Genomic DNA, 71172 nt, shown 5'->3' on the forward strand with positions numbered 1-71172 from the left:
ATATGCAAAAAGAATCAACTCAAACGGAGCTACGAAACTCAAGTTATGATCAAACGAAGTTTGAATTCAAATCTGATCTAATTCAAATTTTAAACTTTTCAAAAACATGTTTGAGTTGGATTAATGTATAGAGGGGATCATAACGAAGATGTGAGCATTGATTTCGTTGGATTTGGATAAACAAGCAAAGAGTTGCGGTGTTTTGAAGATCAGGGGCTATTCTGCAAATAAGTTATTCACAAACGGGTCCCTGGCCGAAATTAAAAAGAAAAGAAGAAAATACTAAACAACAAACGTTCGCTGCCGAACTCTAACTAACGAATCTGTCCGCTCCCGATCCTAAACGAGCGAACGTCCATTAATAATAAAAAAACGTTTGGGAAAAAACCAAAGAAAACCAAAATAAACCGAGGCGGCTCGGCGGTTTTACCGGCGGTTTTTCGTCGGTTTTTCTTTGTCGACGGCGGCGAGGTCAACGGCGAGGAGAGGCGGCGGCTCCGGCGAGCGAGGCAGCTCTGGCGACGGCAGGCAACGGCGACGCGGGCGGCGGGGTGGTGCGGCAGCAGCGAGCGGCGCGGCGGCGAGGCACTGCGGCGGCGGCGGATCTGCGGAGGCGGGAGTCGTCCCGCGTCGGGGACCAGGCGGACGGGGCGACGGCGAGCTGGGCTGGGCCGCGGCCTGGCTCGGGCGCTGGGCCGGCCCAGTCAGTGAGGAATTTTTTTTTATATAAAGATTTTCTTTTTTTCCAAACAAACAAAACAAATAAAAACAAACAGAAATGAAAATATTATATAGGCATATAATATATCAAAATTTTCAGAAAAAGATTTCCAACAAGATGGACATTTTTCTAGCACTAAATAAAATACACATAAATTCTAATAATTCAAACAGTGCTCCTGCTCTAATGAAATCCAATAAAAATCATTTTAAAAATACCAAAATGATTTCAAATTAATTTTTCTCCAATTTTCTATTGTAGGGAATCATGTTACCCCATTTTCCATGTATTTTGTTTTTGGAGAAAAATAATTTGAATAAAACTCAAATAACTCCAAATTAAAAATAAATCCAAAAGAACTTTGAATTTATTTCTTTTGAAACTCCCAACTCATATTTCCTATAATTTGAAGAAGTCATTTTATCTTCTCTCGTGAAAATCATTGAGTTGCATAAAGTTTCAGAATTGGAAATATTTTCCCAAATGAAATTCAAAAATTTTCAAACACCCCATTTCATTTAAATAAATGGAAGAAGTCATGTCATCTTCTCTCCGGGGTTTTGTGATGAAAAGTATTTGAATTCACGGAGATCAGAAAGCAAATAAGAAAGTTTGGGAAAGTCCTTTTATTCCCTCTCATTTAACTTTCAAGAAGTTTCTAATTCACTCACTTTCAGACAATCAATCAAACAATCAATCAAATCTATCTATTTATTATAACATTCCAAAATTTAGAATTTTGGGATGTTACAGCATAGTAGTTTTCAAAGCAGCCCAAGTAGTTGGGGTATTATCATGATATAATCTATAATGTTTAGACCACCAAACACAAGCAAAACTAGCAAGTGCACAAACAGTAGCAGCAACAGGTATATCCTCGGGATATTGTAAACATGTAAAACAGTGTTCATTTCTAAATCCCGAGTAAGATATACATCAGGAACGTATCTACCCTCAAATGGCGGAATATTCAATTTTAGTTTTGGAACATGATCACGATCTCGTACCTGAGGTGGTGGTGCAGCCCTACCATTACGATTATATGTATGTGGACGACCTAGTGGTGGTGCTGGTGGTTGCACATAGTTCTGATTTTGCATAACCTCATCCTCGTAATCGCCCTCGTAATTTCCCTCCTCCTCGACAGTAGCAGCAGGAGCCATAGAACCATCAACAGCAGTAGCAGCAGCACCAGAATGTTGGCATTCCTCAAGAGGAACATGCTTCGCTCGTCCTACTGGATCGCGATGTGGAGGTGGTTGTTGTTGTTGCAACGGTGCGGCACGTGGTGGTAGACGCGCGAGCACTTCAGTGAACTTGGCGTCCAACTTGGTGTCAATTGTCTTCTCAATGTCATCTATCCTCTCCGGTGCCTTTCCAAAGCTACTCATCACGTCTTGCACCTGTTCACCCAACATTTGCTGAAATTTATCATGTAATGCCTTGTTCGTCATGTTCTCCTAGTCAGTCTCGTCGGCTTGTGATCCTGTAATGGTTAGCAGCAAGAGAAACACACAAGAATATGATCCTACAAATTATTAGGAAGTGGTGGTGGTGGTGGTGGTGGTGTGGAGGAGAGTCACAAATCCTTCAAGCGAATCCCAAATTCTTACCAGTTCTTACCAAGCAGCAGGCAGTGATCAGCAACCATTGTAGTCAAAACTCTCAAACCTTGGATAGAGCGATTTTCAGGTGGTGCCATATGCATGACATAGATATATGTGGAGCTGGGGAGGCTTATAACAGGTAGCAAAAAGGGTCAGCAATAATCAACTCAGAGATGCAAAGTTGAATAAACGCTCAATGACAGTACTGTGCTGGTCCTAGGCTAGACCATGCTAGAGACGCGGGCCTAGAACACTAACAAAATTATGGCGCTACACGTAAACAAGGCAGAAGCACACTCTGAATCTTTTTCTTTCTTTTTTTTCACTTTTTTGCCTCTCTTTTTTTCTCCGCAATAATTCTTTTATCAAAAAGTCCACAAATGATCTAAAAAGTACCTAGCCAGAATTTTCCAGACTTAGTTTTTTTTAAACTGGAACTATTTTTCTTCTACGGGTGGCACGGAAGTTGGGGAGTCTGAATTGGTCACTACTCGTACTAGTACGTGATCTGGTAATCAATTAGAGAGAGGTAAATACTGGACTCGAAATAGGATTAATGGCGGAGATGAATTCGGTGGAACTCGGACTGGTGATGGATATATGTAGGGGCGGTGGAACACGGACTGGTGACGAATCTGTGACGGAGGTGGACTCGGGTTGGCGTGATGGCGGCGAATATGTGGTGGTGTATATGGATTCGGATTGGCGGCGGATATGCGATGGTGGTATATGGCATCGGTGATGACGATGGTGGTATATGCAGTGGTGATGACGATGGTGCGGCGATGGCGTGACAGCATGTGAACAAAATTCGAAACTCTAAGAGACTAGACACTAAGACCAGCAACTCGACACGACGATGCAGCTGCAAATTCAACAAAACAAAAACACTGAAAAGGTTATGCAAAGGCTCAGATTGGTTTGGATATGATGAACTAACCCGAATTTTTTTTCCTTTTTCGTGAAGTGAAGGTATGAAGAACAGATGCAATCTAGACTACGAAAACTAGTAGAATCTCACCGAGCAATCTAGAAATTTGATACCACTTGATAGAGGCTAAGGTGTCCCATCTTTCGATGAGATGTTGGCTATCGTTTTCGGTGAAGTAGACTTTGACGATCCGACTACGAACGTGCGAGGACGCAGCGCCTTAGCAATCTCTAAACTAACACCGAGAGGTTATTGACCACGCCAGAACACGATCAACCTGACCACGGAGGTCTATTTCCTGCACGCAAATGAAGAACAAGTAAGAAATTGAAATTGCAATCTGAATATTGCGAATATAAGAGGAAATCTTTATTAATGGAAGTGGGATTATGTGATGTCTTGCTCTGGTCGTAGAACACAAACGAAGGACGCGAAGTTGCAGCTATGGTGAACTTTTAATCTAAACAAAACTCAAGTCTAAATGTTGTCTTAAGGGTTGTATTTATAGAGGAAAAGAGAGGGGATTTCATCCACCTTTGGCAAGGTCATACTAAAACACCTCCTCAGTCATTCCCCCTACAGTATGGACTCTAAAAATAACCTACGAAGTTGCATTTCGAAAATACATGAGTCTAACGCAAAAATAAGATAGCGCAACACCTATATTAAGCTACGGACAAAATTTATAAAAGACCATTTTGTATATTTTGTCCATGTCCTTGGATGTCATCATGGTGGCTCCAAAATGCTGAAAACTTTACCAGAAACTATGTTCTTGTTCCCTTTGCGCGCGCCATCATCTCCATGCTTGATCATGCTCCAGTGTTCATCCTTCTTGTCCATATTGGGTTCTTCATTTGTAAGCAAAACAAAAGTATCTAACTTAGGCAGCATTATATTCTTATAAACACTAGAATCGTTACCAAGAAATGAAAGTACCTGATAATATAATTTAGTTGGCGTGCGCGAGCTTTAATAATTGGTCTAATATATGTATCAGCAGGGATTGTGGGTGTAATTGTAGTAGTGATGTCCCCATCACATACACTCACCTCTATGAACGCACACACACGCATCCTATCCCTATGAGCACATTCGAGAGCTTGAGGCGGCATATCATCTTTGCGAGCACCAAGACTTGAACGCTAGCGGGCTAGGAATACCACTGTCCATCTAACTATCCAACCACAGGTTGGTTCGCGCGATGAATTCTTTTTGTAATATATGTAATGGACAGTTTTGTAAATATTAGGCAAACATTATTCTAGTACCCGACGAACAATTTTCGAAGACGTGGTGAACACTTTTCCAATCTGCGATTAACATCTTTTCCTAATACCCGACAATTTTTTTTCAAATACGCCGTGATATTTTTCAAATACATCATGACCATTTTTCAAATAAGCGATGTACATTTTTTTTACTACGTGATGAACATTTTTCAAGACTGCAACTACAACTTCTTCTGAGTGGGCATATTTCGCAAATAAAAAAAACTTCTTCCAGATACTCCGCTGGCAAGAGATGCCGGCACCGGCATTGCCTGGCAGCCGCGCACAGACACAGATCGAGCAGGCCGTGCGTCGCAAGCTCCTCTCCTAGGACAAGCCGGCACCGGAAAAGAAGCGAAGATCTCAAGAGCGTGATGCGCCCAGGCGCGTGACGCTCGTTCGGTAGCTCACACAAAACCTGCAACTGCTCGAACGGCTGCTCCACCGCTCGCTCCGTGCACGGTGCGTCATCGCCTTCTACGTTCTACTAGCTCTAGGTGAGCCATGCAAAGCTCGCCGCCCCTCCTTCTCCTCAAACTCCTTATAAATACCACAGCGCGTCGTCGTGCACTGCAACAGCCAGCCAGCACAAGCTCAACGAGCCACGCTAGCGTTTGAGAGAACAAAAACAGTCCACCGACGTACGATGGCGCCGAGCACCTTCCCGCGCGCGCTCCTGGCCGTGTCCCTCGTTCTCCTGGTGGTCGGCGGCCTCGGGCCGGCGGCGGAGGCACAGCCGCCGGGGAGGTGCGTGCCGCAGCTGAACCGGCTGCTGGCGTGCCGCGCGTACCTGGTGCCCGGCGCGGCCGACCCCAGCGCCGACTGCTGCAGCGCGCTGAGCTCCATCTCGCGCGACTGCGCGTGCAGCACCATGGGCATCATCAACAGCCTCCCCTCCCGCTGCAACATCGGACAAGTCAACTGCTGTAAGCCAACACAACCCTCCATGCATCATTCCTTCTTCAAAATAAAATAACTACCACTGCTTTGTTTATGCGTCCAAAGTTTTCTAAGCTTGATTCTGTCTCCTTTTTCCTTGTGCATGAACGGCAGCGGCTTGAGGCGGAACGAAGAAACGATGCGAGTCACAGAGTAACTAATAATGAAGGTGGTCATTTCTGCCGTTGTTGCGGCATGTCTGCCTCTTCGCCGCCGTCTTAGTTTTCGTTTGTCCAGTCTGTCGTGTCCTGCTGCTGCTGTCGATCTCGACACGTTAATAAAATGGACGATTTGAGGCACGGCCTCTCACTTTAACCTCTGCACTTTGTTTTTCATTCAAACTCGATGGAGCTGGAAGGTAAATTTCATCATAGTAAATCCACATGGCCACGTAGAAATAAACACTCAATGCCGCGTAGAAATATCAATACTACTGAATTCGGTAAAAGAAAAATACTACTCCTAAATTGCTGATGCAAGGTGGCGACTGCATAAGGTTGGGAGGGCCAGGTCACCGAGGTGACCATGAGTCCATAATATGAACGCCAATTGGGATATCTCACAAAGAACCTTAGTATGATGTCTGCAAACTCAAAAAACTTAGCATGCAATCCATTAGTTTAGATAACAAAAGAGCACTGTATATACATCCTGACTGCATGCCTAAAGTGGGATTGCGGCACCGAGTACACAATGGAACTTACTAACATCGGATCATAAAACAAAAGAGGATAATGAGACCTTTCGCGACGCGGAGGTTCACGAGAAACCTTGCTAACTTTTCATCAACATATGACAGATAGAAGTAAAAAATATGAATCCCCAGTTGGATGCCATCCATTACTAAATCCTTCACACTATCCTGAAATTTGTTCTAGAAACAAGGCCTCCTGTTTGCTGGTGAGACCCACATCACTCAACGACATCTGACACTCCTCGTCGGTGAATGCACGCCTGGGGTAAGATCTCACCTGCAAATCACAGATTTGCATTAGTATTGATATAATAATCAGAATACTATATCAGTATAAAACAAGAAGATATTCTGGCGTGCTCCTTCCATAGAGTTTTGAAACATCATCCCAAATTCCACATACCAAACAACAGAAGTGAATGATTAGCTAAAATGTATTTCTGGTAATCACTATAAGCATGCCCGAAAATCATTGTGATCTAAAAATGAAAATAAGCATGCCACATATAGCAGAAATGGTTCTGAGTCGCACATTCTATGCGGTCAATCATCATACAGGTTACTGTACTGAATGCTGCCGTCAACTATCTGAACTTAACTACTAAAGCTACATAGTCCATTTGGAATGGATCAATATGGGAATTCAAGCATTATTCAGTGGCATATATTGATATAGCAGCACTAATACATAGATGTTGATGACGAAAAACTGAACTGTGGAAACATGATATAGTTTCCACTGTTACAGCATGGGCAACCAAGCACTGTTGGTATATGACCATGATCCACTATACCACGTTAGTGGAAGCTGAATTGATCTTTCTCAATAGAACTTCTTTTGTGAACATAACTTCTTCAAATAGAAGAAAAATGGTATAATTACCAGTCTATAGGTTCCAGGCTTGAATGTCTTGCTGATGTCAATGAAATCAAAAAGGGCCTGCAATAAAATCCCAGAAAGTTGGAAGCAGGTATAAATTTATAATGAATGATTCCATAATAGAACTGGCAACTAAAAGCAGCCTACCTGGAGCTGGTCAGATTTCAAAAAGCGCCTTCCCTGGCGACTACCATCAGGCATGCGAACTACAACTGTGACGGCTCCTTCAGCATTTGGCAGTGGCTCCTTTGGTAATGATGTTCGCTTGGCTGCAAGCATGGACTCCAACTCCTATTTTCATGATGTGAAACAAATGCATAATAAATGTGTCGCAGTGCCAAATATAACACGTTCATCGAGAATAATAGACTAATCAAGCTTTAACAGAGTCTGAAGAAGAAATATTACATGCTTCTTATCATTTATTTGACGATGGGGATAGTCACAGCAAGAAATAGCAATGACCCTACACAACTTTGATTCTAATGCTTCCAAGAGACATCTCTTGTATTAAGCTGCTTCTAGTTAAGCATAACTAAGTTCAAAAGTATACCCTGGTAAGAATTAAATAAAGGAACATACTACGAAGTTCAACAATCTCAGGCATATCTTACAAACTGGCATTCATTCCACTCTTGTTCAAAATTAATACTCATTAATTGACAGTTTGCCACATCCGCAGTGATTTAATAAATCATCCTGATAAGCAAACCCTAACCAGTACAGCATCCAAGCGTAATCCATACACAAGACATCCCAGAATATTACGTGGCCTCTTATACTGTTAGCATCGGGATGTGTGTGTTAAGCTAGGCCCATGACACTACTGTATAGTGTATATAGAGGTATATATGTAGCAAACATGAGAAATACTAATAGAGGAGTGAATTCCAGAACTTTTCCCAAAGAACTTCATAGATAATACCAACTGAAGTACCTCTTCCTCAAGTTGTTTTCTCAGCTTTTCCTCGTTCTTTTGCTTTTCCATTTCAATAGCAGCTTCTCTTGCAGCAACTTCTTCTAATCTACGGAGCTCAGCATCCTCCACAGCCTTCAACTCTTTTTCTCTATCAGCTTGGAGGGCTGCAAGATACTCATCATCCTGTAATTTAAATATCATGTGTTAGGTGCAATAGTCAATCCATTCCCTAGCAGATAAATACAGCTCCATACCTGCTGCTCCCTTAACAACCTCTGTGCAGTTAATGTTGGTGATGGAGGATGTGCTACTCGGGGATAGCCAGTTGAGATTCCATGAGATGGGAGGGGAAATGGATATTCTGTGTGTTCAGGAATCCCACCAAACATAGCAGCCTCAAGCATAACAGCTTCATCGTGCTCTTCAGAAGAAATGCCTCCCCACTTGACAGAAAAAAAAAACAGAACCGTGAGTTGTGGAGAAACTGTAGTGCACCAAAACAGAAGCCTCCTAGAGGCATGAGGTGATTAGAATACCTCTGAGGGGAAAGCTCCATTATGCTGGTGAGCATTTTCAGTACCATGAGAATGAGGGCCCGAGGGAGGACTGTCAGCCCTTTGCACTGCTTCTGTTGGCCCGGCAGTTCCAGATAGAACACGCCTAGAACGTTGTCTAACTAAAGGTTCTTCGTCAACATCTTCAATATCGTCTTGGAAGTTCTCTTCATCAACCAATTGCCTAGAAGTTCCAGCTTGCCCTGTGGTTAGTACTTGCCTACAACAAGAAAGGACAATACAAGGAATTAGTTATCACTAGATACAGAAAGGTTAGTTCGAGGCTATTACGATAGGACACACAATGTGCATGCTCAGCTAGTCAAACTTGTGTTAAAATAGCACAAACACAATGCTTTTGAAACTGCAGACTGATGGAACAATGGAAATTGAGCAAGTGATGAAACATTTCTGAGAAACCGAGCAAATTATTGATCTACAATTAATGGAATAAAGTTAGACAATGGACAATATTTGATAGTCACCTTTCAACTGCCTCACTTGCTCCTTCAATGTCCTCCTTATCAGATAAATCAGAAGAATTATCAACCGCATGCATTCCCTCTTGAAGTAGAACTCTCTCTCGCTCTGCTACCTGATTGATAAAAAAAATAGTAAATATACATGCACAAAACAAGAGCTCAAAATCTTGGAGAACTGCCTCCAAGGAAAGAGAAACTGCTCGTGCTAGATCATTATCTCTGACCAGTGATACATTCTCACATGCACCACTATTTAAAGCCTAAACACAGCAGACTTGTTCAAACTAAAGTGTAAAACCTACATTATTAAAAGAGGAAGATATCCAATAAGTCGAAGCTTACATTTGTAAGTCCTTCCGCATCCCTTTTTGATGCTTCAATTGCTGCACGGATCATCTCCTCTTCTATGTCATTGTTATAGTCACTAACATCCACCAATGGAGGAGCACTTGGTGCAGAATTGTATGTGCTTGGAGTATTTCTTGGGATAACAGGAGCATGGGTAGATGGCAAGTCATCATCATCCTCATCAATGACAACAGTCCCATGAACCTCCAGACCATATGAAGACTCACGTCCAGTAACATCTTCAATAACAGGACCCTGACCAGAACTTCCAATTTGAGGATCATCAGTGTCTTTAACTTCAATAGGTATCTGCCGCACATCCCTGGGATGTGTAACCTGAGGTCCCTGACCAAAGAAACCAGCAGCGGCTCTCTCAACAAAACTTGGGTCCAAAATACCAAAAGGGTTGCCCATAGATCGGCTAAACATAGGATCAAATGGTTCGTCCAGATCCATAATATCATCATGACTGTCAGGTATAGGATTCTGATTGATTCTGGTGCTGAAAATCATACAGCTTGGTTACATTTTGTAAAGGAAATTCCGTGGGTGTTAGGACACTAAACGCATACCAGAAAGAGAACAGATGAGAGAGCAAAATACTTACGTGGATCTATCTCCTTCATTGAAGTATGCATTCACCGCTTCATTTAGGTCACCGCTATGCTCCTATGTACATTTCATTGGCCAGCCATTATCATATATATGAGCCCAGAAAGCTAGTAATACACATATTGCAAGAATCACTATGTCTAAATCTAATAGATAAGCAAGGTGTAAAACATGACGAAAACAATAGCTGTAGTCCAGATTGATCAAGGATAGCATGAATACATTATCACCTCAACCTTACTGTTTAACAAGTTAAAATTTGTAGTGTATCCTAGCCTATAAGGTGCAGCACAGCACATCGAGTGATACTGAGTAAGGTTTAAACTGAAATTCAATGTACTAATATTTTACTTGTTTAAAATCCAAATTGCTATGTTTTTACAGCAGTATTAGATGAACAAATATAAGGAAGTGAAATGCACAATAATTCAAACACTAATAGTGTATCTGTTCATCAAATACTCGGTCGAAATAAATCTCCTGAAAAAGCAGATCTGCAAAACTTCAGCCATTCAGTTAACATAGACTCTTGGCACATCCAGAGACGACAAACATGTTTCAAAAAAAAAATGTTTTCCCTCTTGCCCCTACTCCAAAAGTGCAAATACAACTAACTACTACCGTGCTCCTCCCTACGGTTCATGGCGCAAACATCTGGACAGATTCCATAAAATTCAGTCCTCCCCACTGCACAAATCAACTCAATTTACAGCCATATCATTTATCAGATCGAAGACACCCCCAACTCTAATCCATTGATGATTCCGTGTTACTTAAAGCACAAACATAAAACATAAGGTAAGTGTATGCAGCAATCGGAGAACACAGGCATTACACTCCAGAAACCCCACAATTGGAGAATTATCATCAACCCTAAGCACCCTACAGCACGACTCTGCATACTGATCATACGCTGATGCTGAGTCACACACACACAAACCGCCCAGCCGCCATCCCACCGCATCGCCATCTGACCCACACGAGCAGGGAGAGAGCGAACCCTAACTCAACCCGAAAGCCACCAAATCCACACGAACGTAGCCCCTGGCACAGATTTTTTTCACGGGGAAAGGGAAGGGACAATAGACAGTACAGACGAAGTTGTGAGGAGGAGCAGGTCGGTTCACCTCGAGCTTGCGGGCAGCGACAGCCTCGTCGGCGCCGGTGATGCTGATGAAAGTTTCGATCGCCTCCTGCGACGGCTGCGCCATGGCGGTAGCGCGGCGGCGCCGTCCTAGGGCTCCGCGGCGACGCGACGGAGAGGGGGTTGAGGTGGAGTCCGGGGGAAGGAGGAGCGATAGAGGTGGAGGAAAAAGAAAGAGGAGAGTTCGTGAAGCAACGGAGCCGTGCTTATTAATTCGTCGATGCGGGTTCCTTTTCTTTGGGGGATTTGCTATGCGCATTCTCGGTAGTAGTAGTTGAGATCAAGTGGGCCGGTGGGCCGTAGTTATGCTGAGCCCATTAGGGCCGACATTTGCATTCTTCCTGCCCCTCAAAAAAGAAGAAGACATTTACATTTTTGCCCTATATGGATACTGCCTTCATCTAGGGGTATATTATAAATTGTCGTGGATTTGTCACGGCGTATGTCCTTAGTGTGAGGACTTAGTCGTGAGGCCAACGCATCTATGTGGTAGTTTGAGAGGGGTTGAGTGGGACAAGAGACGCGATGTTTTTACCCAGGTTCGGCCCCTCTCGGTAGAGGTAAAAGCCTACATCCTGCTTGATTCATATTGATGATGATAACGATCTCGGTTACAGGGGCGAGGTTTTGTTACCTCTATCTCGACAGCATTTATTTTGATGTTGTCTAAGACTTGTCTATTGAGACGTCTAGGAAAATTTCTCCCTCTTGGGGTGCCCCGCCCCTCCATATACAAGTTGAAGGAGTGTGTGATACGTCTCCGTCGTATTTATTTTTCCAAACAATTTTGCTCTTATTTTGGACTCTAACTTGCATGATTTGAATGGAATTAACCCGGACTGACAATGTTTTCAGCAAAATTGCCAAGGTGTTATTTTTGTGCAGAAATAAAAGTTTTCGGAATGACCTGAAAATCAACGGAGATTATTTTTGGAATATATAAAAAATACTGGAAGAAAGATCCACGTCAGGGGGCCCACACCCTGTCCATGAGGGTAGGGGGCGCGCCTACCCCCTTGGGCGCACCCCCTGCCTCGTGGGCCCCCTGACGCTCCACCGACCTCAACTCCAACTCCATATATTCACTTTCGGGGAGAAAAAATCAGAGAGAAGGATTCATCGCGTTTTACAATACGGAGCCGCCGCCAAGTCCTAAACTTTCTCGGGAGGGCTGATTTGGAGTCCGTTCGGGGCTCCGCAAAGGGGAATCCATCGCCATTGTCATCATCAACCTTCCTCCATCACCAATTTCATGATGCTCACCACCGTGCGTGAGTAATTTCATCGTAGGCTTGCTGGACGGTGATGGGTTGGATGAGATTTATCATGTAATCGAGTTAGTTTTGTTAGGGTTTGATCCCTAGTATCCACTATGTTCTAAGATTGATGTTGCTATGACTTTCCTATGCTTAATGCTTGTCAATAGGGCCCAAGTGCCATGATTTCAGATCTGAACCTATTATGTTTTCATTAATATATGAGAGTTCTTAATCCTATCTTGCAAGTCTATAGTCACCTATTATGTGTTATGATCCGTTAACCCTGAAGTGACAATAATCGAAACACTTACCGTTGATGACCGTAGTTTGAGGAGTTCATGTATTCACTATGTGTTAATGCTTTGGTCCGGTACTCTACTAAAAGGAGGCCTTAATATCCCTTAGTTTCCAATAGGACCCCGCTGCCACGGGAGGGTAGGACAAAATATGTCATGCAAGTTATTTTCCATAAGCACGTATGAATATATTCGAAATACATGAATACATTACATTGATGAACTTGAGCTAGTTCTTCAATGTCACCCTATATTATGATTGTTACATGATCGATCGCATCTGACATAATTCTCCATCACCAATCCAATGCCTACGAGCTTTTCATATATTGTTCTTCGCTTATTTACTTTTCCATTACTACTGTTACAATCACTATAAAACCAAAAATATTACTTTTGCTACCGTTACCATTACTATCATATTACTTTGCTACTAAATACCTTGCTGCAGATATTAAGTTTCCAGGTGTGGTTGAATTGACAACTCAGCTGCAAATACTTGAGAATATTCTTTCGCTCCCCTTGTGTCGAATCAATAAATTTGGGTTGAATACTCTATCCTCAAAAACTGTTACGATCCCCTATACTTGTGGGTTATCAAGACCATTTTCTGGCGCCATTGCCGGGGAGCATAGCTCTATTCTTTGAGTCACTTGGGATTTATATCTGCTTATCATTATGAAGAACTTGAAAGATCAAAGAACCAAGATTTTTCCCTCAACTACGAGGGGAGGTAAGGAACTGCCATCTAGCTCTGCACTTGATTCACCTTCTATTTTGAGTAAGCTTGCGACACCTAAACCTTCTTCTGCTATTAATTCTGATATGTCGCATGTTATTGATGATGCCACTTCTGCTTTGCATGATACTTATGATGAAACTACTTCTATGCTTGATACCACTGTGCCACTTCGTGAATTTCTTGATGAACAAGTTGCTAGGGTTAGAGAGAATGAAATTATTGAAACTGATAATATTGATGAAAGTGATGATGAAGATTCTCCCCCTAGATATGAATTGTCTGTTGTGCCTGAGGGTTATGTTATGGATGAAGAAACTGCTAGACTTTCTTACCTGCAATGATAGAAGTGATCTTAAGAAACTATTAGCTAAGCTGAAAGAAAAATCTCTGAATGCTAGAATGAAATATGATCCTGCTTATGCTACTTCACCTATCTTTATTACTGATAAGGATTATGATTTCTCAGTTGATCCAGATATAATTACTTTGGTTGAATCTGATCCTTTCTATGGCTATGAATCTAAAACTGTTGTGGCACATCTTAATAAATTAAATGATATAGCTACCATGTTCACTAATGATGAGAAAACTCGCTACTATTATATCCTTAAATTATTCCGTTCTCATTAAAGGGTGATGCTAAGATATGGTTTAATTCTCTTGATCCTGGTTGTGTGCGTAGTCCCCAGGATATGATTTACTACTTCTCTGTTAAATATTTCCCCGCTCATAAGAAACAAGCTGCTTTAAGGGAAATATATAATTTTGTGCAAATTGAAGAAGAGCGTCTCCCACGAGCTTGGGGGAGGCTTCTCCGATTACTCAATGCTTTGTCTGATCATCCCCTCAAGAAAAATGAAATACTTGATATCTTTTATAATGGACTAACCGATGCTTTCAGAGATTACCTGGATAGTTGTGTTGGTTGTGTTTTCAGGGAAAGAACAGTTGATCAAGCTGAATTGCTATTGAATAATATGTTGACCAATGAAAATAATTGGACACTTCCTGAACCAACTCCTAAGCCAACTCCGAAGAAAAGGGGTATTCTATTTCTCAGTCCTGAAGATATGCAAGAGGCAAAGAAATCTATGGAAGAAAAAGGTATAACAGCTGAAGATGTTAAGAATTTACCTCCTGTTGAAGAAATACACGGTCTTAATTCATCACCTGTTGAAGAAACACACGGTCTTGATAACCCGACACAGGTAGTAAAGGTAAACTCTCTCTATAGATATGATAAAGTTGAAATCCCTCCTGCTAAGTTTGCTAGCCGATATTTGGATGAATTTGATAACTTTATGGTTAAGCAAGAAGATTTTAATGCTTATTTTGGTAGACAACTGAAACGCAATGCTTATATGATTGAACACTTGAGTGATTGTATGGCTAGTGTTAAAGGTGAACTTAAACTTATTAATAAACATGCTTCTATGGTTACCACTCAAGTAGAACAAGTACTTAAAGCTCAGAATGATTTGCTCAATGAATTAAATAGTAAGAAGATTGATAACGTTGTTGGAGTTAGTACTAGAGGTCGTAAAATGACTCAGGAGCCTTTGTATCCTGAGGGCCACCCTAAGAGAATTGAGCAAGATTTTCAGAGAACTACTATAGATGCACCTAGTCCTTCTAAGAGGAAGAAAAAGAAAAATGATAGGACTTTGCATGCTTCTAGTGAACCTGTTGTTGACACACTTGAGAATCCCAATGATATTTTTGTTTCTGATGCTGAAACACAATCTGGTAATGAACATGAACCTAGTGATAATGTTAATGATGATGTTCATGTTGATGCTCAACCTAGCAATAATAATGATGTGGAAATTGAACCTACTATTGATCTTGATAACCCACAATCAAAGAATCAATGTTATGATAAGAGAGACTTTGTTGTTAGGAAGCACGGTAAAGAAAGAGAACCATGGGTTCAGAAACCCATGCCTTTTCCTTCTAAACCATCCAAGAAAAAAGGATGATGAGGATTTTGAGCGCTTTGCTGAAATGATTAGACCTATCTTTTTGCGTATGCGTTTGACTGATATGCTTAAAATGAATCCTTATACTAAATATATGAAAGATATAGTTACTAATAAAAGAAAGATTCCGGAAGCTGAAATTTCCACAATGCTTGCTAATTATACTTTTAAGGGTGGAATACCAAAGAAACTAGGAGATTCCGGAGTACCAACTATACCATGCTCCATTAAAAGAAACTATGTTAAAATCGCTTTATATGATTTCGGGGCCGGTGTTAGTGTTATGCCTCTCTCTTTATATCGTAGACTTGATTTGAATAAGTTGACACCTACTGAAATATCTTTGCAAATGGCTAACAAATCAACTGCTATGCCTGTCGGTATTTGTGAGGATGTGTCTATTGTGGTTGCAAACATTACTATTTTAACGGACTTTTGTTATTCTTGATATTCCCGAGGACTAGTATGTCTATTATTCTTGGAAGACCCTTTCTGAATACTGCAGGGGTTGTTATTGATTGCACCAAAGGCAATGTCACTTTTCATGTTAATGGTAATGAGCATACAGTACACTTTTCGAAGGAACAACCTCATGTCCACAGTATCAATTCTATTGGAAAAATTTCAACAATCACTATTGGAGGTTTTGAATTTCCTCTTCCTACTGTCAAGAAGAAATATGATATTCTTATTGTTGGGGACTTGCATATCCCCGTTGAGGTAACCTAGTGTTATTCAAAAATTCCCCGGTTTCATATTATTCGAAATGAGTTTGTTAACAAGACCTGATCAACCTTATTAATGGATTCCTTTTGATGAGCATGAGATGGATGAATTTAGAAAACACAACTCTCTGTACCCTCTTTTTACTTTCTGTTATTTATATTAAATAAAAGCAAAAATAGTATTTTCTGTCTGTTTTCTGAATTATACATGCAATAAAAAATACCCCAAAAATAAAAGTTCTCCAAATGCCCTGAAAATTAAATATGTTTTTTCTAGAATATTTGAGAATATCTGGCACTGAGAACACACCAGGGGGAGCAATCACCTGGCCACGAGGGTCCAGGGCGCGCCTAGCCCCCTTGGGCGCGCCCCCTGCCTCGTGGGCCCATGGTGGCTCCCCTTCACTTATTCCAGCCACCAGACACTCCTTCCTCCCAAAAAAATCACCAACCAGCTCAAGCACGAGTTCTAGCTCATCTTGCTGTCATTTTCGATCTCCTAGCTCAAAGCTCCATTCACAAAACTGTTTTGGGGGATTGTTCTTCGGTATGTGACTCCTCCAATGGTCCAATTAGTTTTTGTTCTAGTGATTTATTCATTGCAAATTTTTGCTACTTAGGTAACCCTATTCTTGAGCTTGCATGTCAAATTTATATGGTCCCAAGTAGTTCTAATGCATGATATAGTCTCTAGGCATTTGTGGGAGTAGTTGCTATCAATTTTGTTGAGTTTGGTTCACTTTTATTTTGAAATTACTAAAAATTTCAGAAATTTTTCAGAGGAGGAAATATGTTTAGGAAAATGTACCAAGGTGGTTCTTCAAGGTAGCAAGGACCCAGGCCCGCAATGCGTGAGTCGGACGATGAACCACCGAGGAACGCTCAAGTGCAGCCTTGTGAATGGCTGTTAGAAGATTTCATGGTCCAAGCAGGAATCAAGGAGGAATTTGAAGCATATGTGCGTAATGCCGATCTTGAGAGCTTCATGGCAGATAAGTGCCGTCAGTAGCACTACCTTACTGATTCCTTTGTGAGAAGGTTTGAATTTTCATCATCACACAATTCTCAAACGGTCCTGTTTGATCTTTATGATAAATCTGAAGGAAATATGCCCTAGAGGCAATAATAAAGTTATTATTTATTTCCTTATATCATGATAAATGTTTATTATTCATGCTAGAATTGTATTAACCGGAAACATAATACATGTGTGAATACATAGACAAACAAAGTGTCACTAGTATGCCTCTACTTGACTAGCTCGTTAATCAAAGATGGTTATGTTTCCTAACCATAAACAAGTAGTTGTTATTTGATTAACGGGATCACATCATTAAGTGAATGATCTGATTGACATGACCCATTCCACTAGCTTAGCATCCGATCGTTTAGTATGTTGCTATTGCTTTCTTCATGACTTATACATGTTCCTATGACTATGAGATTATGCAACTCCCGTTTACCAGAGGAACACTTTGTGTGCTACCAAACGTCACAACGTAACTGGGTGATTATAAAGAAGCTCTACAGGTGTCTCCAAAGGTACATGTTGGGTTGGCGTATTTCGAGATTAGGATTTGTCACTCCGATTGTCGGAGAGGTATCTCTGGGCCCTCTCGGTAATGCACATCACTTAAGCCTTGCAAGCATTGCAACTAATGAGTTAGTTGCGGGATGATGTATTACAGAACGAGTAAAGAGACTTGCCGGTAACGAGATTGAACTAGGTATTGGAATACCGACGATCGAATCTCGGGCAAGTAACATACCGATGACAAAGGGAACAACGTATGTTGTTATGCGGTCTGACCGATAAAGATCTTCGTAGAATATGTAGGAGCCAATATGAGCATCCAGGTTCCGCTATTGGTTATTGACCGGAGACATGTCTCGGTCATGTCTACATTGTTCTCGAACCCGTAGGGTCCGCACGCTTAAGGTTACGATGACAGTTATATTATGAGTTTATGCATTTTGATGTACCGAAGTTTGTTCGGAGTCCCGGATGTGATTACGGACATGACGAGGAGTCTCGAAATGGTCGAGACATAAAGATTGATATATTGGAAGCCTATGTTTGGATATCGGAAGTGTTCCGAGTGAAATCGGGATTTTACCAGAGTACCGGGAGGTTACCGGAACCCCCCGGGAGCTAAATGGGCCATGATGGGCCTTAGTGGAAAAGAGAAGAGGCAGCCCTACATGGGTCGCGCGCCCCTCCCCTCCCTTGGTCCGAATAGGACAAGGAGAGGGGGCCGGCCCCTCTCTCTCTTTTCCCCCCTCCGTGAATCCTATTCCAACTAGGATTGGGGGGGGGGAATCCTACTCCCAGAGGGAGTAGGACTCTCCTGGCGCGCCCTCCTTGGCCGGCCGTCTCCCCCCCTTTAGTCCTTTATATACGGAGGCAGGGGCATCCCAGAGACACACAAGTTGATCCATGTGATCTTATTCTTAGCCGTGTGCGGTGCCCCCTTCCACCATAGTCCTCGATAATATTGTAGTGGAGTTTAGGCGAAGCCCTGCTGCAGTAGTACATCAAGATCGTCACCACGCCGTCGTGCTGACGGAACTCTTCCCTGACACTTTGCTGGATCGGAGTCCGGGGATCGTCATCGAGCTGAACGTGTGCTAGAACTCGGAGGTGCCGTAGTTTCGGTGCTTGATCGGTCGGGCCGTGAAGACATACGACTACATCAACCAAACGCTTCCATTGCGATATATAAGGTACATAGATCATACTCTCCCCTCTCGTTGCTATGCATCACTATGATCTTGCGTGAGCGTAGGAATTTTTTTGAAATTACTACGAAACCCAACAAAATCTTATACCATGGACTTAGAAGATTTTAACACTGCTTGTAAACTCCCATAGTGAGTTAATGCTAGTGAACCTTGCAAATCTGAATATAGAGACTTTCTTTCTAGTATAACTGTGGGGGAATCTAGGGAAATCACGCAAGCTACCATAGGGAGCATTTATTTTCCTGCTATACATTATTTTGCTCTCTTTATAAGTAGATGCATAAATGGTAAGGATGAGGCATGTCACATGTGTGTGCCAGATCTTAGTGTTCTCAAGAGTGCTGTATTAGGAGATAGATAATATAACTTGAGGGCCATTGTTGCACACAGGTTGCATAATAACAAAATTAATGGAGATTTCTTTAGTGGAATTTACGCAACCCTTTAGCTGATTTTCTTGAGATACTCATACGTGGAGATGATATTGAGTTGCCACCTGCTTATTTAGATTATAATGCCATGGTTCATTATCAGTTTGTTGAGAGGAACAATCAATTCCTCCAGTGCCGACTAATCTTTGATAGACGATGCATCTATCACGTCGCTCTCCCTACTCCTGCCTTCTTTGAATTTCAGGCAAAAGGGAGACATGTTATAACCAGGGAAGAGGCGACCGAATACGAGAGGAGGACAGAGGCAGCTCGCCTCTAAGCTGCAGCTCGTCAAGCAATAGCTGATGCATCTCAGTACGACCGCAGCTTCAACTTCGGATATCCACCAGGCCATCCTTGGGCATAGACCAACTTAGGTCAAAAGCCTAAGCTTGGGGGAGTACGTATTTCCCACTAGCATTACATTCATGTTCACACACTCATGCTAGTTGTCGGTGCTCATACTTTTTCACTGTATCATCCATGCTAGTTTATTTTTCATTTTCTCGCTTTCTTCTTGTGTGTTTGAAAAACCTTAAGAAAAAACTAAAAAAATTATTTATAGCTTTTAGTTAATTTACTTTCCATGCCTGTAGTAGTAATAATTAAAAAGAAAACCCAAAAAGATTTCTCGTTCTTCTTTTGCTTGTTGGGAGCTTTCCCATGTAAATAGTTTTATTTCTTTTCTTTCCTTTGGGGGTCGAGAGGAGAAGACCATGATTAAAATGTTGAGTGGCTCTCATATGTATTATTGTTGATCTAACAAAGATCCCATATTACCTTGTCTTCTCTCTTGAATTAAATGCTTGCAGATTCCAGCTTAGTCCAATGCACGTGCACTATTATTATTATCCACACCGTTCGGCCGTGCAAGTGAAAGGCAATAATGACGATATATGATGAACTTATTGAGATGAGAAAAACTGGTATGAACTCGACCTCTATTGTCATTGTAAATATGATTAGTTCGTCGTTCCTGATTCAGCCTATTATGAAAGAAATATGTTTGCAATGACAATTAGAGATTGTAGTTGCTTATGACATGCTTAATTAGCTAGGAGTTTATAATGGTTTACCTTGCGTGCCAACATGCTATTAAAATGGTTGTGATGTGGTATGATAGGGTGGTATCCTCTTTTGAACGATTCGAGTGGCTTGACTTGGCACATGTTCACGCATGTAGTTGAAACAAAATCAACATAGCCTCTACGATATTTATGTTCATGGTGCATTATATCCTACTCATGCTTGCATTCAGTGTTGATTAATTTTAATGCATGTTCATGACTATTGTCGCTCTCTAGCTGGTCGCTTCCCAGTCTTTTTTCTAGCCTTCACTTGTACTAAGCGGGAATACTGCTTGGGCACCTAACTCCATAAACCCCAAAGTTGTTCCATATGAGTCCGCTATGTATCTACCTGCCGTTTCAAGTAAATTTGTATGCGCCAAACTCTAAACCTTCAAATAAACATTCTGTTTTGTATGCTCGAATAGCTCATGTATCAATTAGGGATGTCTGTATCTTCCATGCTAGGCGGGTTATTCTCAAGAGGAGTGGACTCCGCTCCTCATTCACGAGAAAATGGCTGGTCACCGGGATGCCCAGTCCCATGCTTTATGCAAATCAAATCAAAATAACTGCAAACAAAACTCCCTCGGGACTCTTGTTAGTTGAAGGCACTCGTTGTTTCGAGCAAGCCATGGATTGATGCTTGTTGGTGGAGGGGGAGTATAAAATTTACCATTCTGTTTGGGAACCACCTATAATGTGTGTAGCACGGAAGATATCGAGATCTCTCGGTTGTTATGTTGACAATGAAAGTATACCGCTCAAAATATTATTCATATCTATTTCAAAACCAAGCTCTGGCACCTCTACAAATCCCTGCTTCCCTCTTCGAAGGGCCTATCCATTTACTTTTATGTTGAGTCATCATCCTCTTATTAAAAAGCACCAGTTGGAGAGCACCGCTGTCATTTGCATCCATTACTATTAGTTTACATTGAGTATGACTTGACTAGATCTCTTTTACCATGAATTACAATGTCTAGTCAGTCCTTGATCTTTAAAGGTGCTCTGCATTTATGTTTTGCGGTCTCAGAAAGGGCTAGCGAGATACCATCTTATTATATCATATTATGATTGTTTTGAGAAAGAGTTGTCATCCAAGATTTATTATTATTGCTCGCTAGTTGATTATGCCATTGATATGAGTAAACATGAGACCTAAATGTTATTGTGAATATGGTTAGTTCATAATTTTTGCTGAAAACTTGAATGCTGGCTTTACATATTTACAACAACAAGAGCAAACAGAGTTTGTAAAAGTTTTTGTTTATCACTTTCAGTTTATCAACTGAATTGCTTGAGGACAAGCAAAGGTTTAAGCTTGGGGGAGTTCATACGTCTTCGTCTTATCTACTTTTTCAAACACCTTTGCCCTTGTTTTGGACTCTAACTTGCATGATTTGAATGGAACTAACCCGGTCTGACGCTGTTTTCAGTAGAATTGCCATGGTGTTATTTTTGTGCAGAAATAAAAGTTCTCGGAATGACCTGAAAATCAATAGAGATTATTTTTGGAATATATAAAAAATACTGGAAGAAAGATCCACGTCAGGGGGCCCACACCCTGTCCACGAGGGTGGGGGCGCGCCTACCCCCTGGGCGCGCTCCCTGCCTCGTGGGCCCCCTGACTCTCCACCGACCTCAACTCCAACTCCATATATTCACTTTCGGGGAGAAAAAAATCAGAGAGAAGAATTCATCGTGTTTTACGATACGGAGTCGCCGCCAAGCCCTAAACTCTCTCGGGAGGGCTGATTTGGAGTCCGTTCGGGGCTCCGCAGAGGGGAATCCGTCGCCATCGTCATCATCAACCTTCCTCCATCACCAATTTCATGATGCTCACCGCCGTGCATGAGTAATTCCATCATAGGCTTGCTGGACGGTGATGGGTTGGATGGGATCTATCATGTAATCGAGTTAGTTTTGTTAGGGTTTGATCCCTAGTATCCACTATGTTCTGAGATTGATGTTGCTTTGACTTTGCTATGCTTAATGCTTGTCACTAGGGCCCGAGTGCCATGATTTCAGATCTGAACCTATTATGTTTTCATCAATATATGAGAGTTCTTGATCCTATCTTGCAAGTCTATAGTCACCTATTATGTGTTATGATCCGTTAACCCTGAAGTGACAATAATCGGGACACTTACCGGTGATGACGGTAGTTTGAGGAGTTCATGTATTCACTATGTGTTAATGCTTTGGTCCGATACTCTATTAAAAGGAGGCCTTAATATCCCTTAGTTTCCAATAGGACCCCGCTGCCATGGGACGGTAGGACAAAAGATGTCATGTAAGTTATTTTCCATAAGCATGTATGACTATATTCGGAATACATGCCTACATTACATTGATGAACTTGAGCTAGTTCCGTGTCACCCTATGTTATGATTGTTACATGATCGATCGCATCTGACATAATTCTCCATCACCGATCCAATGCCTATGAGCTTTTCATATATTGTTCTTCGCTTATTTACTTTCCATTGCTACTGTTACAATCACTACAAAACCAAAAATATTACTTTTGCTAGCGTTACCACCACTATCATATTACTTTGCTACTAAATACCTTGCTGTAGATATTAAGTTTCCAGGTGTGGTTGAATTGACAACTCAGCTGCAAATACTTGAGAATATTTCTTTGGCTCCCCTTGTGTCGAATCAATAATTTGGGTTTAATACTCTATCCTCGAAAACTGTTGCGATCCCCTATACTTGTGGGTTATCAGTGGGTTACATGTAGAGTCCAACTCGGATTAGGACTTAACCTATTCTGACGTCTCACCATGGACTTTTCATGGCTAAGTACTTGCCGGGTTACGATCTGTTTGCTGGGTCATAACTGTCTGTCGGGTTATAACTGTCTGCCGGGTTATAACTATCTGCCGGGTTATAACTGTTCGTCGGCTTACAATCTGTCGGCTTATAACTGTCCGTCGGATTACAATCTGTCGGCTTATAACTGTCCGCCGGCTTACAATCTGCCGACTTATAATCTGCCAGGTCACCAATGAGTCACCAGGCTCGGGCGGTTTACTAATGAAACATCCAAGTCCTAGCCGGGTCATATCTCCGGCCGGGTCATACCGCGGGGTATATCCCCGACATAAACGCTTGGGATCACCCGACGGATCCCACGTTTTGTGTCGAACTCCTTATTTGCCCTCCACACATCCTCTCCTTTATCCCCTCCCTCTTGCACCATACAGGCATTATCTCTCTTATTTCCCCTTTTTCCTTTATCCATCCAGACTCACACAAGGAGCGGGCAACAACAGCACGCTGGAGATGCATTGAGGAGGTTGGGGTCTCAGTATTCCGAGCATGGAGTCGCCACCTCTCAAATGCCTTGACCTGACCGGGGCGGTCTACACCGAGGCAACCTTCACGTGGTGGCAACACCTTCCAATCCCCGATCTTCTTTCTCATCTCCTTTTCCATCTCTCTCCCTTGTCAACAGCAAGCAGCCAGCAACGGCGGCGACGGCAACGAGCAGCGAGTAGCGACAGTGCAAGCAGCACGCTACTCCACGTGATGTTGTCTGTGTCGCAACCTTGCGGCCACGACACATGGTCGCTTGTGTGGCAACCGCAACTCTGATGATGTTGCAATGGCGATAGACACAGGTGGAGATTTTTTTTTGCAACAAGGGTCATGTTGTAATTACAACAAGAGTCTTGTTGTAATGACGATGGACATAGCTGAACAAGGGTCATGTGCATCTGCAACAAGGGTCTTGTTGCAATGGCTACACTGATGGTCGTGAGTCAGAGATACTTTGTGCATAGAGGCCTCTATTGCATTTGAACAAGGGTCTTGTTGCGATGAGGGAAACAAAGAAGAGGAACACACATGTACAATCATAAAGTGAGCATCTACCGATCAAACGGCTCGTGACCCGACTGAAAGATCGTGGATGTCGTCTAGAGGGGGTGAATAGGGGCTTTAAAATAATTATGGTTTAGGCTTGAACAAATGCGGAATAAAACTAGCATTTAATTTGTCAAGCACAAAACCTAAAACAATTAAGCTCACCTATGTGCACCAACAACTTATACTAAGCAAGATAAACAACTAAGTGATGGCAAGATATATATCATGTCAAACTATGGCTATCACAAAGTAAAGTGCATAAGTAAAGGGCTCGGGTAAGAGATAACCGAGGCACGCGGAGACGACAATGTATCCCGAAGTTCACACCCTTGCGGATTCTAATCTCTGTTTGGAGCGGTGTGGAAGCACAATGCTCCCCAAGAAGGCACTAGAGCCACCATAATCTCCTCACGCCCTCGCACAATGCAAGATGTCGTGATTCCACTAAGGGACCCTTGAGGGCGTTCACCGAGCCCGTACAAATGGAGACCCTTGGGGGCGGTCACCGAACCCGTACACTTTGGCAACCCTTGGGGGCGGCCACCGGTACTCATCAAATTGCTCGGGGCGATCTCCACAACCTAATTGGAGACCCCGACGCTTGCCGGAGCTTTACACCACAATGATTGAGCTCAGAAGAACCACCAACCGTCTAGGGCGCCCAAGCACCCAAGAGGAATAAGCTTCTCAACTTCACTTCCACGTATCACAATGGAGAACTCAAACTGATGCAACTAATGCAATGGTAAGGGCACACGGAGTTGCCAAGTCCCTCACTCCCAAATCCCACCAAAGCAACAAAAGCTATGGAGGAAAAAAGAGGAAGAACAAGAAGGAGAACACCAAGAACTCTAAGATCTATATCCAAGGGGTTCCCCTCACATAGAGGAGAAAGTGATTGGTGGAAGTGTGGATCTAAATCTCCTCTCTCTTTCCCCCCCAAAACTAGCTAGAATCCATGGAGGGATTGAGAGATAGCAAGCTCAAAGAAGGTCAACAATGAGGGAAGAACACGAGCTCAAGAGACGAGGTTCAATGGGGAAGAAGACCCCCTTTTATAGGTGGGGAAAAATCCAACCGTTATGTGCTCAGCCTGCACACGAGCGGTACTACCACTCCAATGAGCGGTAATAATAGGAAAATAGAGTGACGGCTAGGAACCATGGGGCGGTAGTGCCGCCGAAGCGGTACTACCACTCATTCCAGCGGTACTACCGTGGGAGAAGCAGAACATAGGTGCAGAGGCAGGGAAGACCATATCATGAAGGTAGTATTGTAGTAGCGGTACTACCGCCTGACCAGGAAGTACTACCGCTTATAGGCGGTACTACCAGACTTCAATGCCGCCCTACTACCGCTGAACCCGACATGAAAAACAGAACCCCCAGAATAAGTGGAAGTATGCATGGAACTAGAAGATTGGAAGTACCACTTGTAAGTGGTACTACCGCTGCCCAGAGCGGTACTACCGCAGGGGTGCATCAAGCAAGCCCCAAGCAGCAATCAAGAAAACCAGAACTGCCATTGTTGGGGAACGTAGCATGCAATTTCAGAAAAATTCCTACGATCAAGCAAGATCTATCTAGGAGATGCATAGCAACGAGAGGGGGAGAGTGTGTCCATGTACCCTCATAGACCCAAAGCGGAAGCGTTAGCTTAACGCGGTTGATGTAGTCGAACGTCTTCACGATACAACCGATCAAGCACCGAACGTATGTCACCTCTGAGTTCTGCACACATTCAGCTTGATGACGTTCCTCAAACTCTTGATCCAGCAAAGTGTCGAGGGAGAGTTTCGTCAGCACGACGGCGTGGTGACGGTGATGGTGATGTGATCCCCGCAGGGCTTCACCTAAGCACTACGACAATATGACCGGATGAGTAAACTGTGGAGGGGGGCACCGCACACGGCTAAGAGAACAACTGATGTGCTTTGGGGTGCCCCTGCCCCTGTATATAAAGGAGGAGAGGGAGGAGGCCGGCCATAGGGGCGCGCCATGGGGGGGGGGAAACCAACTTGGACTCCTAGTCCTGGTTGGCCCCCTTCCTTCTTTCGGAGGGGGAAAAGGGGGAAGGAGAGGGAGAGGAAGAAGGAAAGGGGGGTCGCGCCCCCTCCCCTTGTCCAATTCGGACTGCCCATGGTGGGGCGCCACCCCTTGTGGTCTCTCCTCTCTCTCCCCTATGGCCCATGTTGGTCCATTACTTTCCGGGGGGGGGGGGGGTCCGGTAACCCCTCGGTACTCCGAAAAATATCCGAAACGCTCCAAAACTATTCTGGTGTCCGAATAATATCGTCCAATATACCAATCTTTACCTCTCGACCATTTTGAGACTCCTCGTCATGTCCGTGATCTCATTCGGGACTCTGAAAAATCTTCGGTCACCAAAACACATAACTCATAATACAAATCTTCATCGAACGTTAAGCGTGCGGACCCTACGGGTTCGAGAACTATGTAGACATGATCGAGATACATCTCCGATCAATAACCAATAGCGGAACCTGGATGCTCATATTGGTTCCTACATAGTCTAGGAAGATCTTTATCGGTCAAACCGTAATGACAATATACGCCATTCCCTTTGTCATCGGTATGTTACTTGCCCGAGATTCGATCGTGGTGTCCTCATACCTAGTTCAATCTCGTTACTGGCAAGTCTCTTTACTCGTTCCGTAATGCATCATCCTGCAACTAACTCATTAGTCACATTGCTTGCAAGGCTTATTGTGATGTGCATTACCGAGAGGGCCCAGAGATACCTCTCCAATACTCGGAGTGACAAATCATAATCCCGATCTATGCCAACCCAACAAACACCTTCGGAGACACCTGTAGAGCATCTTTATAATCACCCAGTTACGTTGTGACATTTTATAGCACACAAGGTGTTCCTCCGATACTCGGGAGTTGCATAATCTCATAGTCAAAGGAATATGTATAAGTCATGAAGAAAGCAATAGCAATAAAACTTAACGATCATTGTGCTAAGCTAACGGATGGGTCTTGTCCATCACATCATTCTCCTAATGATGTGATCCCGTTCATCAAATGACAACACATGTCTATGGTCAGGAAACTTAACCATCTTTGATTAGCGAGCTAGTCAAGTAGAGGCATACTAGGGACACCTTGTTTTGTCTATGTATTCACATATGTATCAAGTTTCCAGTTAATACAATTCTAGCATGAATAATAAACATTTATCATGATATAAGGAAATATAAATAAGAACTTTATTATTTCCTCTAGGGCATATTTCCTTCAGCCATAACTTCTGTATATGAGCTCCGAATTGAGCAAACACAAGCTTGTTGGATAGATGACGACAAATACTAAGAAGAGGCAGGGGGTATGCCTAAGATATAGAGATGTGAAGCCTCTATGAATGAAGAACCGACAAAAAACCCAACATCAAAAACATCATAGAAGATGCATGTGAACTCCATTTTCGATGAACTCGAGCTTGTCATGAAGATGACCATAAGCTTCAAAACTCACAAGGAGAAGAACCAAACAAGAACCAAGAAAGATGATGCAAGGATGCAATGGTTTGAGCTCTCTACAAAAGATACGATCAAGCTACTTACTTGTGAGCCCCCCTTGATAGTACGACAATCGATCCTATAACCCGGTTTCCCGACTATCACCATGAGATCGGTAAAATAGAAAACCTATCAAGGGCAAACCTTTGCCTTGCACATAGTCCACTTGATCTAGATGATGACGATCTTGACTTCCTCGAGTTGGACCACCTTCCTTGGTTGCATTGTATGAAGACTAGATGATTGCTCCCCCATACTTCACCATGGGTGAGCCACTCTTCGGGACATCTTTACAAGTCCATTGTCACCACAATGGACGGCAAGCTTCAAGCATGATCTCTATGTGATGCTCCACTTGAACTTTCACACTGCAATCTTGATGACGATCATCACTTGATGTCATCCTCCATGGGTTGTATGATATCTTCCTTTTAGCGCAAGCCCATGGGAACATACCTAACCCCACATAGAACTCTCATGTAGACCGTGGGTTAGTACACAAAGCGTAATGGACAATGCTTACCATACCATAGGATCACTTGATCCCTCTCGGTACATCTCGTATGCTTTGTGTGTTGATCAACTTGATTCACTCTTGACTTAGTCTTGATCAACCATGTATCATGACCAATCTTTATATAATTCCTTGAATAACACCTTGGTCAACACATAAACTCTTTGAAACCAACACATGGACTTCAAGAAATTCCTATGGACAAATCATTCAAATAATAACTCAAGGCAACCATTAGTTCATAGAGAATGTCGTCAATTACCAAAACCAAACATGAGGGCACCACAAGTTCTTTCATCGACTAATCTTTGAAAAATATCAGTCGACCAACCAGTAGCATGCCTCATATATTATGTCTTATAAGGCGAAATATCTGGTGAAAATTAGATTTTAGTGGAAGTCTGGAAACTCACCTCATGGGGCATCAGACTGACAAGGAACGATACAGATTTGAGGTGGGATCACCAGCAGCCACTTAAGCATGATTTTATGATACCCATGTTTACTTGATAAGTTACTCAAATTACTTGGATTGCTTTCTTGGCTCATCTACCTTATGTTGCTCATGTTTCTATCCTGTAGGACCCCTCGGTACCATGGACACAACTTGCAGCGGCCACAATGGAGCGCACTGTGCCGGAGCCCCCTCGACGGGGATGGTGAAGAGAGGGGACCAGGGATGCCATCCATGGGGAAAGCGAGGGTGCATCGGGAAAGTGAGGATGCCACCCACCGCATAGATTCATTTGTGCCTATTCTATATGTCGTTATTCATGGTTATAGTTTATGATTGTTTAGTAAATTGTCTATCTATGGTGAGTGCAATATGTGTTGTCCAATTTAAGGGCCTAAGCAACATGATCTAAAGACCTATGCAGGTAACCTACTTGTAGCAAATCTGCGACCTTCAGGTGACAGATGGAGATATCTACGAGAAGCGAAGACAATTTAACAATGACCCACATAATTTATTGCATTACTCTGGTCTCACGACTTAAATTGTGGAGAGGATCATGTATGGCAACATCGAAGCATGACTATAGGAACGAACGAATCTGATGTGGAGGAGCTCGACCATTCAAGGGTGATCCATCTACCGAACTTGATGTAAACCACGATACGAAGTTTCTCCGCACCCAATCTCCCTATTGTAGAAAATAACTATTTGTTTTTCCGTTTACTCAAGTCATTACTATTCTGGCTACCACAATCAAAATTCTCCACCAATCTCGTATATTTGTTCCATAGGACAATACTACCATTTACATATGCCAAACACGTATTTCACACAAGACCAGTGACAACTTGTGTGTGACCGAAACATCACTCATAACGCTCTCCTCCGTTCGTTGCTGGAACGATAACTATTGAGATACATACACGAAGGTGGTACGCTACCTTGTGTGTCCTGCAGTCCACCAAGACTCCGACGAGAAAAGGTAGCACATGGTAGAAAGGCCACCACGCGTTGTAGTTTCACTTTCCGGGCCTCACGGCGGCCGCTGAGCTGGCTGGTGATGGGGAAGCTATGTTATGGGAAATGGCCGCCGTTGCGACCGTGATGATGGGTAGGTTAAAAGAAAACTAGTCCGCCATAGGGTTTTTTTCTAGGAAAACTAAAAATTACATATAGTTCCATAGACAATTAGTGATGATTACAAGCACTGAAGCGAGCCAAAGACGCGTAGCCGTCATCGCCCCTCCCTCGTTGGAGCCCGGCAAAACTTAGTTTAGTTAAAAATATGTCAGAAATGTAAAAAAAATTGTTCGGTTTAGATAAAAATCACCCGGCTTGAAATGTATGCGGTCGATGACCGGCTACCCTATCACCGTCCGTGGACGGATGCGTTTTAAGATGGTGACGTGGTGTGTGGTGAGGGGGCGGCAGGAAGAGTACGTAGAAGAATAAAACTAGCTCCCCAATTTCCTGCAGAAGTATTCCGTGCCACCTAGGGAAGAAAAGCATATTGGGCCTGGCGAACTTGGTCAAAGCACCCAGCACTAGTGTGGTTTGGTGGCATATGTGAAAGAGAAAAATTCACCATAGGTCACAAAACTTGAGCCGGCTGACACTTAAGTACCACTACTTCAAAATACCCGAAATACAGTCCATCTACTTGCGCAGGGGGTTCACTTTGGTCCGTATATACGATTGGAGCTACGTATTTGCTGACTTGGACGAGTCAGCCGTTGCCAGCTGTGCTTTGACCGCCACTTGTGCAGCACCTGTCGGGGGGCGTTAATACTAGATGGCTGGAGGTTTTTTTTGCAAATATGCGTGCACCTGGTCGGACCGCACCCCACCTGGTCGGACCGCACTGGGTCGCTCCTGTCTCCTCCCTCCCGCAACCCATATCCTCTCGCTCTCCGCTTCCTTATCCTCTCGCTCTCCGCTTCCTCTCCTCCGAACCCTAGCGAACTCCCGTCCGCGCCGCCGCCGTCGCCTTCCACCGCCCTCCTCCGCCTCCTCTGTCTCCTCCTTCATGTCGTCTTCCAGCTCCATGCGCTCAGCGCTGCATGGCCGCTCCGTTGCTGTACCACTGATCGGGTGCCCAGATTGCGGCGAGCAGGTGAGGTTCTACCGGTCTAGCACCGATGAGCATGATGGATGGATCTTCTACAAGTGCGTGAACCACCATGTAAGTGCCAGTTCAGTAGATTCATGCCGTATCAGCTCACTTTAGTAATGAAGCAAAGCAGCTGGTTAACTAATGCAGTAGTTTAGAGCAATGCCGTAGTTGAATCATTAAATCTGTAATTTTCTGGAGTTGGTTAACTAATTTTGCCACTGATTAATCAGGTCATTTGTGATTTCTGGCACTGGGAGCTTGAGTATGTGCAGCATCTGGTTGAAACAAGGCGTCTGGTTGGTGATGCTGCTGTAGATGCAATTGGTGCTGTTGAGGACAAGAGGGAAGAGCTTGAGAGGCAGAGGACTGAATCAATGGCAGGTAGAGGCACAGCTAGAAGGGTCATGGCTGGGAGAGGCAGGGCTGGAAGAGATAATTATGGCAGCTCCAGTGAGAATGGCCCAATTTCTCTTCTTTCTTTTCACACGGGCAACAATTGGGAATAAAACAGACCATGAACATGAGTTTAAAATGTAAAAAAAAGGGAAGAGTGCATTCTCCACTTTCTTATCTCGAAAATGCGTAATATAGTGATGTCATGTGTCTGTTTCTCTGAAAAGGTGGGTCGGCCCTTAGGGCAAACAGTAGTGCCAGGTTCCATTGTGGAACGGTCGTTTGCCGGTGACCTTTGTCCGCTGTAGTACGAGTGACTGGCGCATCGCATCCAATCTCTCATGTCAATGAGTCAGTTAGAAAACAGCTCCAAATGAATCAGTGATTTCCCCTTTATTTCCCTCGGAACCAAGGGGAACAAGACGAGATTCCGTGTTCACTTATCGATTCCAAAATGAATCGAATTTGTGAACTTTAGTATGCTACCAAGCAGCAAATTGCTATGCTTTTAGGGTTAGGCAGAGAGATTTTGATGTTGCTGAAGCTGATGATTGGTTTTGTTATAGTGCTTTGTGTGATGTGTTTCACCTTAATTATGAAGTGAAGTGTTGTTAATTCAGTAGGTGCAGGTGTGTAAACTGAGCATACTAAAATGGTTGCTTTTGTTTGCTCAGTAATGCTTAGTTGTAATGGTTGTTGTAATGGATAATATGTCAGTAATGTGAAGCCTGCTTGACCTACTTGCTTTGAAATGCTAGACCTAATTGCTTTGAAAAAACTGACAGATGTATTTCATGTCAGAAGTGTAGTTAAACTAATTTTGACAGAATGTTTGCAGTTCACTGAATTTTTATAGTTAACTGAATTTAGTTTGCAAAGTTAACCTCATTGCTTTCAAATTAATTGCTGTACTGAACTAACTTTGCAAACTAATTGTTGTACTAAATGAAGTAAGTGAATCTCAGCACAACTGAACTCAAAAGCAAGCATGTACTTGCACCTGCTGCAAACACCCACCCAGCAACTTGCACTCTACATGTAGCTTTGGTCCACCAGTCGACCACCACCACCACCAGATCCCCTTCTTCCTCACCATTCATCTTCAATTTCGTGCACCACCAGATCCCTTCTCTCCTCTGTCCAATAGCACCAACAGATCCCCTTCTCATCTTCAGCTAGCAGCAACCATGGTGTCCTGGGATGATCTTCCCACTTCTTCTGAAGATGACTCAGTGACCAGCAAGGTTAGTGTGCTCCTCAATCTCACACAAATCCAGTCTAGGGTTTCTCAGCTAGGGTTTCTCTCTCAATTGATTCCAAATGTATCTCTTTTGTTTAGCCACCTGCCACAACATCTTGTGAGGAATGGAGTGGCTTGGCTACAGATCTGCCTAGCTTTAGATGTGGGCATGGATCTTTGTGTGAGAAGAATGTGGCATTTGAATCTGTTGATACTGGCAGAAGGTTTCTAGCTTGTGCACAAAAGGTTAGTAATTTTTTTGCATTTGGCACTGTTAAACATTTTTCTCTTTGTAGTATGTCTTAAGTTCCATCATCAGGCACAATACTGAATACTGGCAGTTAACTGAATCTCTTTTTTGTATGTTCTAAATTGTTAGGAAGTACCCAAATGCAGATATGTTGAGTGGGTTGACCCTGAGTGGCCTGATGCTCTGAAGATGAGCCTAGCTACTATATGGACCATGTATGAAGAGGAGAAAAAACAGAGGCTCAGACAGAATGTTGTGAGTGCTGAAGAAAATTTGAAGGTTCTTGAAGAGAAGAAGAAGATGGAGAATGAGTTGAGGCATTTCAAGCTTGATTTTGCTAAGATGGTGGCTGAGAAGGAGCAGGCAATGAGCCAACTAGGCAGCACACAACTTACTCTGACTGGTCTAAAGGAAGAACTTGAGAAGAATAAGATTGCAGACAAGTCAGTAACCAACATTCATCAGGTATTCAGGGTTAAAGCAGAGAAAGAGAGGTACCAAGCAGTGCAAGAGAGGGATGACTTGAAGCATGAGAAAAGGAAGCTTGAGTACATGATTGGTGACCTATTCAAACAGATAGAGGCCACCAAGGAGAAGATAAGGAAGCTGAAGGGCATGCTGAATGAATTTGATTGAATCTGTGTCATTGTAAAAAAAACCACTTTGTATCTTTCCTCCTGGATTTGTGTCAACTAAATTGTGTTAAGTTAAGATATTGAAGTTGAAGTGGGTTAAGATAAGAAACTGAAGTTGGTTCAGATAAGAAAATGAAGTTAACTGTCTCTGTCTTATATGACTGAATTTGCCTGAATTTATATGCCTGCAGTTGTTGTTTTATATGACTGAATTTGTCTGAATTTATATGTCTGCAGTAGCTGTTTTATATGACTGAATTTGTATGCCTGTACCAAATTTTTCTTAAAGAAAAAAATTACACAAAAAGAGTTTTGCCTAGATCTCAAACCTAGGACCTATGGTATTGAACATTGGTGGCAATGCCAGTGTGGTAAGTAGTAGTGCTTTGATCAAGGGCAGGTACTAACATAGCTATTTAGCAGTTGCTAGTGGCCCAATGGCTCACGCCTCTTCCGTTTCCTTGTCTGCTCTTTAAGCCCACCCACCCACCGCTCCACTCTCCACTCTCCACTCAGTCCACCGCGTCGCCTCGGTTACCCCGCACCAAACCCTCACGCAAGAAAACCCTCGCCGCCGACCACCACACCGCCGCCGCGGACATGGAGAACTGCCCTGCCTGGAAGAGGGTCATCGATGACCTCGCAGGCGACGACAAGGCCATGCGCGTGGACCTGACGGAGATCGGGAAGTGGTTCCCCAGCTATTCGACGCTGCGTCACCATGCGTGTGGCCTCTTGAAGGTCATGCCGACGATGAGCTGGACCGTGCCTGCCCCGACCACGACGGTATCCACTATGCACTCATCCTCCGCTTCGCGATGCAAGAGACGCGCTCCGACGACCCGGGGCAACGAGCCCGGTGGTGGATGTACCGGTCCGCCACTGTGCCGCGACAGCCGGATCCGGTGCGCGTCCGCCACAACGTTGACCTGGCCGTCCCTGCACCTGTCAACACTGCCTACTGGGACCACTACCAGCCCGACTACCTCGGACGCGATGATGTCTCCGAGTACATCTCATCCGACTCAGAGTACGACTCTGGCTCCGACGACGACTCTGGCTACGCCGCCGACTCGTCCTGGTCGACTGGCTGGGAGGAGCCGGAGGTGATTGTGCTCTCTGACGATGAGCCGGAGGTCAATGTGGCGGCGCCCGTCGTCCCCGAGCCGGAGGTCCACATGGTGGCGCCGGTCGCCAGGGAGGGTGACAAGCACCGCCCCATTGACATTGAGCTGCTTCCCAATGTTCCTGACATCGTCAAGCAGGAGGTGGAGGTGGTCTTGGCCCTGCAAGCACAGGACGTCGCAGCACAGCCAAAGAGGAAGAAGAAGAGGAAGGTGGCAGCTGACATGGAGGTTCGCCGCTCGGAGCGCCTCCAGAAGTTGAAGAACTGAAGATGATGCAGTTGCAGTAGAAGGCATGAAGAAGATGCAGTTGCAGTAGTTAGGTATGCTGAAATATACAGATTTTCAGCATATAAGTTATAAAATAATAGTTTGTTAGGTGTGCTTGTATATTAAGCACATAAGTTATTTGTAATTTCTGTCTATTGAACTCTGTTGAACTGGTTGTTGATGCTATATAAGTGTTGAACTGGATGTGATGCTATATATGTGCTGAACTATGTTGATGCAAAAGTGGCAGTAATCCAAAAGTGTTTTGTTGGTATGTAATGGTGTTGATGCAGTCTTGTTGCTATATAAGGCAACAATCCAAAGTTCTCTTGTTGCTATGTAAGGCAATAATTCCAACATAAGTAGCTGCTAAGGTTTTGAATCTTAACTAAATTTTTGTCTGAATCTTTGTCTTAACTGAATTCTGTCTTAACTGAATTATGTCTTAACTGAATTATGTCTTAACTAAATACAGACAACTATTAAGATTCAGTTAACTATAATCAAATCAGTTAGCTTTTCAAACTAAATTCAGACAACTGTAAAAAATATGTTAGCTTTTCAAACTAAATTTAGATATCTTTGCAAACTACATTCGGTCAACTGTAAAAATTCAGATAACTTTGAATTTAGTGAACTGTAAAAATTCAGTTAAGTAGGTTGGAGGGGAGTGGAAATATAATAAGTAGGTTGTCAAGTAACACTTGAGCAAAGCACCGTTCCTATCACACTGGCATTGCACCCTGTTTATCACACCACAGGTCCTGGGTTTGACACCCAGGCCAACCTTTTTTGTATTAATTTTTAAATTTTATGCAGTTAATTATCTATACTCCAACAGTGAATAAATCAATGAACTCCAACTAAATAATAAAGCCACTGAACTCCAACAGTTTTCATTTGGGATTTCTTTTCATTTTGAACTCCAACAATTTTCATTTTGAATGGCAGTATGAAGCCACTGAATCTTCACATTTCCAACAGTTCAAAGAGTCTCATTGTAGTTTTTGCCAAAATATTACAAGTGCAAAAGCACTGAATCATCCCAACTCCAACAGTTTCAAAGAGTCTCATTTAAGTTTTTTGCCAAAAAATTACAAGTGCAAAAGTACTGAATCATCTAAACTCATCAAACATGTTCACTCTCTTCGACTTCTTGGGCACATGTCCACTTGGTCCTGCCTGCTTCCTCTGCTCAGCTCTTAATCTCTTGGCCTCTTCTTGATGTATCTTCTTTGCTTCTTGATCTTCTTTTCTCTTCAGTGCTGCCATAGCTCTCTTTGCTTCTTGATCTTCTTTTCTCTTCAGTGCTGCCTCTGCTTTAGCTGCCATTGCTTCAAGGGCTCTGGCCTTCTTCTCTTCTTGCAATGCAGCTTTTCTTGCTGCTGCAGCTTCCTTCCTTGCTGCAGATTCCAAAGCTTTCTTCTCTTGTGCTGCTCGTCTTCTTCTTTGTGAAGACTCTGCTTTCCTCCTTGCAATTTCTTGCCTTTTTGCTTCTGCCTCCTCTGCTTTCTTCTCTGCCATCTCATTCATGGCCTCAAGTGTTGCATCTCTCCTGGCTGCCATCTGTCTTTCTTTGTCTCTCTTCATCTTCAGCAACTTCATGGTCAGGTTGCCTTCATTTGTAGCTGTTGTTGTCTGTGCTGCAGTGTGAGAACTGGCTGCATTTGAGATGAATGAGGAATCTGGCAAAATGATTTTAGGTTCTTCTCTAGGAACAGGTCTGGATTGTTGCATCCTATGAAGCATTGTAAATCCAAAGTCCTGCACCTGTACAAAACAAACATCACATGAAAACATCAGTACAACAAAAATGACTGGACAAAAGAGGTCAAAATTAAGGGACAAAAGTGGAGAATTTGCCTGAAAAACAACTGGTGCATCTGCTCCATCATCTTGTGTGACAATGATCTCATTATCTTGTGTGACAATGACCTCCTCATGTGTATCATGGCCATCAACATGGGCCTCCTCATGTGTAACTTGGCCATCAACATGTACCTCCTCCTGTGTAAGTTGACCATCCTCTTGTGTGACCTGAACCTCCTCCTGTGTAAGTTGACCATCCTCTTGTGTGACATGAACCTCCTCCTGTGTACCTTGGCCATCGTCTTGTTGTGCCAAAACAATTTCATCATCTGACACATCATCAGGAATGGCCCTTGGACCCCTTCTTGTTGTTCTCTCTGCTAGATTTGGCAAAATGCCAGCCTTTTTGAGATTACATCCTTTGATGGTGTGGCCTGTTTCATGGCAGTATGAACATGTTATTGTGATTCCATGTCTGCTCATCACCTTGGTTCCATCTTTCTTTTCAATCTCATAAGGCTGCTTTCTCCTACTTTTGTTTGAAGGCCTCCCTACTTTTTTTTCAAAGACAGGTGGCTTGATTTCACAGCCATTCATCTTCTGCCACTCACTCCTATCTCTGCAAGGCTTGATAATGGGTTTGTATGCTAGCTTGAATGCTTCTATATTGTAGTAGGAGTGCACCAAACTCTCAGGATCAATCCTCTCATGTCTGCAGCATGCAATTGCATGGTGACATGGAACTCCACTAAGATCCCACCTTTTGCATGTACAGCTTTCTTCCTTCAGGTCAACAATGTATGTCATGTTCCTGTTGTCAACCTGAAAGATGCCATCACCAGCCCCTGAAACCATGCATGTAGCTGACAGCTCTATATTCTTCTTAATTCTTTTCCTAATTTTTGAGCATATTGAGCCAGGCCAGGTCTCTGTCTCTTTTCTTTTGTTGTAGAACCTGACCATGAGATGTGTTTTGATCTTGTCAATCATTGACCTGAGATGCATCTCCCTAGTCTCAAGAATATATCTGTTGAAAACCTCATAGTTGTTGTTCAGAAGGATATCACACTTGACCAATTCTCTTTGGAAGCCCCTAACCCAAGTGTTGGGTGGTAGCTGCTCAAGCCACTTGTATGCTTCTAGGCTTATGACCTTCATTTCCTCCATGCTTGCAGCCCACAGTTCTGGTGTTGTGCTCCTTGCACACTTCCATAGCTGGTTTTTAAGAACATCTCCTTTGTGTGTTTGCTGAAAATTCTGCCATATATGCCTAACACAGTGTCTGTGCTCTACATCAGGAAAGTGCTGCCTCACTCCCTTGATTAGGCCCTTTTGCTTGTCTGACACTATAGTCCATGGGTCTGTGTTTACAATTCCCAACTCGCTCTTCAGATTTGACAGAAACCATTTCCATGTGTCAGTGTTCTCTACCTCAACAACTGCAAAAGCTAGATGGTAAATGCAGTCATTAGGATCCATGCCAACAACACACAGCATAACACCTCCATACTTTGTCTTCAGGTGGCATCCATCCAAACAAATGACAGGCCTACAAGCTTGCATGAAACCCCTTTTGCAGGCATCCAGAGAGAAATAACAACTTGCAAATATGCCATTACTGACACCCACATAGAAAGAACTCCCTGGGTTTGATCTTCTGAATTCTTGTGCATAATCCCACATGCTGTTGTACTGCTCCAACTCATCTCCTTCAATAACTTTCTTCACTAACCTCTTAGCCCTTCTAAGCTTGCTTCTTGTTGCTGTCATGTTCCAATCTTTCTGAACCACCCTTGCAAAAAATTTCATGTTCATGTTTTCATCTGCTCTGAAAGAATCAAGATATTTTCCAGCCATAAAAGGAGCAGTGAATGACTTAACACACCATTTCTTTATGCATGTATGCTTTGGATTGTATTTCTTGATCATGAAGCAGTTGATTCTCCCATCAAATGATGCAGACAAGGTCCAAGGGCATCCATCTTCACAAATGGCATTTAGTCTTTTCCTATCATTTCTAGGGCACCTAATGTCAACTCTCTCCTGACAGTTGTACTCTTTGATAGCTTTCCTAAGGAACTCAACAGATCCAAAGGTCTGGCCAACTTGAAACCGTGGTTTAGTCAGCTCTTCCTCTCTAAAACTTTTGAAATTCAGCTTCACCTTATCTTCATCAGAGGATGGCAGACAAATATCCATATCTTCAGTAGGATCATCAACTTCTTCTTGGACTGCTGGTCCTTTGCCCTTCTCACAATCAACATGTTTGTCAAACAAGTCATCATCATCCTGCAGATCAATGTCTGAATCAACAATTTGTGGAATATAATCTTCATCTGAATCCTGCACTACTGTGTCTGTTGCATCCATGTTCAAAAACCTATAGGATTTCCTTGCCCTAAACCCAAACTGAGATGAAAGGTAAGTAGTTCCAGGCTGGGGTGGACTTGGTATGAAATCATCTTCTTCTGACTCTGCTTCACTTTCTGACTCTGCTTCATCTTGCTCATGCTCTTGATCAGAATCATGCTCTTGATCATGCTGAGCCAGCTCATGTTCCACTAGAGTGAGCTGATCCTGCTCCTCTTGCAACTGCTGTGTCTGCTCTGCTTGCTGCTGGTGGGCATTCTCCTTCTTTGGCCTAATGCCACTGAACCTGACAATTGGTGGATCCTCATCATCAGAGTGGACTTGAACAACAGAAATATATGATCTCATGCTCTCATCATGATCAAGAAATATCTGCTGGAAGTGGTTGCCATTTAGAACACAATCCTTCATGTTTTCTGTCATAGTGTTGTCCCCTATCTTGATCTCTCTTAATCCATTCTTATACACTGTCAATCCAGGAACACACCAATAAGCCCTGATCCTGCCCTCAAACTCATATCCAATTTCCTCCACTAGACTGGCAACAACATTAGGTGTCCAATTATCTATGTCACAGTAATCATACCAAATGGAGTGACCTTTGTGATAACCCCTATGCTTGCCAGCACACAGAAAGTAGCCACCATGTATGACCTCAACAGAGAAGTGGTTGCTTAAGTGACCTGCAAAACAATCAAGTTGAAAAAGTTCAGACATTTCAGACTACAGAGAGATTCAGACATTTCAGACTACAGTTCAAAGATTCAGACTTTTTTACTTTTTCAGAAACAGAGATTCATGGCTCCAATTAACAAATGTATGATCTTACAGGTCGAAAAGCAACCATCTTTGGTCAATCTGACACAATGTAATTGCAAATTACAATAATTTTTGGTCCAATTAACACTCTGACACTAAGAGCAAACTTTACTGCTTAAACCCTAGACCCCTGGACCGATGAAAAATTGGGGGGAGAAAGAACCATAACCACTCCAGATCTCTGCAAACATGGCCAAACCCTAGCTCCTACTGCAAACCCCCCATGAAGCAGCCCTATTTTTGGCCTGTCAGAAAGATCTTCACAAACTGTTAAAACCCTACCACCCCACACCCAATCCGTCAGAGAGTAGAACGAACGGCCAAACCCTAACTCCTACGCGCAATTGATGCGGCCAAGAACTCTTTACGGGAGCTAAATTGCACAGATCGAGCAAAGGAGCTGCTGGCGATGGTGACGTACCGTACAGGGGCGGCGAGGCATCATCACGGCGAGCGAAGGAGCAAGAGGCACGTCGCGCAGGCCCCTCCTGAACGGCGCGGACGGCGGCGGCTCAGCGTCCGACGACGTGATCATGGAGCCGTCGTCGACACCAACGACGTCCGACCTCGGCAGCGACGATGAGCAGAGAGGGTGCGGGAGCAGAGAAGAGAGAGCGACCCGGTGCGGGAGTAGAGAGGTTGCGGGAGGGAGGAGAGAGCGACCCGGTGCGGGCCGTTTAATGACCAGGTGGGGTGCCGTCCGACCTGGTGCGCGCATATTTGCAAAAAAAACCCTCCAGCCATCTAGTATTAACGCCCCCCCCCCCCCCCCCCGACAGGTGCTGCACAAGTGGCAGTCAAAGCACAGGCTGACTCGGCCAAGTCAGCAAATACGTAGCTCCAATCATATATACGGACCAAAGTGAACCCCCTGCGCAAGTAGATGGACTATATTTCGAGTATTTTGAAGTAATGGTACTTAAGTGTTAGCCAGCTCAAGTTTTGTGACCTATGGTAATTTTTCTCTATGTGAAACCACGATAGATCCGTTGCTCACATGATGGACTGCAGACACATCACACGTGTGACGTGTCCTTTCCCTTGATGAATTGCTTGCGAGGATTTTTTTTAACAAAAAAATTCAGCATATACCATGACAAAAATCTGGAGGTACGGTCGGCGCAGAATCATGCCGAGGCCAACAGGCACGAAGTAAAATTACATCGTCACGCAAGATAAAGGAGGGATTCAGCTCTGCGAGGCACAAGCCTCTGATGTTGGTATCTGTATAAACACACAAGCATAAAAATGGTTCTCCGGGAGTTGATGCATTTCGGAGAAACGCCGAACGGGGGGAACCGAACCATGTCTAAGTGCTGCACTTCCACCTGGACGAGGGCACGCAGTTGAGGTACCGGCACCAGTGGCAGCCGTCGTTGCCGTTCTTTCCCTTGAAGAGCATCGCCAGGCCGACCACATACCTGCACCACAAGTCACCTCCGTCAGGTTTCAACTAGTAGTAAAGTCTTGCTACAACAAAGTGAACATCTGGACTACACCTTCCTAGTAGTTTGTCATGTCTTGGGATAGAGTGGAGAGACTTACCCAACCAGCAGCAAGAGCAGTGCCGCGCCCCACAGAACATACTGGTACGTCTTGTACTTTGGGGGTTGATCGGTCTGGGGCAGCTCATGCCGTTCCATCCAACCAAATTGAGGCCTTGCCAGCAGCACAAACCCGAAAAGGAACCCGGATACGAACCCACCAATATGCGCAAAATTATCAGCATGCGGTAGTATCCCGATCGCCAGATTGATTGCAATTATGAACAGAAGAGTTGTGATGGCTGCTGCCTGCAAGAGAAAACCAGCTCAAACTTGCATCGAAGCAGTGCAACAAAGTACTCCCTCCATATCAATATATAAGACGGTTTTTTGTGACACTATGACAGCGTCAAGAAATGTCTTATATTTTGATACGGAGGGAGTATTATACTAGTATCTCTATTCTGCTGACCTTGTTGGAATAAATGGTCCAGTTCATAATAAGCTCAGAGAGCATACAGCCAAGTAGACCAAACAAAGCTCCAGGGGCACCGACAGATATGTAGTGATTACGTAAGAACAGTGCAGATAGCACACTTCCACCAAAGCCAGATAGCAGGTAGATGATCCCAATGCGGACTTGCAAGTGCGAAAACTGAAGTCAGTGCACAGGAATTTACTCCGTGGTAACACAAAGGTAAATACAACCTATGCGCAAATCCACATTAATGAAACACGTCGACATAAGGAAAAGAAACAATTCTAAAAAGATCATTGACCCTTTGTAGACATGATCACTGTTCATTGTTTTCAAATAAAGACCAGGAAGCCAAATCTTTATCAGATTTGTGAAACCAATGGCCTTTGTGCAGTAATGCTGGGAAATTTACATGTATATATATATCAAAGGAAATTTGGTCCCCAGGCCTTAGAACCAGATCTCTGTAAATATCTCCACAACTCCTTTCCTTCTGAAAATATTTATCAAAGGAACTCCCAGGCGCTGGGCAAGACTACTGGAGCAAATTGCAACCAACGTCAATGCTTGGAGCAGCTGGTCACCATGTATACCAAGATTGACGGCAGGATGAGGTGGCAGGGCATATATGTTTAGAGGCGTTTTGCTTAGCATAGTTTCAGGACAGCATGTTGTGTAGTAACGTGTTTGATGGGCATGAAAAGCCCGATCACTTTTGGGTGGTTTGTTTCGTATCAATACAAATCGAGGAAACCCCTTCTATAAAAATAATTCAGCAACTACTCCCTCTGTAAAGAAATATAAGAGCCTTTAGATATAAACATTGGGTGCTGCTCATGGTGCATCTGATACTCCCTCACCTTTGTAGAGTTTGACTAACTTTATATTAAAAAATATAAACATTCACAATATGAAATCAATATTATCAGATGCACCATGAAACGTATGTTCATACTATATAGTTTTAGTATTGTAGATATTCATATTTTTAAATATAAATTTGGTCAAACTTTATCCAGTTTGACTTTGACCAAATTTTATATGCAGAGTAAAAAGAAATGGAGGGAGTATAAGACTAGTGTTAGAAGCAGATGACAGTCAACCAAGGTATCTCAATTAAGAAAGATTGACATGCGGCGAAAATGTAAAAATGGACCAATTCAGTACTTCAGTGAAGCTTACCAAAGCCAAATTGCTGTTCAAGGCGGATTCCTATGAATAGCAAGCTCATCATGTTGACAATCAAGTGAATTAGGCCAGCATGGAGCCAGATACAGCTGAATAGGCGCCACCATTGGTGTTGATGAACAACTTTGGCCCAGTCAAGAGCTCCCATCTTCTCCAAACTGCAATATGGGGTATGCACTTCTTTAGGACATTGAGTCCCTTTATTTCCAACATTTTCAAGATGAACAAAACTATACCATGCCAATCCTAACCAATGTATCCCTGATTCCGGATGCCATGCTATCTATCAATTAGTATAATATATTAAAAGCACAATACAACAGAAAAAAGAAATATTTCTGAAATTCTCACCAAAAAGAAAATCTTCCATCCATTTATCCAATAGAATAATGTAACATAACCAGATCTTCAAAATTGCACTCAGATTATGTGGACTTGCACTTTTTAAACATGGTGGCACATACAAAATTACAGCTTGATGGACCATGGGCCTTTTATCATTGTCCAGGACGTGAAGAATTATGTGTGCAAGCAATTTGTGTGTGCCTGAAATCATGTACTCACGGAAAAAAATGAAAACGCTGTGCATACCCTAAACAAAACTAAAAGCAGTGCGCATATCTAAACGGAATTCAAAAAGCGTGCGCTTTTTGGAATTTGATAGGATGTCAGGTTAGACAAAGGAAGGAAGAAAAGAAACTAGAGATATGCGCACTGCTTTTAGTTTTGTGGGGCGCGGCAAGTAGCCCATGGGACGGCACCACCCTCTTCAGTGCCTATGAACTCTCTGAGATTTGGATCTTTTGAGCCTGCTTCTGCGCCCCCGAGACTTTGGAGTGACCGGATAAAGTCTGACGATGTTTTTGAGCACACGTTACCTACCTTAGATTTTGAGGATGCTGAGAGTCCCATTCTCGGGGGCTCGCCGACCTCGGTCAGGGGAGAGGAGGAGTCTAGGCAGGTGGCCACTCCCTTTCCTGCTCAGCGCATTGCTTCTCCTCAGGACGCGGTTTCGGTGGTGGAGGTCTTACCTTCGGGAGGGGGTCCGGGGCAGGTGGCCCCGGCACCCTCTTCTCCTCTCGCGTAGCCAGAGCTGCAGGTGGCGGCTCCGCCTTCTGGAGGGGGCTCGGGGCAGGTGGCCTCGGCGCCCTCTTCCCCTGGGGCGCCTAGGGTGGCCGCTCCTCTTGTGGCGCCGGCGAGCCCCTCTTGCCAGAGGGCCGGGATGGGTGGGGAGTATGGGCAGGCGGCCCATGCATTCCCCTCCCCCAGTTCGTCTCCGACTCTTTGCCGCGGTGCGCGGTCGACGTCGGCGGCGCCGTGGAGCTCCCCGCCGCCGCTTTCAGGCGTTCCTGCTGTTTCGTCGACGGAGGCCGACCGGCTGCGTGTTAGGGGTGAGGCAAGAGGCCCCACCCCGAGCAGGGTCACTCGGGAGGAGGTTATTGCGTTTGGAGGGATTCCGGATCCGGTCTCTGTGGGGCGACGGTTGAGCTGCCGTCTCCAGGATCATCCGGAGGCTGATGACATACAGCAGCGGTGCGCCATGAGGGCGGCCAAGCTTCGTGACGTTGAGGTCACTACTGGTATGTCGGTTAATACCTCTAATTCCATTTTGCATTTTTCTAATGAGGAGATTATTAATAATGCAAACCAATTAGGAGTTTCACTAGGTAGTAATGATAGTGAAATTTCAAATTCCGTTAATGATATCCTGGATTTAGAGGCGGAGCGGGCTTTGAAGATGATTCGAAACTTAGCAGCGGTTAAACCCATGAATGACTCCGACATTGATGCTTTGGGGGTCAGGGTGCTCGATAATTTTTGTGCGGATCTTCTACCACCCCTCGCTGAGTCTGAGGAGGAGGATGACACCTCTGAGGCTGTCGTGGTTAGGTCCACTTAGCCTGGTTATGAGGACCGGCTGGAGGGTCAGAACAAGCCTAAACGCAAGTGGAAGCGGAAGATTTACCCGGTTTCAGCAGTGCGTAGGAGTGCTAGGATCCGTACTGCTAAAAAATTTCATGACGAAATATGAAAGGAATCTTTTGGAATAGCAGAGGTCTGAAAGACTTGGCTAAAAGAAGGTTTCTTGCAGAGGCGTCCATCGAGCATAGGCTAGACTATCGCATTGTCGGAAACTGGTAGAGATAATTTTTTGCCACAGTTTCTCAATACTTTATCGAGAGGTATTGATTTTGATTCGCATTGTCTGCCGCCGAGAGGAAGATCGGGTGGGATCTTACTCAGAGTTAGATGCGATTCGCTCGAAGTCCGAAGTGTGGTGATGGGAGACTTTGCAGTTAATTTTCGGGTGCGGTCGAAGGCCGATGGGTTTAATTGGGCTCTGGTGGCGGTATATGGTGCCGCACAGCCCGAACTCAAACCTGAGTTCTTGGCTGATCTGGTTTGGATTTGCGGTTCTGAGCAGCTTCCAATCCTGGTGGGGGGTGATTTCAATATTATTAGAAGGCGTGAGGAGAAGAACAATGATAATTTCGATGGGAGATGGTCATTTATGTTTAATACCATCATTGAAAGCTTGGATCTGCGAGAGATAGAGCTTTCGGGAAGAAAATTCACCTGGGCTAACGCATTGCCAAATCCAACGTTTGAAAAGCTGGATCGAGTACTAGCTAGCGTCGAATGGGAACAGAAGTTTCCCTTCGTAACAGTTTAGGCACTTTCCCGTGGTATTTCTGACCACACGCCTTTATTTGTAGACACCGGTGAGGCTACCCATTTGGGAAACAAAAAGTCGTTTTCGTTCGAGCTAGCTTGGTTTGAATGAGACGGCTTCTTTGATCTTGTAGCCAGGGAATGGGCTAAGGATGCTGGAGGCAGGACTGCGCTTGAGCGTTGGCAGAATAAGATCAGGCACTTGAGAAGTTTCCTACGTGGGTGGGCTAAGCATATTAGTGGGATTTACAAGGTCAAAAAGAAAAGGCTCCTTACCCTTATTCAGTCCCTAGATGTAAAAGCCGAATCCACGGTTCTGCTGGCCTCGGAGCTTCATGCCAAGCTTGACGCGGAGATGAGATTGAAAGAGCTTCTTCGTGAAGAGGAATTAAAGTGGGTGCTGCGGGCCAAGGTCCGACGAGTTGTCCAAGGGGACGCGAACACTCAATTCTTTCACATGATCGCCAATGGCAAACACAGAAAGAAGAGGATCTTTCAGCTTGAACAAGATGAAGGAACGATTTTAGGACAGGAGAACCTAAAATTATACATAACCGAGTATTACAAGCAGCTGTTTGGGCCTCCAGAGGATAACTGTGTTTCTCTGGATGAGTCTAGGATTGAGGATGTTCCTCAACTTACTGCTGTTGAGAATGATATTTTGGCTGCTCCTTTTTCCGAGAAAGAGGTGTTTGAGGCCATCTCGCAGATGAAAAATAATAAGGCTCCCGGTCTGGATGGATTTCCGGCGAAGTTCTATAAAAAGTGTTGGCATATTATTAAGTGGGATTTGTTGCCGTTGTTCCATGATTTATTCTCTGGACAGCTTCAGCTATTTCAACTGAATTTTGGAACGATAACCCTGCTTCCTAAGAAAACAGAGGTTGTGAGAATTGAGCAATTCAGGCCCATCTGTCTTCTTAATGTTAGTTTCAAAATCTTTACCAAGGTCGGGACTAATAGGCTCACGCAGATTGCGCATTCTGTGGTGCAACATTCCCAAACTACTTTCATGCCGGACAGAAACATCCTAGAAGGGGTTGTGGTCCTTCATGGAACGCTCCACGAGTTGTTTTCAAGGTGGATTTCGAGAAAGCGTACGATAAAGTCAAATGGCCTTTCCTTCAACAGGCCTTACGCATGAAGGGTTTTGATGAAGCCTGGCGACGCCAGGTAGAATCTTTCACGCAAAAAGGGAGTGTTGGAATTAAAGTGAATGATGACATAGGTCATTATTTCTAGACACACAAGGGCCCGAGACAAGGTGATCCAATGTCTCCTATTTTGTTCAACATTGTGGTTGATATGTTGGCAATTTTGATAGGTAGGGCAAAGGAGGCTGGTCAGGTGGGTGGCTTGGTGCCTCATCTAGTTGATGGAGGTGTGTCTATCCTACAGTACGCTGATGATACGATCATCTTTATGGAGCACGACTTGGCAAAAGCGAGAAATATGAAGCTGGTGTTATGCTTATTTGAACAATTGACCGGGTTGAAGATTAACTTTCATAAAAGCGAGTTGTTCTGTTTTGGTAGAGCCAATGAGGAACAAGAGGCTTATAGGCAATTGTCTGGATGCGAATTGGGGACATTACCTTTCACGTACTTAGGTATACCCATTCACCATCGTAAGCTGACAAACAGAGAATGGAAGTGTATCGAGGATCGGTTTGAGAAGAAACTGAGTTGCTGGAAGGGCAAACTCATGTCATACGGAGGCCGATTGATTCTTATTAATTCGGTGGTCACGAGTATGCCTATGTTTCTCTTGTCTTTCTTCGAAGTCCCAGTTGGTGTTAGGAAAAGGCTGGACTTCTATCGATCCAGATTCTTTTGGCAGAGCGATGAACTAAAAAGAAAATACAGACTCGCCAAATGGGATATCATCTGTGACCAAAGGACCAGGGGGGCCTTGGCATTGGGAATCTTGAAGTCAAAAACAAATGTCTTCTCAGTAAGTGGCTGTATAAGTTATCAGTTGAGACTGATGCCACGTGGGCGCAGATTCTCCGAAGTAAGTATCTGCAGTCCAAAACTTTGTCCCAGGTGACAGTGAGACCGACGGACTCGCCTTTTTGGAAGGGGCTCATGAGAGTCAAAGCAGCCTTCTTCAATAGGGCAAAGTTTATAATCGGTAATGGCACTACCACACGTTTCTGGGAGGATACCTGGCTTGGAGAGACGCCGCTGGCGCTTCAGTATCCGTCCTTATATAGTATTGTTCAACGATGTGATGCTTATGTTGCAACGATACTGCAGTCCATCCCCCTTAATATTCATTTTAGGAGGACGCTTGTTGGCAACCGATGGGAAGCGTGGCTTCATTTAGTGAGTAGACTTATGGAGGTTCAGCTATCTCAACAGCCCGATCAGTTGTGCTGGAAGCTTACTAGGTCTGGAGAGTTCACAGTTAAATCGATGTATATGGATATCATCAACTCTAGCGCCATTCCTAGTTCCGAATAATGTTTGGAAAGTCAAAGTTCCTTTGAAAATTAAAGTGTTTATGTGGTTTGTACATAAACAAGTCATATTAACAAAGGATAACTTGGTAAAGCGCAACTGGACAGGATCTACTAGGTGTAGTTTCTGTGATCGGGATGAAACTATCAAACACCTTTTTTTTTATTGCCCGTTGGCCAAAGTTTTGTGGCAGACGGTGCACATTGCCTTTAACATTACTCCTCCGAATTCTGTCAGTACGTTATTTGGAACGTGGCTTGTTGGGATAGAGTCCGAAACAGCTAGACACATTCGCGTAGGAGTATGTGCTTTATTGTGGGCAATTTGGAACTGCAGAAATGATTTGGCTTTTAACAGAACAACAAATATTCATTTTTTGCAGATTATATTCCGAGCCACTGCGCTGATCCGTATGTGGTCGTTACTCACTCCGATGGAGGCCAGGGAGCGTTTGGTTACTGGATCTGTCCGGTGGGAGATGGTAGCACGGGATATTTTCAACCGGTTTGGATGGCGGTCATGTAATAGGATAGGGGATTAGTTTTCCTATCTTTGTTATGCTAGCCGGTTGAGGCCTATTGGCTTTTGTGTTTTTGGCGTTGTGGCTCTTTGTGAGCTTGCCGTTACTTTTGTTTCAGACTATAAGACCTTGTTGAACCTATTTGCTTATTTATAAAGGTGGCCGTATGCATCGTTCTGGTGCAGAGGCCGGGGAGTCCCCCCTTTTCAAAAAAAAACAATCAGTGTACTGATTAAATTCACACATAAACAATACTTCTGATCACGGTCTAATGTTGTTATAAGTAGCATATTAGTGCATACTTATGCAAGTTCAAAACATTAAAGATGATTAAAGACGTTTACTAGTTTGCGCAGGACACCATGATATTTGTATATATAATGAGATCACATTACAACAGAAAAAGATAGATATGCCAGCTGATCTGATGTTCATGTAAGTAACATAACATATGTGTATAGCAGGCCACATGTGATAGAATTAATAAAGTACAACGGATAAAACAACATTTTTTTGTTCCAGTCCAATGAGAGAAGAGAAGTCCACGCCTAACACTATCTTAGATTGCAGAGGCAATATAATTATGAAAGTCAATGTGGTCAACATAGATATTGCAGTGTACCTACCATAGATATGATTATTTTGAGGGATATAGCTATGATTTTAATTTGCCAGTAAGTGGCGTATCCACGAGAAAACGAATGCTAGATAATAAAAGATACCTTGCTAACTCTCTGTACCATATAATTTGAAGTACTAGTTAAATCAGCTACTGTTTTCCGTCAAACAAATAAGCAAAAGATACTCCCTCCGTCCGGGTTTATTAGGCCTAAAGACAATTTCTCTTATATCAAGACACATAGTAATTTGCTCACATTAATTCTTTCATTCCACTTCCAATGCACTCTCTCACATGCATGCAGCCAATGAAAAAGCACGCATGAGGTGTATTAATTTCCCGGCCATGACACCAACAACAATAGTTTTCAATGCAGCCAATGAAATGGTTACATACATGCACTTTTTCAAAGCGAGGCATTATAAAAAGGGACATGCTTGTAATGCTGTGAGGCCTAATAAACCCGGACGGAGGGAGTACCTTTGTAAAATCGAATTGTTGCAGGTATATTTTGCATTGCTCCACAACTAAATCACCTACTGTTTACCAGTAGTAATGCAGATCTAATTAGTCAATATTGCCCAATCTCCCCCATTTCCAGACTAGCAACTAAAAATTGCGACGAGTGATAGCGGTGACACAGATATCCAGCCAAACTGCAATCCCCCCATTTTCATTTCGCTTCAAATCCCACAGTAAACACAGCAGAAACCCCCAACTTGTGCTGCAAGTACTCCACTGACAAGATCCCCCACTTTTGATTTCGAAATTAAACTGTAATATTAATCATGAGGTGAGTGTGAGTGTGAGACTTACGTGGCCGAAGAGGGGCCGAGGAGCGGGTTCTCGCGCAGCGGCTGGAAGGAGAACTGGCGGAGGAAGCCGGCGACGCAGCGCGCGTCGCCGCCGAGGGGGCTCCCGTGGCGGGGGCAGTCGTTGAGGTACATCTCGACGGCGAAGACCGAGACGCAGGCGCCGAGCACGGTGGGCACGAGCCACGGCCACCACTGGCGCTCGTCGTAGCCGGTGCCGTACTGCTGGTACCCCGCGCCCGCCCTGCCCGCCTTCCCCTCGCCGCTGCCGCTGCCGCTCGCCATGGTCCCTAACGCGCGCGCGAAGTCTGGTCTAGCTAGCTAGGGCTGCCCCCCTCGCTGGCGCTCCGTGGCCTGTAGTTATAGCAGCGGCCGCGGGCCGGGGGAGGGGAAGCGGCGACGTACGAGCTGTAGTGTGTGGGAGTGTAGGAGTAGTGGAAGGTGCTTGGCGTCGCGCGCGGCTTGGCTTGGAAGCGAGGAGGGGGGTGATAAATGGTGGAGAGTGAGGTGAGGTGGCCGCCGCGCCGACAGTCAGTGACTCAGTGTGGCCGTGAGACTGGCGTCTGGCGCGTCGGGACCGTGGGCCGTGGCGCGGCGCGGGCGTGCCGGCGACAGTCTCGGGTTAAGGATTGGTTAGCTAGCAAGCTACTGTAAACTGGACGGTTATGCAGCTAGTAATGCTTATCCTTGGGAGGCAACATCAGAGAGCTTATCTGAACTGGACGGTACGCAATCTTTCTAATGGAATACGCATCAAAATGTGTGACGTTCGTAATACAGGATGTGCGAGACGGCACGCATCCTCAGCTCACGTTTTGCACATTTGCTCTTGTCAGAACCAGAGCGAGGACAGGAGAGAGAGGTTTTGTGCAACACTTGCTTTCATTGATTACAATGCTTACACGTATATGTACGTACAGAGCTCAACTAACTCACACAGAGCTCAACTAGGTTGGCTATTTTCTTTAGTAAGCAATAAACAGCAGAGATTTGACGGGGATGCCGAGCTCCCGCTACTTGATCGAGAAAAAGCTGCTCCTTCCCCTTGAATTCTATAGCTTTATTTACAGGCTTAGAGCAGCTTCAATGGGGCGACCTATTTTATCCGCAGCCGTCCGTTTGGATTGACGCGGATAAAAAGGTTGGCCCAACGTGCCGATCTAAATGGACGTGTGTCCGCTTTCGTCCGCTTGCCGACCCAATCCCAGTTCATTTTTGAGCCTGATTTGCGTCGGCGCGGACACAAGACGGACGCGCGCGCTCGCCCTTTTTTCTCACCGGGTGTAGGATCGAAAGTATGTCTAGAGGGGGGTGATTAGACTACTTGACCAAATAAAAACTTAACCTTTTCCCAATTTTAGTTCTTGGCAGATTTTAGCTATTGTAGGACAAGTCAAGCAATCATCACACAATTCAAGCAAGCATGCAAAGAGTATATTGGCAGCGGAAAGTAAAGCATGTAACTTGCAAGAATGTAAAGGGAAGGGTTTGGAGAATTCAAACGCAATTGGAGACACGGATGTTTTTCCCGTGGTTCGGATAAGTGGTGCTATCCTACATCCACGTTGATGGAGACTTCAACCCACGAAGGGTAACGGTTGCGCGAGTCCACGGAGGGCTCCACCCACGAAGGTAACGGTTGCGCGAGTCCACGAAGGGCTCCACCCACGAAGGGTCCACGAAGAAGCAACCACCCACAAAGGGTCCACGAAGAAGCAACCTTGTCTATCCCACCATGGCCATCCCCACGAAGGACTTGTCTCACTAGCGGGAGATCTTCACGAAGTAGGCGATCTCCTTGCCCTTACAAACTCTTTGGTTCAACTCCACAATCTTGTCGGAGGCTCCCAAGTGACACCTAGCCAATCTAGGAGACATCACTCTTCAAGAAGTAACAAATGGTGTGTAGGTAATGAACTCCTTGCTCTTGTGCTTCAAATGATAGTCTCCCCAACACTCAACTCTCTCTCATAGGATTTGGATTTTGTGGAAAAAGATTTGAGTGGAAAGCAACTTGGGGAAGGCTAGAGATCAAGATTCATATGGTAGAAATGGAATATCTTGGTCTCAACACATGAGTAGGTGGTTCTCTCTCAGAACATATGAGTTGGAATTGTGTATGTGTTCTGATGGCTCACTCCACGAATGAAGAGGAGGTGGAGGGGTATATATAGCCTCCACACAAAATCCAACCGTTACACACAGTTTTCCAATCTCGGTGGGACCGAATCAACAAACTCGGTCGGACCGAAAAGGTAAACCTAGTGACCGTTAGAGATTTTCGGTGGGACTGACATGCAACTCGGTAGGACCGATATGGTTAGGGTTTGGGCATAACGTAATCTCGGTGAGACCGATTACACAAACTCGATGAGACCGAATTTGGTAATTAGCTAACCAGAGAGTTGGTCAGGCAAACTCGGTGGGACCGATTTGCTTTTTCGGTGAGACCGAAAAGTTACAAAAGGGAAACAAAGAGTTTACATTGCAATCTCGGTGGGATCGATTCGCTCTTTCGGTGAGACCGAAAAGTTATGAAAGGGAAACTGAGAGTTTGCAATCCCATCTCGGTGAGACCGAGATCCCTATCGGTAGAACCGAATTGCTAGGGTTTGGCAGTGGCTTATGACAAATGAAACTCGGTGGCGCCGGATAGAAAGAATCGGTAGGATCGAGTTTGGCTTAGGGTTTAGGTCACAAGTGGATATGGGAAAGTAGTTGAGGGTTTTGAAGCATATCACTAAGCACATGAAGCAAGAGGCTCATTAAGCAACACATCATCCCTCCTTGATAGTATTGGCTTTTCCTAAAGACTCAATGTGATCTTGGATCACTAAAATGTAAAATGAAGAGTCTTGAGCTTTTGAGCTTGAGCCAATTCTTTGTCCTTAGCATTTTGAGGGTTCCACTTTCACATCCATGCCATGCCAATCATTGAGCTTTCCTGAAATAATCATCTTAGAATAGCATTAGCTCAATGAGCTATATGTTGTTATGAATTACCAAAACCACCTAGGGATAGTTGCACTTTCACCGGGGCCGCTGGTCGGTGGCACATTGGATTCACATCCTCGCCCGCTTGCTACGTCGCCGACCATTTTTTCAGATAAAAATGGATACATAGATAATTCTAGCGTACACAAATAAAAAGAAAAGAGCACTACTCGTCGATTTCTGACTCCGACTCAGTAATGTCTTCCTCCGAATGTCTCAATGTAGGCGTCAGCATACGCCTCGTCTTCAAAGTCCCAACCCGCCGTTTCTCGTAGTTTCAGTTTCAATTGAGCTGCCTGCTTCCGCGAACGCTTGTCCTCCCGATAGGCAGCTCGCTCCCTCCTCTTCGCGTCCCTCTCCGATCTCAATTGCTTGTAGAACCGGCGCTCGTCAACGATGTCCTGCGGAAAGCCTCCGCGCCACACCACCAAGGCTTCCACGTCCTTCTCTACGATGGCGAGGCGACGCTGCTGCCTTCGGTGGACACGACGACCCTCGTCGATGAAAAGCCGCGGGAGAGGCGCAGGCTGGCTCGACACGTTGGGAAAATTCATATTCATATCCCGACGAGGCCTTAGGAGGCGCCACGCCGCCGCGTCGTGCGCGCGGGCTGCCTCCTCTGCGGTGTCGAAGGTGCCGAGGACGAGACATTTCTCGCGAAACCAGATCTCGGCGGAGAAGCTGCCGGAGCGGCGCTCGCGGACTCCGTGAAAATCCGAAGCGCCTAGGCGGCGGATCGACATGATGGCGCAGAGGCGGCGAGAGTGGGGCGGCCGACAGAATGTGAAGGGAGCGCCTTCTTTATAGCGAGCGCCGGCCGCGGTGCGCGCGCGAACCTTTCCCGCGCGCTGGAGCGCCAAAACCAACGCGCGCTAGGCCGCTACCCTGCGCGCGAGCCTTTCCCGCGCGCTAGAGCGCCAAAACCAGGACGACAGCATAATGTTAAACATGCGCGGTCATGAAATGGGTCGGCCTGTTGGACGCACTGCCGACCCAAAACTAAAAAATGATGGACGGCGGACGAACGATCGATCCAAACAAACAAAAAAACAAACAAAAACATCATCCATTTGAATCGGCCTGTTGGAGTTGCTCTTACAGCCTTCATGGCATGATCGACGCGAACGTTGTTAGCGATTGAAAGTGAGCGCGTGTCCTCTGGTGGCCGTTGAGTCGATTCGTGTCCGGGTGGTGGCATATGTGCACCGACGGATTCGGCAGTTCGCGCGTCTTTGTGCTTCCAGCGAGCGCCGTCGATGGCCGATCGACCGGAACCGCGGAACCATGCACATGACTGGTGCTGTGTCGCTACAGCTACAGGCATGCAGCCGGTTCTCTATCGCAATCTCCTCCTGTTGGTCCCCAAGCTTATTTGTCTTTTTTTTAACACACCGAAGCTTTACTTGTCGTGCTGTATCACAAGGAATTCATGGCCGTGATCTTTTCATCAAGTTGGTACTGCTTGATTTCTGAATTCCAACAAAAGAAAGAAACTATACTGCTTGTATGCAAATTTTCAGCTCGAAATTAACCTGATTATTATCATCCTGCAAAAAATCATCTTCAAACTTTAAACCAAAATCAAGCAATTCTCAAGCAAACCCGATAGGTCCTGCATACTACTAACGTGTAGTCCCAAAAAGAAGCGCCCCTACAGCGCTCGACGCCTGCAAGCGTAAAACCGTGTGAACTCTTCTTGTCGGTCAGAGAAGAATGGTTTGGTTATTCAGCGTCCGATGGCAGTCCGTGAGCTTCTTGAACCCACAGGCTGGGCGCCTGCGCCTCCAAGGCGGGCGCCCCCCGCACGTTGGCGAACTGCGCGTGGCACGGCTGGTCGCCGCAGCGGAGGTTGATGCCGTCCAGGCGCACCCCGCTGCACGGCTGCTCCTCGCTGCACCGCAGCTGCACCGCCACCTTGCTGCTCGACGTCCCCTGGATCCTCCTGAAGGTCACATCGCTGATCTGCACCCGCGACGGCTTGTCGACGTCGGAGCAACGGCCGTGGGGGCAGTACCGCTGGTCGATGAGGATGGGGTTGGACACGTCGGCCATGATGATGTCCTCGAAGGTGATGTTGGAGGCCCGCCCCGGCGGCGACCCGGGCCACGTCTTGATGCGCAGCCCGTTGGTGGTGCCGCGCACGGTGCAGTTCCGGATCACCAGCCCGCGCACGTCCTCCTCCCCCTCCTTCCTCCCCAGGCTGCCCACGCTGATGCCGTGGCCCGGGCCGCAGATGATGCCGGTGACCACCACGTCCGAGGAGCCGGGGCCGACGGACACGCAGTCGTCGCCCGTGCCGATGACCGAGTCGGCGATGCGGACGTGGCTCGAGCAGCCGACGTGGATGCCGTCCGTGTTCCGGCTGGACGCGGGGGCGTGGATGCGGAGGCCCTCCGCCGCGACGCGGCTGCTGCGGTGGAAGCTCAAGTGGAAGCCCCGGCTATCCACGAACCGCAGGCCCCTCACGGTCGAGTTCGTCACGCCGTCCAGCTCCAGAGTCTGCACAATGGCCGGCAAAATCACCTCACCGTCTCGTTCAGTAAAATGGAAATGACACAAATTTGATCGATTCAGTATTGGCGGCCGGCGTGATCACCGTCGTTTTGGCATTGTTAGTCCTAGCGCCGCCCTGGCCGTCTAGGGTACCGGCGCCGGTGACGAGGAGGTTGCTCAGGGCGCTGAACGTGATCCAGTCATCATCCGTTAGGTGGCATCCACCCGTGCACGGCCGTAGCACGCCGTCGATCACCACGACGGGCGCGCCACCGCTCTTGCACGGGCCCGAGAACTCCACGGCGCCGACGGCGAAGGTGCCCTCGGGGATCAGCAGCGTCGCGTTGCCGGCCGTGGAGCTGCACGCGGCGCGCCATGCCGCCAAGAATGCCTGGAAAGTCAGTGGTGGTGAGTGGTGACACGGGAACACGACACATGGGTTCAGAAACGAACGGAAAACACAGGAAGCAGCGAGTCCAGTCTGCAGCAACGCACTCACGTCTTTGTTGTCTTTTCTGCTCGGCGCCGCTCCGTACTCTGTAACGTCATAAAGGCCGTCGGCGGCGGCCCCAGTGCTCTTGCAGTGAACATGGCGGCCGGCAAGCACCGCGAGCAGGTACAGCATCAAGGGGACCATGAGGACTGTAGCCATGGCTGTTGGGATTGGAAGTTCAGACTTCAGAACCGCCTAGTGTCTGCAGGGATCTTCGTATCTTATATGTACACCGTTACATACATGAGCGTCGATATTCCATGAATTGAAGACTTCATGCAAATATAAACGTAACCTCCTCCAAAATGAAAGATGAGCGCAATTGAGCGCTTTTATTATTGTTTGGTGCTACTTGTAACTCCTCTCCAACGTAAATCTATTCGTTTCTTCTGCAAAATGCTTAGTGGCCAACGAAGGCACCCGAGTATTCAATCCCCTTTGACGAATGTTGAGGCAAGAAAAATAAACGAGGTTAGAGGGGGAAGTTCCCTCCCTTAACATTCGTTGTTAGGTAGGAGGGGAGTTTCGAACTCAGCTGGCTTAATTGGAAATAGGACGCACTTGCCATTGGGTCAGGAAAAGAATTTTATGAGACCAGGTCTTATGTGAGATCCATTTTGATGAATGACACGTGGCATTCACAAATCACAAAGCATCCCCCACCCCGACTTAAAATCAGGGGAGAGAGAGATTAGATGCTTTGTGATTTGTGAATGCCACGTGTCATCTAATCTCTCCTCCCTGATTTTAAGTCGGGGTGGGGGATGCTTTATGATTTGTGAATGCCACGTGTCATCCATCAGGATGGGTCTCACCTACTAACCGTAAGACCTGGTCTCATATAATTTTTTTCCTTGGCCCAGCAGGCTAAAAGACCAGTTGGTCCTAGGAGGAACCAGGGCAAAAAAAAGATGAAAGTGAGGCTCGAACCCTTGCTGGCCCATACACAAGAGAAGATTTTTAGAGAAAAGGCATCAGCCGAGTTTGAGATGGGGCTCGAGACTAGCTTAACTTTGAATTAACAAAGCCATCAACCGGCCAAGAATATAGATCACAAGTAACCGAAAAAAAGAAATACAACATGATAAGATACATAGCCGTCGAAAAGCAGCTAACTAGCCTCAAATGCTACAAGCTAGAGGGTAAATCAGAGAAGCACGCAAGTGAAGACATCGAGGCCCTCCTCCGAGAACGAAGCACGAGGGAACCAGGACCATGCTGGCACAAAGGAGAAGGGGATGACTGGCATCAAGAGAGAATGTGGTCACCAAACAGCTACGGACCCCGACACGACACAACCATCCAACTCCATCTCCGAAGAAGGCCACAACCTCCTCGCCTGGCTCGATAGGCACCGCACTGTCGGAAGATAGAATGTTCCACCTAGAACAAGAATGGTTGCCGCTGGAGGATGGCCACATAGAGACGATCAACGCACTCTCGACGAGCCGCCAAAGCTTCCCTCAAGCAGAATTGCCCATGGCCCGACCGCAGAGGAGGGATAGCATCAAGCTTGGATGAAGAGGACACACCACTTCCGTTGTCGAACGCACCCCAACAGCGCACACCAACCAAACGGCTCCCAAAGGCGACGCCTTCAAGAAAAACAACGCCGAGAGTGCCGCCACCGCCCACCGAGGTTAGAGCTTTCACCCGAGAGGCTAGAGGATGGTGGGTGGAGGGAGGCAAACCTGATAAACGCCTCCAAGGAGGAAGAACGGTGCCATCGGGCACCGCCGCCGTCACGGCCAGCCATGGCCGGCCACGGAATTCTCCTGGTCTGGCTCCACACCACCATCCCACCCGCAAAACGAGACCAACGATCGAAGAAGAAGACCCCGACCCAGGCCCGAAAGGGTTGGATCGCATCGCGTCGGAGATGGAAGGGGCCGCCAGATCTGGTGCCGCCGAACGCCGGGGACGCCACCACCACACTCGTGCCAACGCTCGCCGTCCTCACGGCCAGGGATGCCACCACCACACTCGTGCCAACGCTCGCCGCAGAGCCGGTGGCGCCACTCCGAACAAGGCCGCAACCCTAGATCCCGCCGCCCCTTGCGAGAGAGCATAGCAGCAGATGCCCCGCCGCCCCTTGCGAGAGAGCATAGCAGCAGATGCCCCGCCGCCACCTTCCTCGGGGGCGCCCCGGGCTTGCCCGGCGGCGGCCTCATGCGACGGCGAGGGGGGAAGGAGAGAGGAAGGGGGAGCTCTGCGGTGATCTAGGGTTTCGCCCGCGAGACGCCTGGATGGGGCGGTCGGGGGCTACACAAGAGAAGATGTGTAAGGAATTAACGAGACAAGCAAGCAAGAGATCGAACAATCTCGTTGAATGTGTACCTTGTGAGATGCAGTGATCTATCTAGTTGTACGCTACTTCATTTCCCGTGTGTTCAACAAAAGCGGGCAGGGTGTTTATTAGCTTGAACCAACTCAAGAATCCAAGATGTATCATACGACCGAATATGGATTATCGATGCAGAGGTCGAGGATCTACCCTTCCTTAAACAGGCGACTAGATATCCCTCGTCAGGCAGATAACATGAAACATGTCTATGTCCAATGGTCCGCATCGCCATCACAAGTTCACTACACCATTTTGCTGCATCTGAAGCTATAAGCAGCAACACTCGTGCGAACATGAAGAAGCCGCTCGCACGACCTCATAAAAACGTTTTGTTGAGAACTGGGCTACAAGGACACAATGGTGTTTCCTTACAGACCGAGTTCGAGTACCGTCGGGAGTGAATTTCCGCGACCGCACCTGGGTGAGCCCCTTCTATAAAAACGTTTTGTTAGAAAATGAATGCAAAGCGATTTCCTGCCTAAGAAATTTACATTGGACTAAAAAAAGCACCGAGGTATTATAGAAGTGATCAACAATTTTTGGAGTAAAGAAGGGAGGAGATTTTACGACTCCAAGGATTCACACTAAGAGAATAGGGGGCGACAATCTACCCAACTGTGCCTTAGAGCATTTACAACCGGACTTCTCAAACGCGTCTTATACGTCTGGGCGGGCCGCCCGGTCACGATTTTTTGACCCAAACGGGCCTCTCAAACGACCCTCAAACGTCTGGCCTGCCTAGCACCCTACATATCTAGCCCAAATATGGGAGTTGTCATCCTAACCATAGACATGTGTTGTCACTTGATAACGAGATCACATTATTAGGAGAATGATGTGATTGACATTAAGAAAGCAGTAGCAATAAATTGAACAATCATATGCTAAGCTAACTGATGAGTCTCCTCCATCACATCAATCTCCTAATTATATGATCTCGTTATTAAGTGACAACACATGTCTATGGTTAGGATGACAGCTCCCAAACTTTAAGAAACTTATATAGACGCTGGGGGGGGGGGGGTACGTAGGGTTAAACATGGTCGATTGCCAAACTAGGGATAAACATGCCGGCGACCGAAGCGGTCCTTGGAGTACACGTCAAGTTTTCGGCAGAATCCATCTTGATCACACGGAAGTATGAGGCCTCCGGAGTCCTTCCTTGTGAGTAGGGTGGGCCATAAGCTCGGCCCATGGATTGTGGCCAACTAAGTTGGTACTCCCTAGTCCAGGCCACCGTTGGTAGCCCCTGAACTGGTCTTCAACGCCGAGGATGACGATCTTCTTCAGACATATGTCTTCGGCCTTGGAGTCTCTGGCTTGACAGAGTTCCCATCAGTAATTTGAGTTTGGCCTTGAAGTCTTCGGTTGGACAGGTGAGTTCTCCTTGGCCCCTGGTCCCACGGCGCGTTGTCTTCACAAATTTCCCTCGACCATCGCGCCATTTGGGGAATCGAGTCACTTTATGGTCAGATGTCGAAGCGTCACCCTTTTTCACTTTATTTAACGGGTACCCGGTCCGAAGCCACGGCAAAGCACATCTTGACCTTCCCCTTTCGCAACTCAACACAGATTTCTCCCCCAAAGTCTAGCTTCGAGAGCTACAACAATGAAAAACGACGCAGGTTCCTCTAAGAGACCCGACGGCCCCCTCAAAGGTGACTCGAGAAGCTGCTCCATCACGCGCCTTCAACTGGACTGGATCGCCACCCAAGGTTATCTGCTAGATTCAGATCTAGCCCCAACTCGCTCCGGCTTAATATCCGTGGACGGGCAGATGCATGCCAAAAGTCATCCCATCCCTCACGGGGATGAGCGGGTATGCTTTGTTCCCTTTCTTCTCCATGGCCTAGGGTTTCCTATCCACCCCTTCCCCCAGGGCTTGCTTGAATTTTATGGGATCCAACTCCACCACCTGACCCCAAATTCGATCCTACACATCACGGGGTTCGTCGCCCTTGGCGAAATGCACCTTGGATGCGCGGCAGATTTTGGGCTGTGGAAGAAGTACTTTTGCATGATGCCTTGCTCCCGAGGTGGGAAACTACACGAAGTGGGAGCGTCCGAGGTCTGCCGAATAGACGGGACCGACTACCCCACAGGCACCCATTGAGAGGATGCCGATACGTGGGTGTCCGACTGGTTTTATATGGCCGATGTCCGCTGCATGAGTGGTACCTATAAACCAAACAGGGTAGTGTAGCACTTTCGCAGAAGTATCCCAATGAGTAATCGTCCTAACAAAGAGTAGAGGAGAGTATTTATGGAGGCGATTCTGTCACACACAAGGTATCATAGTTCTTGTGTGAAGTACTGCTTGAGCTTTTGCAAATACTATTAATGTCCTAGGTAAACAATAAACTAAAATATGCTAGTAAAAAGAGGATTTAAAGGTGACTACTAAATAACTAATAAAAGTAAATAACAAGAGCTTAAAATGTAAATGGTGTTTCCTGCAATGAAGAGATTAGGTGCAGAGAGATTTCAGTTCATGGTAAGAATATACGAATTGTGCCACTGCGGCACCAGTTACCTTGTATTGTACTCATAGTATTTGATATAAACTTTCTATAGGCGGTTCTCCCTAGAGTCATGAAACTCCTCCTTTAGGGGTTACATTTCATTCTATGGTCCCGCTTCTTTGTTACCACAGAGTGGTTGTTTCCACAATTAAGTTCATAAGACCGCAACCAGGCATTAAGTTCAATGGATAACCGTTATCTCATATTGTCTTCGGTTCTCATAGATATCTCCACCTGTCACATTAGAGGTCACAAAGTTCCTAAACAATATGTGTTACCTGTGTAGGTCTTGAGATCATGTTGCCTCACTTAAGTTCAATAGCTTGTAGAAGCAACAGTACCAGCGACCCAGGTACCTCCGAAGCCAGAGACGGCAACGGCAGGCCACAACGCAACAGACACAAGTGTCAAAGCAACAATGAAGATACCAAAGACACGACGGTCAACGCCGGATTCAGTGGCGCTAAATCCGGTCAGCGGAAGAAGCCATTTAAAGGAAATAAAGATGGTCCATCCAACTTGGACAAAATACTCGACCGGCATTGCCAGATTCATGGCACCCCGGATAAGCCTGCCAACCACTCCAACAGAAATTGTTGGGTCTTTAAATAGGCTGGTAAGTTAAACACCGAACATAAGAGGAAAGGACCGCAAAGCGAGGATGATGAAGAGCTCCGCCCACTGAACACAGGGGGGCAAAAGAAATTTCCCCCTGAGGTGAAAATAGTGAACATGATCTACGTCACGCATATTCCCAAAATGGAGCGCAAACGTGCACTAAGGGACGTCTACGCCGTAGAGCATGTCGCTCCTAAATTCAACCCGTGGCCGGCTTGTCCGATCATCTTCGATCGCAGGGACCACCCGACCAGTATCCGTCATGGAGGTTCAGCAGCTCTGGTCCTCGATCCATGATACGTCTCCATCGTATCTATATTTTTTCATTGTTCAATGCCAATATTATACAACTTTCATATACTTTTGGCAACTTTTATACTATTTTTGGGGACTAACATATTGATCCAGGGCCCAGTGCCAGTTCCTGTTTGTTGCATGTTTTTTGTTTCTTAGAAAATCCATATCAAACGGAGTCCAAGCAGGATAAAAACTGACGGAGATTTTTTGGATATATATGATTTTGGGGAAGAACAATCAAGGTGAGACGATGCCCGAGGGGGCCACGAGGCAGGGGGACGGATGCGCCCCTGATCCTCACGGCCACCCCGTAAGGCGGTTGGTGCCCTTCTTTCGCCGCAAGAAAGCCAATATCCGGATACAAATCGTGTTAGAATTTTAGCCCAATCGGAGTTACGGATCTTCGGGAATATAAGAAATGGTGAAAGGCCAGAATCTGGAACGCAGAAACAGAGAGAGACAGAGAGACAGATCCAATCTCGGAGGGGCTCTCGCCCCTCCGCTGCCATGGAGGCCATGGACCAGAGGGGAAACCTTTCTCCCATCTAGGGAGAAGGTCAAGGAATAAGAAGAAGGGGGCCCTCTCCCCCACTCTCCCGGTGCCGCCGGAACGCCGCCAGGGCCATCATCGCGACAACGATCTACACCAACACATCCGTCATCTTCACCAACGTCTTCATCACCTTCCCCCATCTATCTACAACGATCCACTCTCCCGCAACCCGCTGTACCCTCTACTTGAACATGGTGCTTTATGCTTCATATTATTATCCAATGATGTGTTGCCATCCTATGATGTCTGAGTAGATTTTCGTTATCCTATCGGTAATTGGTGAATTGCTATGATTGGTTTAATTTGCTTGTGGTTATGTTGCCGTCCTTTGGTGCCCATCATATGAGCGCGCGTGTGGATCACACCATAGGGTTAGTTGTATGTTGATAGGACTATGTATTGGAGGGCAAGAGTGACAGAAGCTTCAACCTAGCATAGAAATTGATGCATACGGGATTGAAGGGGGACCAATATATCTTAATGCTATGGTTGGGTTTTACCTTAATGAACGTTAGTAGTTGCGGATGCTTGCTAATAGTTCCAATCATAAGTGCATAGAATTCCAAGTCAGGGATGACATGCTAGCAGTGGCCTCTCCCACATAAAACTTGCTATCGGTCTAGTAACGTAGTCAATTGCTTAGGGACAATTTCGCAACTCCTACCACCACTTTTCCACACTCGCTACACTAACTTTATTGCTTCTTTACCTAAAACAGCCCCTAGTTTTTATTTACGTGCTCTTTATATTCTTGCAAACCTATCCCGTTACACCTATAAAGTACTTCTAGTTTCATACTTGTTCTAGGTAAAGCGAACGTTAAGCGCGCGTAGAGTTGTATCGGTGGTCGATAGAACTTGAGGGAATATTTGTTCTACCTTTAGCTCCTCATTGGGTTCGACACTCTTATTTATCGAAAGAGGCTACAATTGATCCCCTATACTTGTGGGTTATCAATCCAATCATCGACAGATACCATCTCACTAGAGTCCTCATGGACGGCAGCAGTAGTCTTAACTTGATTTATCAAGACACAGTCCGCAAAATGGGTATCGACCCATCAAGAATCAAGCCTACTAACACCACCTTTAAAGGAGTGATACCCGGCGTAGAAGCCCGCTGCACGGGCTCAATAACATTGGAAGTAGTCTTCGGTTCACCGGATAACTTCCGAAGCGAAGACTTGATCTTCGACATCGTCCCCTTCCGCAGTGGTTATCATGCACTGCTCGGACGAACCACCTTCGCCCGCTTCAATGCGGTCCCGCATTATGCTTACATAAAGCTCAAAATGCCCGAACCCCACGGCGTTATCACAGTCAATAGAAACATGGAGCGGTCCCTTTGAACTGAGGAGCACACCGCGTCCCTCGCGGCTGAAGTGCAGAGCGGCCTCCCTAGGCCGAACACCTCATCAGCCATCAAGCCCACGGACAATGTTAAACGCGTCCGGTCTACTATGCATGATGACAGCTCGGTGACTCCAGAGCTAGACTAGCAGTTTTGCCTCCGTCGATCGCCACACACATCCACGGCATATGTACCGTGTGTGCATAATTATGCACTCAAAATACCCTGTGCAACGACGGAGGCACAATACAGATAAGTCCATAGGACTCTTTCCGGGCCCATTTTCGTATAAATGACCGTGGACCCTTCCTCTCAAGGAATCTTCTCCACAAGGATGAAAGCGACATAGATGTGCGGCAGGGTATCAATGAGATCTTCAAGACCATCTTTTTTAGGCCCCGTATACAGCTTTCCCTTGTGTACAAATCTTGGCATGTGAAATAGCCTTGGCACTATCTGTAATAACACGTCTTGACGTATCAAACAGATTACAATGAAAACAAGTTTTCACCAACCCTCATTCGATCTGGGTCTGTTTCATAATCTGCATTCCTCGTTTGTTCTAAGATCGCCACATATACATTCTGGTACAGATTCAATACCAGGGGCTCTATTTGGCCACACATACGTTCAAGAAAGAAAAGTCCGAATACTTTTAGAAGTACACTTCGGCGTCCCGAACATTGCATTATATGCATCAACTCCGAATCATGTCTTTGGTCAATAGTTGGGTTGCCCGGCTCCTGTGGTTGTCACCTTACGTTCCGCTGGTTCGGCTAAGGCGGTAAAGGGAGAACTACTGTGATTGTGTTTCTGACTCGTCAAGTCAAGCACCTCAGTAGAGAAAGCCGAAAACTGACTGTCATGATACGGCGAGAGCTGGTTAGCAATTCGGTGACTCACCATAAATCTCTTGCGATTTTTTCCGTACTATACGAAGGACTGGCCTTCAACCAATCATGCGCCTAAGGCACCGAAGTTCGGATAGCCGCACACGCACCAGGGGCTAGTCCCTAGTCCCATTGTCAAACTCCTATGGCTAAGTGAGAATGATAAAGCCGCATAGTTTGATTGCCTAGTTCGCTACGCAGACACCTCCTTTACGGACCAAGACGTTGGGTCAAGTGTGGTTGTGCGCTATACCAAACACCCCGTAGCATCTACGTGGGAGATGAAGCCGACGACTAGAAAACTCTCAGGCATAACAATGGCCGCACAGGAGGAAAATAATTTCATATAAAGGCATAAATATATTACAAAGCCTTGGTTCATAAAACAACACCTGGACAACTCGGATAGAACTTACCCTAATGCAGCGAGTGTTCGCTACGGCGGCAACGGCGGAGCAGATTGCTGTTGACGGTGGCGGAGCCCAGCGGCGGGAGGTCGCTGGCGGCGAGAAGACGATCCGGAGACCCGAAGAGGCAGATTAGGTTATGCATGGGCGAAGGGTTTCGGAAAAATTTCCAAAATTTGGCCTGTCAGTATATATAACCTGACCTTGTCGGTGTGACCGAGTGGAACAACTCGGTGGCACCGAGATGCAAAACTGTAGGTGATAACCCACAAGTATATGGGATCGCAACAGTTTTCGATAAGTAAGAGTGTCGAACCCAACGAGGAGCTAAAGGTAGAACAAATATTCTCTCAAGTTCTATCGACCACTGATACAACTCTACGCACACTTGACGTTCGCTTTACCTAGAACAAGTATGAAACTAGAAGTACTTTGTAGGTGTTGTTGGATAGGTTTGCAAGATAATAAAGAGTACGTAAATAAAAAGTAGGGGCTGTTTAGATAAAGAAATAATAAATTAAATATAGCGAGTGTGGAAAAGTGGTGGTAGGAGTTGCGAAATTGCCCCTAAGCAATTGACTACTTTACTAAACCGATAGCAAGTATTATGTGGGAGAGGCCAGTGCTAGCATGTCATCCCTGACTTGGAATTCTATGCACTTATGATTGGAACTATTAGCAAGCATCCGCAACTACTAACGTTCATTAAGGTAAAACCCAACCATAGCATTAAGATATATTGGCCCCCCTTCAATCCCGTATGCATCAATTTCTATGCTAGGCTGAAGCTTCTGTCACTCTTGCCCTCCAATACATAGTCCTATCAACATACAACTAACCCTAGGGTGTGATCCACGTGCACAATCATATGATGGGCACCAAAGGACAGCAACATAACCACAAGCAAATTAAATCAATCATAGCAATTCATCAACCACCGATAGGACAACGAAAATCTACTCAGACATCATAGGATGGCAACACATCATTGGATAATAATATGAAGCATAAAGCACCATGTTCAAGTAGAGGGTACAGCGGGTTGCGGGAGAGTGGACCGCTGTAGATAGAGAGGGGAAGGTGATGGAGATGTTGGTGAAGATGGCGGAGGTGTTGGTGTAGATCGTGGTGATGATGATGGCCTCCGGTGGCACTCCGGTGCCACCGGAAGCAAGGGGGAGAGAGCCCCCCTCCTTCTTATTCTTCCTTGACCTCCTCCCTAGATGGGGGAAGGGTTTCCCCTCTGTTCCATGGCCTCCATGGCACGGGAGGGGCGAGAGCCCCTCCGAGATTGGATCTGTCTCTCTGTCTATCTCTGTTTCTGCGTTCTCAGATTCTTTCCTTTCACCGTTTCTTATATTCCCGGAGATCCGTAACTCCGATTGGGCTGAAATTTTGACACGACATCTATCCGGAAATTAGCTTTCTTGCGGTGAAAGAAGGGCATCAACCGCCTTACGGGGTGTCCACGAGGGTCAGGGGCGCGCTTGCCTCCCCAGGGCTCGCCCCCTACCTCGTGGGCCCCTCGAGCATCGTCTCGCATGGATTCTTCTTCCCAAAAATCATATATATTCCAAAAAAAATCTCCGTCGGTTTTTATTCCGTTTGGACTCCGTTTGATATGGATATTCTGCGAAACAAAAAACATGCAACAAACAGAAACTGGCACTAGGCACTGGATCAATATGTTAGTCCCAAAAATAGTATAAAAAGTTGCCAAAAGTATATGAAAGTTGAATAATATTGGCATGGAACAATCAAAAATTATAGATACGACGGAGACATATCAGCATCCCCAAGCTTAATTCCTGCTCGTCCTCGAGTAGGTAAATGATAAAAAAGATAATTTTTGATGTGGAATGCTACCTAGCATAATCTTGATCACATATCTAATCATGGCATGAATATTAAGACACGAGTGATTCAAAGCAATAGTCTATCATTTGACATAAAAACAATAATACTTCAAGCCTACTAATAAAGCAATCATGTCTTTTCAAAATAACATGGCCAAAGAAAGTTATCCCTACAAAATCATATAGTCTGGCTATGCTCCATCTTCACCACACAAAATATTCACATCATGCACAACCCTGATGAAAAGCCAAGCAATTGTTTCATACTTTTGACGTTCTCAAACCTTTTCAACTTTCATGCAATACATGAGCGTGAGCCATGGACATAACACTATAGGTGGAATAGAATATGATGGTGGAGAAGACAAAAAGGAGAAGATAGTCTCACATCAACTAGGCGTATCAACGGGCTATGGAGATGCCCATCAATAGATATCAATGTGAGTGAGTAGGGATTGCCATGCAACAGATGTACTAGAGCTATAAGTGTATGAAAGCTCCAACTGAAACTAAGTGGGTGTGCATCCAACTTGCTTGCTCATGAAGACCCCGGGCATTTGAGGAAGCCCATCATCGGAATATACAAGCCAAGTTCTATAATGAAAATTCCCACTAGTATATGAAAGTGATAACTCAAGAGACTCTATATATGAAGAACATGGTGCTATTTTGAAGCACAAGTGTGGAAAAAGGATAGTAGCACTGCCCCTTCTCTCTTTTTCTCTCATTTTTTTTTATTTTTTTATTTTTTGGTGGGCGTCTTTGGCCTCTTTTTTTATTTGGGCTTCTTTGGCCTCTTCTATTTTTTTTGTAAAGTCCGGAGTCTCATCCTGACTTATGGGGGAATCATAGTCTCCATCATCCTTTCCTCACTGGGGCAATGCTCTAATAATGATGATCATCACACTTTTATTTACTTACAACTCAATATTACAACTCAATGTCTAGAACAAAGTATGACTCTATACGGATGCCTTCGACGGTGTACCGGAATGTGCAATGATCTAGCGTAGCAATGACATCAAAAAATGGACAAGCCATGAAAACATCATGCTAGCTATCTTACGATCATGCAAAGCAATATGACAATGAATGCTCAAGTCATGTATATGATGATGATGGAAGTTGCATGGCAATATATCTCGGAATGGCTATGGAAATGCCATAATAGGTAGGTATGGTGGCTGTTTTGAGGAAGGTATATGGTGGGTTTATGGTACCGGCGAAAGTTGCGCGATACTAGAGAGGCTAGCAACGGTGGAAGGGTGAGAGTGCGTATAATCCATGGACTCAACATTAGTCATAAAGAAATCACATACTTATTGCAAAAATGTATTAGTCATCGAAACAAAGTACTACGCGCATGCTGCTAGGGGGATAGATTGGTAGAAAAAGACCATCGCTCATCCCCGACTGCCACTCATAAGGAAGAGAATCAATAAATACCTCATGCTCCAACTTCGTTACATAACGGTTCACCATACATGCATGCTACGGGAATCACAAACCTCAACACAAGTATTTCTACAATTCACAACCACCCACTAGCATGACTCTAATATCACCATCTTTATATCGCAAAACTATTGCAAGGAATCAAACATATCATATTCAGTGATCTACAAGTTTTATGTAGGATTTTATGACTAACCATGTGAATGACCAATTCCTGTCATCTCTCTAAATAGATATAAGTGAAGCAAGAGAGTTTAATTCTTTCTACAAAAGATATGCCCACGCTCTAACAAATCTAAGTAAGGCAAAAGAGCATTCTACAAATCAACCAAGGACTACTCATACCAGCATGGTGCATAAAAGAAAAATGAAAACTAAATGCAAAAGACGCTCCAAGATTGCACATATCGCATGAACAAAACGAATCCGAAAACATACCGATACTTGGACATCCGAAAACATCCGAAAACATATCGCATGAACGAAGACAAAAGAGGGGATGCCTTACGGGGCATCCCCAAGCTTAGACGCTTAAGTCTCCCTGAATATTTACTTGGGGTGCCTCGGGAATCCCCAAGCTTGATCTCTTGCCTCTCTTCCTTCTTCTCACATCGAGACCTTCTCGATCATCGAACACTTCATCCACACAAAACTTCAACAGAAAACTCGGTAAGATCCGTCAGTATAATAAAGCAAATCACTACTCTAAGTACTATTGCAAACCAATTCATATTTTGTTTTTGCATTGTGTCTACTGTAATATAATTTTTTCATGGCTTAATCCACTGATATGAATCGATAGTTTCATCAAAACAAGCAAACTATGCATCAAAAACAGAATAGTCTGTAATAATCTGAACATTCACCATACTTTTGATACTTGAAAAATTCTACCAAAATTAGGAAAAATAAAAAATTTGTATAGGAAGACAGTGCAAAAAGAATCAGAACCATTTGACGTTCCAGCTAAAACTGTAAAATCGCGCACTACAGCCAAAGTTTCTGTCCTGCACCGTACAAACCATCAAACAAATGTAAACATCCTAAAGGCAAACCTTGGCACATTATTTTTATATTTAAAATTTATAAAAGCACACAACAGAAATAAATGACTCTCTAAAACTTCCGGGTTATCTCCCTGGCAGCGTTTTCTTTAAAGCCATTAAGTTAGGCATATAGTGCTCAAGTAATGAATCCACCCGGATCCCAAGGTATATCAAAGCCAATTTTAATTAACAATGATTTTTAATTTAGTAGTGAGCACAAAGCAACATATATCAAGTAATGACGAAGTCTAACTCTCTTCCTATGCATCGGCATGTCATAAAAGAACAATTCATGCACACAAAGTAAAGGCCAATGCATAGTATAAACAGTTTCTTGCAATTTTATCATATTGGAAACATAGAGAGGTGGAGATATAGTTCCTCTCTCATAATAATTGCAAGTAGGAGCAGCAAGAACATGCATATTATATTCATCAAAATCACCATGTGTAATAGTAAGACGCACCCCATCAATATAATCCTTAATAAGTGCAAACTTCTCCGATATAGTGTAGTTTGGAGAATTCAAAAAGATAATAGGAGTATCATGCGTGGGTGCAATAGCAACAATTTCATGTTTAACATAAGGAACTATAGCAAGTTCATCTCCATAAGCATAATTCATATTGGCATCTTTGCCACAAGCATAGCAAGCATCATCAAAAAGGGATATTTCAAAAGAATCAACGGGATCATAACAATCATCATAGCAATCATCCTTCGGTAAGCATGAAGGGAAATTAAACAATGTATGAGTTGAAGAGTTATTCTCATTAGAAGGTGGGCATGGGTAGGTAATCCGCTCTTCCTCCTTTTGTTCTTCTCTCTCCTTCTCATCTTTTGCATCCAATGAGCTCACAGTTTCATCAATTTCTTCTTCCATAGACTCCTGCAAAATATTAGTCTCTTCTTGGACAGCGGAGTAGTACTCAATATATGGTTCAACATAGGCATTAGAAGCATAATTATCATAGCAATATTTAAGTACGGCAAAATTTTCAGATTTGTAAAGAGTAGCATCATACTTTTCAATCAAAGAAGCAATTTCGTAAGCACCCTTAAAAGCAACAAATTCTTCAATTTGTTGAACATCATAGTAATTATAAACACCTTTAGCATACGAAGATACGATTCCATTATCACTAAACTCACATTGATAGGGAAGGTGTTTCTTAGGGTTTTCAGAACAACAAGTAAAATCATATATTTCACATAAATTCCAAGCATAGCATTGCAAACGATGAATTTGATCCAGTAAAGTTTTCCCTTCTTCAGATATTCGATGTCACACATAACAAGCATGCTCATCTAAAGATTTGCCCTCAACTAAGCTAGTTGGGGTTTCAGCACGAGCACATAGGGATCGAAGATGATCCAAGTAATAAGCTTCAACAGTGTGATAGATTTTGAGTGGTTCTTCAACCATTGGTTTAGTAGGTACAACTAATTTTTTTTGGTATTTTGCGTTTCCTACCCATAACTAAAGATAGAAAACAACTAAGAATAGCAAATAAAAATTACTTAGTGATAAAGCAAACAAGCACACACGAGAATATTCACCCCACGCTATTGCTCCCCGGCAACGGCGCCAGAAAAAGGTCTTGATAACCCACAAGTATAGGGGATCGCAATAGTTTTCGATAAGTAAGAGTGTCGAACCTAACGAGGAGCTAAATGTAGAACAAATATCCCCTCAAGTTCTATCGACCACCGATACAACTCTACGCACGCTTGACGTTCGCTTTACCTAGAACAAGTATGAAACTAGAAGTACTTTGTAGGTGTTGTTGGATAGGTTTGCAAGATAATAAAGAGTACATTGCTACGTCTTGAGCTTGCATTGGTTTTCCCCGAAGAG

General features: G+C 44.8%; 6 protein-coding genes and 1 pseudogene across 7 annotated transcripts; 2 read left to right on the forward strand and 5 right to left on the reverse strand.

Annotated features, from left to right (window-relative positions):
• Positions 1 to 5091: 5091 nt before the first annotated feature.
• On the forward strand, positions 5092 to 5916 carry LOC125518016 (non-specific lipid-transfer protein C4-like). The gene is made up of 2 exons (XM_048682979.2): positions 5092 to 5456; positions 5584 to 5916. The coding sequence occupies exons 1-2, from the start codon at positions 5177 to 5179 to the stop codon at positions 5589 to 5591; spliced, it is 288 nt and encodes a 95-aa protein (XP_048538936.1). The 5' UTR covers positions 5092 to 5176; the 3' UTR covers positions 5592 to 5916.
• A 133-nt stretch (positions 5917 to 6049) lies between these two features.
• SAY1 (Ubiquitin-like superfamily protein) lies at positions 6050 to 11361 on the reverse strand. Its single transcript, XM_048682978.2, has 10 exons — positions 11086 to 11361; positions 9954 to 10015; positions 9341 to 9848; positions 9002 to 9111; positions 8499 to 8736; positions 8217 to 8405; positions 7981 to 8145; positions 7191 to 7334; positions 7047 to 7103; positions 6050 to 6440 (listed from the first exon to the last, which is right to left on the reverse strand). The coding sequence occupies exons 1-10, from the start codon at positions 11359 to 11361 to the stop codon at positions 6327 to 6329; spliced, it is 1863 nt and encodes a 620-aa protein (XP_048538935.2). The 3' UTR covers positions 6050 to 6326.
• Positions 11362 to 32430: 21069 nt separating this feature from the next.
• Positions 32431 to 33369, forward strand: LOC147959353 (uncharacterized). Its single transcript, XM_087532617.1, has 3 exons — positions 32431 to 32487; positions 32583 to 32729; positions 32863 to 33369. Exons 1-3 carry the CDS (start codon positions 32431 to 32433, stop codon positions 33367 to 33369), a joined length of 711 nt encoding a protein of 236 aa, XP_087388743.1.
• A 2509-nt stretch (positions 33370 to 35878) lies between these two features.
• Positions 35879 to 40495, reverse strand: LOC147959354 (uncharacterized). The gene is made up of 2 exons (XM_087532618.1): positions 36626 to 40495; positions 35879 to 36532 (listed from the first exon to the last, which is right to left on the reverse strand). The coding sequence occupies exons 1-2, from the start codon at positions 39656 to 39658 to the stop codon at positions 35879 to 35881; spliced, it is 3687 nt and encodes a 1228-aa protein (XP_087388744.1). The 5' UTR covers positions 39659 to 40495.
• Positions 40496 to 40801: 306 nt separating this feature from the next.
• LOC125520005 (RHOMBOID-like protein 2) lies at positions 40802 to 50617 on the reverse strand. The gene is made up of 5 exons (XM_048684783.2): positions 50001 to 50617; positions 42905 to 43068; positions 41717 to 41883; positions 41306 to 41553; positions 40802 to 41181 (listed from the first exon to the last, which is right to left on the reverse strand). Exons 1-5 carry the CDS (start codon positions 50279 to 50281, stop codon positions 41070 to 41072), a joined length of 972 nt encoding a protein of 323 aa, XP_048540740.2. The 5' UTR covers positions 50282 to 50617; the 3' UTR covers positions 40802 to 41069.
• A 2564-nt stretch (positions 50618 to 53181) lies between these two features.
• On the reverse strand, positions 53182 to 53733 carry LOC147959355 (uncharacterized). Its single transcript, XM_087532619.1, has one exon. It carries the CDS (start codon positions 53731 to 53733, stop codon positions 53182 to 53184), a length of 552 nt encoding a protein of 183 aa, XP_087388745.1.
• A 743-nt stretch (positions 53734 to 54476) lies between these two features.
• LOC125521659 (exopolygalacturonase-like) lies at positions 54477 to 56521 on the reverse strand (annotated as a pseudogene). Its single transcript, XR_015612162.1, has 2 exons — positions 55983 to 56521; positions 54477 to 55874 (listed from the first exon to the last, which is right to left on the reverse strand). The product of XR_015612162.1 is annotated as an exopolygalacturonase-like (transcript).
• Between the last annotated feature and the right edge of the window lie 14651 nt (positions 56522 to 71172).

This window comes from Triticum urartu, chromosome 7A (assembly GCF_056163025.1).
Source record: "Triticum urartu cultivar PI428250 chromosome 7A, HENAU_Tu73, whole genome shotgun sequence".
Lineage (NCBI taxonomy): Eukaryota > Viridiplantae > Streptophyta > Magnoliopsida > Poales > Poaceae > Triticum > Triticum urartu.

Coding starts and splice junctions, on each gene's coding strand:
- LOC125518016 (XM_048682979.2), top strand. CDS start 5,177: ATGGCGCCGAGCACCTTCCCGCGCGCGCTCCTGGCCGTGTCCCTCGTT.
- SAY1 (XM_048682978.2), bottom strand. CDS start 11,361: ATGCGCATAGCAAATCCCCCAAAGAAAAGGAACCCGCATCGACGAATT. Junction 7,335..7,980: donor GAAAACAACTTGAGGAAGAG/GTACTTCAGTTG, acceptor TCATGAAAATAG/GAGTTGGAGTCCATGCTTGC. Junction 6,441..7,046: donor AGCCTGGAACCTATAGACTG/GTAATTATACCA, acceptor TGTGATTTGCAG/GTGAGATCTTACCCCAGGCG.
- LOC147959353 (XM_087532617.1), top strand. CDS start 32,431: ATGGTGTCCTGGGATGATCTTCCCACTTCTTCTGAAGATGACTCAGTG. Junction 32,488..32,582: donor ATGACTCAGTGACCAGCAAG/GTTAGTGTGCTC, acceptor TCTTTTGTTTAG/CCACCTGCCACAACATCTTG. Junction 32,730..32,862: donor TTCTAGCTTGTGCACAAAAG/GTTAGTAATTTT, acceptor CTAAATTGTTAG/GAAGTACCCAAATGCAGATA.
- LOC147959354 (XM_087532618.1), bottom strand. CDS start 39,658: ATGTCTGAACTTTTTCAACTTGATTGTTTTGCAGGTCACTTAAGCAAC. Junction 36,533..36,625: donor ATGCACCAGTTGTTTTTCAG/GCAAATTCTCCA, acceptor TGTTTTGTACAG/GTGCAGGACTTTGGATTTAC.
- LOC125520005 (XM_048684783.2), bottom strand. CDS start 50,281: ATGGCGAGCGGCAGCGGCAGCGGCGAGGGGAAGGCGGGCAGGGCGGGC. Junction 41,884..42,904: donor TGAACAGCAATTTGGCTTTG/GTAAGCTTCACT, acceptor CGCACTTGCAAG/TCCGCATTGGGATCATCTAC. Junction 41,182..41,305: donor CTGCTCTTGCTGCTGGTTGG/GTAAGTCTCTCC, acceptor CTTGTGGTGCAG/GTATGTGGTCGGCCTGGCGA.
- LOC147959355 (XM_087532619.1), bottom strand. CDS start 53,733: ATGTCGATCCGCCGCCTAGGCGCTTCGGATTTTCACGGAGTCCGCGAG.